Source organism: Pipistrellus hanaki (assembly GCF_964339955.1).
Source record: "Pipistrellus hanaki genome assembly, chromosome: 13".
NCBI classification, from domain to species: Eukaryota; Metazoa; Chordata; class Mammalia; order Chiroptera; family Vespertilionidae; genus Pipistrellus; species Pipistrellus hanaki.
In genome coordinates this window covers 49,064,316-49,126,193 of record NC_140515.1, presented here as the reverse complement: position 1 = coordinate 49,126,193, position 61,878 = coordinate 49,064,316, and the positions used below count along the sequence as shown (strand labels likewise).

The window sequence follows — 61,878 nt, the reverse complement described above, 5'->3', positions numbered from 1 at the left end:
CCTCTAATCCCTGTCGGTCCCCAGCCCTGCCTTTGTCTTTCAGGACCCTGACATTTTTTTTTTGAAGCATCCAGGCCAGTTGTTTTGTTTCCTCATGGATTTCGAAATGCCCCTAAGATTGTACCTCTGGCCAAACTCCCCTCTGATCCAGACTCAGGGGAGGGACTCTTTGCAGGGCCTTGTAAAACCTTAAATAAACTACATGAACAAATTCCACTTTGACCACTATCTTGTTAAAATTCCTTAAAAAAAAGTTAACTCGTTGGGCTCAAAGCACCTTAACAAAAGCCAGGCTGTACTTCTCTGCTTCTCAAAGGGTATTCGCTGCTCCTCAAAGGGTTTTACGTGCTGTTTAATGATTTTTCACAAATAGTTTTTCTTGCCCTTAAAGTCGTATTAATTGAATTTTAATTCAGTAGGATCACCCTCTAAAAAAAGGAACACTGGCTGTGCAGGTTGAGCGAGTTAGGGCCCCTAGACCTGCTTAAGGCCTTTTGCAAGCAAAGTGGGAATTCAAAGGGTGACAAATAGAGCCATGCAGCATCTTAATGAAAAAGTCCCTTTTTCATTCTCAGCCAAGGAAAACCTGGATGGTCTAGGAAAGGAAACCACTAGCTTTCCCAGGCTCAACCTACTCACCCTCTCAAATTTGTTTCTTCTTCTTTTGATTTGATGGGTGGCCTAAGACCACTCCCCCATGGCCCAGGCCACCCTCCTATTTATTAGCTTCGTTTTCTTCCATTTGTCCTGCCCCTTTCAGAACTTCACCCTCATCAAAACAAAAACATTTTTTTAAAAACCCACTTTTTAAAAAACTTTTTTTGATTTAAACATTTTTCAAAGCCCTCGGTTGGTTGGGCATCGCTGCATGCTGAAAGGTTTCATTCCTGGTCAGGGCACACACCTAGGTTGTGGGCTCAATCATGCAGGAGGCAGGCAATTGATGTTTAGCTCTCACACTGATGTTTCTCTCTTTCTCCCTCTCCCTTAAATCAATTTTTAAAATTAAAAAAAAAAAAATTTGAACAGATCAATATTGTTGAATTTCCCAAAATACAATATTGTACCAAGGAAAGTATGGACTCTCTCTCTCTCTCTCTCTCTCTCTCTCTTGAATCCTGGACTCAATCTCACCATCCTTAGTTGTTTTTGCTGGTTCAGGCATGTTTCCAGGAGCCTTGAATGCTTTTGTTGTGTGAGTTTCCTATTTTCATGAAATTTTCCTATTTTCATGATCAGCCTAGAGCAGTGTTTCCCAAACTTTTGACATATGTGTACCCCTTCTATAATTTTCGTAACGCTGAGTACCCCTTGTACTCATGAGAACGTAGAATTAGGCACAGCTAAGCACAGTGCAGTGCATATCCCCACCAAACTCCGGTGCAACGCGTACCCCCACCAAACCCTTCCCGTACCCCTGGGGGTACTCGTACCACACTTTGGGAAACGCTGGCCTAGAGGATGGATTTCAGTAGATAGGTAGGTAGGTAGACAGCTAGTAGGCAGATAAACCAACCCACATTCAGAATTCTATAAAACATTATTTGAGAGAGTAACTATAACAGAAACCCAGGGTTAGTCAACAGCCACGTGGATGACTTATGTGGCCCGTAAGGGGCTGGGCAGAGAGGCCAGATGAGGGCTGCTAGTGATCTCAGATTCCTGATCTCTGAAGCCTCAGCTGGGTGTTTTACACTGCCCTTATGAAAGGCCAGAGAGGAAGAAAAAGCTTATTTCTTACAACTGAGCAGACTGGATTTTAGGCAGAAATCAGAGACTCTGGGAACCACTCCTAAAACAGCTAGAGGCCATTTTCTATGCAGCCTTCTCTAAGGAAACACTCCTGAGGCTGCTATGTGAGCATCGAACTCATTGTACGGATGTGGAAGCTGAGGTCCAGAGAGGGCAAGCAGTCTGCACACAGTCACACAACCAGGAAGTGGCAGAGCTGCGACTCGATCCAAGAGTGTCTAATGCCAACGCCCAGGCCTTTCAGAGGCAGGAAAACATATAACCTTCAGAATGAAGGGGGTGGTGGTGGTGGTGGAGCTGTAGCCACCTTTCCTTTTCCCACAAATAAAATAAGATCAAATTCAACAAACGAAATAAAGTAAATGAGGTTAAATAAGATGAATTTAAAAAACAAATCAGATAAGAGAAAATGAAAACAAAAATAAACGAAATACATGACAATTAGCAAAATGAATGTGAAGTGAAATAATAAACCAAGTAAAAATAGCCAAGTGGAATAAGCAAAATAAAAAGGACATAACTAAAATAAAGCAAAAAATCAATAAAACTAAACAAATATGAGAAAATAAGTAAAATGGAAAGCAAGAAAACTAATCAAACACATCATCATTGAAGGACACGGAGTATGCGCTTTCCTCGCCAGCATCTTTGGGCTCCCAGGCGTCGGCCAGAGAGAAAGCTCAGTGCTAGGAAATGCTGGGTCCCCAGCCCTGCACTCCGCCGGCCGAGGTGGGTTTCCAGGCCCGAAAAGGTGCAGCCCCGCTGTGGAGAAGGGGCGCCCGGGCTTGGCAGCGTTTCTGGGGCCAACGGACCGTGCCGCCGGTAGGTGGCGCTCTGCGTCCCGAAGCCCACGCGCGCGGCGCCTGTGGATCAAGTTCTGGCGCTGCCGGGGCACCAGGACAAGCCACTTTCAACCGCGCCTCTGCACCCCCGCCGCCGCCTCCTAGCCCTTTGGACTGAGTGTGTCTCCCTCCTCGGCCCGCCATCTGCGGCCTCTGGCTAGTTTGGAGCCCCTGCAAGTGTCCTATCAAACGCAGGGTTCTTGCCAACAAGGACATAAATGTGCAGCTGGACACCCAATGCTTGGATTTCCCTTGATGGAATAATACGTTGTTTTTATATAAAATAATTGCAAGTGCTAAATAACACCTTGAAATTGGAGGGGGAAAACAGTTCACCTGCCTGGCGCCTCTGGGAAAAGCTACTCATTCCCAGCGTTCCCAAACAGCTAGCTACCTGTGGCTTTTAGCCACAAGAAGGTCTGACTTTCAACTGCTATTTCTGTCTCTTCTCATTTCTCCCATCTACCTATCTTTTCTAAATTCCTGTTCTCTCTTACTTGGGACCCACAGCCTTTCTTCCAGGGAGCCAGTTCCCAAATGATGACACTTGCAGCCGGTCTTTCCATCAGTCCCAGAAAGTGCCCTAGGCGCTGAGCTGGGGGAGGGGAGAGGGGGGTGGGGATGGGGACCGGGGCTGCTCGCATGCAAATGCCGCTGCGACAATCCGCAGGGCCCGGCGCCTGGAAGGCCGAGGCTGGAACAAAGCATTAGCATTTTCTCCACGTGAAAAGCCCGCATTCCTGGGCCCCCAGGCCACCGCCCCTCTCCGCATTCACACCCCGGACCACACAGAGCGCTTCTCCAGCCAGAGGCTCGCAAGGTTCGTTTCAGCTTTCTTTTGACCCGGGCGACGCATACGAAATGTAGATATTTCCCTAAACACCGGCTTTGACATTTAATGCGATTCTAAGTAGTCTGAAATGTGGACCGGATTAGGACCAGGCTTGGGGCCCACGGGGGACACTTGGGCAAATCCTCCTAAATCCTCCCGGACAATGGTTGGTCACCACAAGGATCCCCTCCGCCCCAAGTGAGGGGGCTAATGAACCTCGCTGCCTCCTCCCCTGGCGCCCCCACTCCTACCCTCCAGCGTGTACTTCAGCCCAGTTCTTCCCAGGGAGGAAAGGAAGGTGAACTCGTGTCTAAGTGCGGGTCTGGTTATTCTAGGCTGGCCCGCGGAGCCTGACCAGTAAGTAACCCGCCTGTGTTGGGCTGCTATTTAACACTTGATAAAGCTCAAAGGGGGTCAAGGATGCCGAGTCCCTGTGAACCTGGAGATTTTGTTAATTGGCCAACCCAACCTTGCAAGTAGTTCCTGGGACACTGACAGGCCTAGGACCAGAACATCGTCAAAAATTCTTCTGTTCAGCCTGGTGGGAGTGGCTCAGTGGTTGAGCATCCACACCTATGAATCAGGAGGTCATGGTTCAACTCCCTGTCAGGGCACATACCGGGGTTGGGGGCTCAATCTCCAGTGTGGTGTGCGCCAATCAATGAGTCTCTCTCATCACTGATGTTTCTCTCTCCCTCTCACTTCTCCGAAATCATTTAAAAAACATATATATAATTCTTCTGTTCAGATTTTATTGTTCATATGCAGTGTTTCCCAAAGTGTGGAACACGTACCCCCAGGGGTACGGGAAGAGTCTGGCGGGGGTAAGCGTTGCACCGGAGTTTGGTGGGGATATGCACCGCACCCTGCTTAGCTGCGCCTAATTCTACGTTCTCATGAGTGCCAGGGGTACCCAGCGAAATGAAAATTATAGAAGGGGGTACACGTATGTCAAAAGTTTGGGAGACACTGATATAGGGCAATCCTTTTACACTATATAATGAACAGGAAGGAGAAGAAAACAGATGATGAAGCATGGAACATAGACTGTGCCTGCAGTTTCCACGTTACCATGAGCCTCAACAAAAAAAGCTCACCAGCCCAGAACATGCTCTTGGTGGGATGAAGAGCTGCAGGTCAGGGTCCCAGGGAGGCAGTGTGAGATGGCGAGGAGGTGGACACCCGTGAAATTGGAAGAGAGTTCTTAGGAGCCCAGCAGACTGAAACAAAGCCCTGGGGGTGGGAAAAGGTGACTCCTTTTGGGTGATGGCAGAGAATCCAGTTTGGGTAACACCTAGGTGCAAAGGAGGGATCCATAGAAGCTAAGTAGGAGAAGACCCTGCAGCTCCCGAAGGAACCTCTGGGAGGGAGTCGGAGCTGGTAGAGGACGTGGTAGGGTGGTGAGGAAAGGATGGGAGAAGGGGCCTGAGGCAGGGAGACTCGGGACTTCTTGTTGTCACAGGGTGAGGGGCCCGAGGCAGGTAACAATGGGATGAGAACACAGGATGCCAGTGTTCTGGACAGGAGCCATTTCCAGAGTAACTTACCTCGGAGCCCCCTGCCCCCTACCGCCTACCGCCTACCACCCACCCGCAGTGCTACCTCCACAATGTCACAGGCTCAGAACACAGTCCCTGCCGTGACTATTACACAGTGAGAAGTCCTCCACTAGGAGTTCCCGGCATGTGCAGCAACAGCAACAATGGCCAGGCCCTTACACCTCACTCCAGCCTCATGAGGTAGGTACTGTGTGTACCCTCATTTTACAAATGAAGAAACGGAGGTGCAAAGAAGCAAAGCAACCTGCTCCAGATCAGACTGTCCCAGGGAGAGGACCGAGGTTTTAAGTAGTCAGCCAGAGCCTGGCTCCAGAGCCTGTGAGGTCAACACTTCTCCCGAGGTGCAGAGGGCGACTGGGCTGAGCACGCCCTTTGGACAGCGAGAGGGAGGAGTACGGGAACTCACCTGCACTCAACGGTGCGCTTTGCATTCACCATCTCACACTGGGCCCCAAGGAGAGGTACCCTCGTTTTGCAAACCTGCCAAAGAACTGAGAGACAAGAGATCCAGCATTTGCTCGAAGGGCCCTGGGTTGAGTAAGGGGCAGAGCTCCTAGTGAAGGAGTCAGAAGAGGGAGGGTGAGTGCTGGAAACATCCATCAGGCATGGTTATGGCGGGGGGGGGGGGGGGGGGGGGCAGGATTTGAGAAGTGTCCCCCTGTGCAGGCAGGTGGAAGGGCATCAGGAAAGGCCACCAAAGGTTGCTGGGCCTACATGCCCGTCAAGGAAGTGGCCAGAGCAGAGCTCTGTGGGAGGAGCCTCCTAAGGAGTAGGGGCCAGGAGGACGACCCCAGCCCTTCTAAGCGTTTGTTCATTCCTTGCAGTTTGGGGGACACCTGCAATCACATTCTCGTTGGGTCAGCAAATTCATGGATGGTGGGGCTTCAACAGGACTCTTCTCAGAACTCACGTCCCCATCAAATACGATGCCCTCCTCTGAGGCTGGGTCTTGCAGCACCCCCACCTGTTCAACTACAGAAAACCGTAAGACCCCCCTCGATGGCACACACAAGAATCAACCGATAAATGCACAAATAAGAAACAATGCTTCTCTCTTGCTCTCTATAATAAATAAAAAAATTAAAACCTTTTAGCAGAGTTTAGTATTACTTTAGTTAGTAGGTGGCTTTAACAAAAGGGTGGGGGAGGCAGGAAAAAATGGGTGGGAAGCTTACATGTGCAGGGATCTGCCATGGGTGGCAGTGGAAGGCAGAGCTGGGCTGCTGGAATCCGAGTTTGACACAAGGTATCAGAGACAGTGCTCAGGCTGGGAAGACATTGAAGGGGGCTATCCCAGCACCTGCAGCAGACACTGGCAGGCACGTCATTTCTTCCCCAGCCTCCCTTGCAGCTAAGGATGGCTACACGAGGCCCTGACAGAGGTGCTGTAGGTTCTGGGAAAACTTGGATCCTGACAGTCTCCTATCAAGACAGACTGCCATTGCCCTTTCATTCTTGCCTTCCATGTGGGTAGAATGCTGGAACATCTTGTGACCATGGGGACAAAAGCACAAATGCTACGCGTGATGAGGGGAAAATAGAGCTAGGACGCAGACCAGCTGGCAGCTGCCTACCTGCTCCCTTTGGTGAGGGGAAAACATTCATCCTATGCACAAATTTTGGCCATGTTGATCCTCCAACACAAACCTGTCTCCGGGAAAGGAGCTTGTACATTTTTGTTTGCATATACAAAGGGGTTAGCAATAAAGCTTGAACAACTTGCTAACAGACTCTAGAATCAAGGGTATGCCTCTGCCCAAGGGTACGGAGGGGACACAGGACCAGAGCCCTGAACCTTGTTGTCTTCACTTGTGATTTTTAGCAAATTGATTCCTATCAGATCAGTAATCTCTTCTTTTGGTCAATTTTACTAGCCCTCTGGATTTTTTTCTGCATATTTGGTCCTTTTATTCACAACTAGGCATAAAACACATGACCTACTCCTCCCCTGTGCCTCCGGGTCAGCTTCTGGATGGGCTACTCATCTGCTGCTGAGGTTGTTCTCTCAATTTTACAAACTTTAACACTAAATAAATCTCAGATGCCAACATACTCTGAACAGTTAAGTTGCAAGAAAGACAAAATATGTTATATGAGACTGTTCTGGTAAGACCATGATTTAATTACCTATGACACAGATACATTACATAATGGCTCCAAATTAATAGTCTAGCAAAGATTAAAGAAAAACAGATGAAAATTAATTTGTGAATCCTTAATTTAAGTGAGCTTCCGGCAAAACAAAAAATAAAATCAGGGGTTAGAATCGTTTCAAATTGTATGTCCAAAACTAGCACCCTTCACCATCTGTCTTTTATTCATTTTGCTGTGATACAACTAAAAAGGCCCATAAGTACTCCCCTGGGTCTCAGGTAACAGTCTTCCAAGAGCAAAATATCACTTTCTCTGTACAGTGAAAGCCGGCATTTGGATGGGCTGGATCGGGTGGACGGACTGAAACACTGGCTTCTTTCTCATTTCAGAGAGTGTTTTCACTGAAGGGAGCAGTTGATTCCTTTTGATGATCTGTAAGGCCAGCTGGGTATTACCTAAAAGACACTTCCCATTAAAAAAAAAAAAAAAAAAAAGGGAGCGAGCGTACAACAATACTACCACATCTAAAGCAAGTGAGGGGGTGAAAGATGTTCTGGAAGAGCAGGGCTCAGCCCTCTGCTATACACTGGAATCACATAATGCCTCCATCCCAGCCCCCAAAATTCGATTTGAGAGATCTCGGGTGTGACCTGTGTGACCTGGGCAAAGGGGTTTATTTTAAGCTCCGCAGTGATGCTCAGGGATGGCCCAGGTTGAAAATCCGGGCGGAGTGCACAGAAGGGACCTAGAACCGTGCACTGACACTGATCATGCCTTTGAGGAGGCCGAGGCCTGCCGGGTGCCAGGCACTCAACGCCCCTTCTTCAGCTATCAAGAGGGGAGACTGTAAGGATTTCCACGATCCACAAAAAGGTCTGACTTTCAACTCTATTTCTGTCTCTTCTCATTTCTCCCATTCACATATTTTTTTCTACTTCATGTTCTCTCTTACGTGGGACCCACAGACTTTCTTCCAGGGAGCCATGTTCTGGAGGTTATATATACTCCAGACGTATTACCGGTATTTAGGATTGCCTGGATACGTGGTCGGCAAACTGTGGCTCTCGAGCCACATGCAGCTCTTTGGCCCCTTGAGTGTGGCTCTTCCACAAAATACCACGACCTGAGCGAGTCTATTTTGAAGTGGCGTTAGAAAAAGTTTAAAAAATGTGGCTCTCAAAAGAAATTTCAATCGTCATACTGTTGATATTTGGCTTTGTTGACTAACGTGTTTGCCGACCACTGGCCTAGATAATTCTCAGCAAAAACTGGTTTACTGTGAAACTCTTTAATGATATCTGTGTTCAAAGTACTCAGATATACAAACCAGAGCCACTGGCATTCTGACTCATGATCTCAATTAGAGTCATTTGGCTGCCTAAGAGAAAAATTAATCAGTAGGAATTAATTATAATTATGTGTCAGAAGTTATGCTATTTTGCATTTTTACAGATAAAAGGAAATACACTTAACTTGCAAGAAGTAGGAGTCTGCAAAAATACCAAAAACTCCCTAGCTACATTTTTGTTTAGAAGAACCTGATGGGTAATATCTTCAAGGAAGGCAAAGTTCCAGTTTCAAAGAGAAAAAAGCAGACCCCAATATGAGGAGGAGGAAAGAATTCCTTACCGTTCTGCAGTTCCAGGTAGACTGCCAGTAAGATGGCTTCAGGGGGTATCTCTTTAGGATGGATCATTGAAGCCGCCTGTGCTCCAAACAAAAGAAGACCCTGGTGAACCAGCAGGGAAGATACAAACGCCCAAACAAACAAAAAACAGGACAAAAAGGATGCCAGCCTACCAATGGCAAGTTAGCAAACTTATTGAAGCTCATTCCCACATGACCTCCCAGGGACCACTATAGTTCTGTTCTGATGGCTCTCAGATGCCTTTGTCTTGACCCCATCAACAAAACCAGACACGTAATTTTTAAAAAAATATATTTTATTGATTTCTTTACAGAGAGGAAGGAAGAGAGATAGAGAACCAGAAACATTGATGAGAGAGAAACATCGACCAACTGCCAACATACATGCACTTGACCAGAATCGAACCCGGAACCCTTCAGTCCGCAGAATGACGCTCTATCCACTGAGCCAAACCGGTTTTGGCCAGACACATAATTTTTTTTTTTTAATATATTTTATTGATTTTTCACAGAGAGGAAAGGAGAGGGATAGAGAGCTAGAATCGATGAGAGAGATTCATCGACCAGTTGCCTCCTGCACACCCCCCACCGGGGATATGCCCTTGACCGGAATCGAACCTGGGACCTTTCAGTCAGCAGACCGACGCTCTATCCACTGAGCCAAACCGGTTTCGGCCAGACACGTAATTTTTAAAAAAATGTATATTTTATTGATTTGTAACGGAGAGGAAGGGAGAGGGATAGAGAGTTAGAAACATCGATGAGAGAGAAACATCGACTAGCTGCCTCCTGTACTTTCCCCACTGGGAACATGCCTGCAAGCAAGGTACAAGCCCCTGACCGGAATCGAACCCGGGACCCTTGAGTCCACAGGCCGACGCTTTATCCACTGAGCCAAACCAGTCAGGGCCAGACACGTAATTTTTAGTTGAATATTTATTTCCCTTGTCTAATCCACAGTGAGGCTCTTCAGAGGGGAAAGCCTTTCTGCCCCTTTGGCTGTCACTTGTCTGGGTTCCTCTATCTCCAGGCTATATTCAGTCAGACCCTCCTGACTCCACTCACCGGCCAAGTCTGCGATGGCTTTCCACCAGAGAGACACTGGTACTTAAGAGTAAAACCTGCATGCCCATTAGCCTTCCTATGTAACAGGTCAGCACTGTAACCTGCAAGTTGCCAATGTTAGCAACAGGAATTCAATCTTAAAAAGCTGGCGATATAGCCAAAACCAGTTTGGCTCAATGGATAGAGCGTCGGCTTGGGGACTGAAGGGACCTGGGTTCGATTCCGGTCAAGGACCTGTACCTTGGTTGCGGGCATATCCCCAGTAGGGGGTGTGCAAGAGGCAGCTGATTGATGACTCTCTTGTTTCTAACTCTCTAGCTCTCTCCCTTCCTCTCTGTACAAAATCAATAAAATATATATTAAAAAAAAAAAAAAAAAAAAAAAAGGGCCGGCGATACAGAAAGAAGCATATCACTATGCCTATCATATATCTTCTATTCTTAAGGACTAAACTACAATTTAGTCAAAATAATGTCTTGGCAACATGCTGTCCTTCCTCAGTTCCGAATCCATTACCAGCCAGCAGCTTCTCTCTGACCTGGACCTCGGAAAAGAAAACCTGGACTGCTCTGACAAAGGTGCTGAGGGCACAGGTTTATTTCCTCAGCCCTGGCCTCTCTGGGCTGCAGCTTTTCTGAAACTTACCACTGCCTTGTATTTCGCCAGTTTCAGAGAGGAAGGGAAAGGGAGAGAGAATCCTGCACGCGTGTGTGTCCCCCCCCCCCTCCCCGCTGGATTAAGCCCCCAACCGGGCAAGTGCCCTTGACTGGAGTCAAACCCAGGACCCTTCAGTCCGCAGGTTGACACTTTATCCACTGAGCCAAACCAGCCAGGGCAGGCCCATCTTTACTATATACAGGCAAGCTCACCATTACAGCATTTTGTGAATATTAAACTCCATTTTCCCTCCAACTGACTACTAACATTGGTCATTTGTTATTCTTTGCATTGACCATAGTCTGCAGCTTTATCTATTATGAGACTTAACGGTGTTTTGCTTACTCGCTGTTCAGAACGGTCAGGGGTGGGCAGGCAACCTCAGAAACACGTACTCAGGAGCCCTTTCCAACCCTTCACATCACTGTTCTGCCCTCCCAGGCACAGGGTGGGCCTCCCAATTAACAAAGGCCCAGCCACTGGATTAACCTAAAAACCCAGGGACCAAAACAAGCCCCCGTTCAGACCCCGAACCAGGCCGTGTGTCTCCAATGCGTGGCAGCCGCCAGGGCCACCTGCTGCATGAGAACCTGAGCTGGACCGTACACGCCGTAACTTTAGGTCAAAAGCCCTGCTTGCTGCTGTCCTCGGGGTCCAGCAGCACGTTCAGAGGGCTGTTAACCACTCCTGCCTGGCCACTGAGAACAGTGGAACCCTGGAACTCTTACCCATGTAACTCCTGTACTCAACTCCTAGAGAACAGGGAACGTGTTTCCCTGGATAGTCCATCACTTAGCTGTTCTGGTTTTGGATCAGAGATGCTGACCAGATGCCACTAAGTTGACCAAGCATCACTCCTGGATACTTTCTGCACGGTAAGCCCCAACACTGCTGGACGCACCAAGTGGCCTTCACGGGAAGGCATCTCCGAAGCCAACATATCCTGAGAGTAGGTTCAATTTCAGTTACTCTGACATCTGGGGATGTTGGCTCTCTCATGTGCTGCTGGTCAGTATGTCTCTTGGCACAAACTTTCCATATAAAAAATCTGTATACCCTCTGACTTTGTAATTCCCCTTTTTAAATAAGCCCTTATTTAGATGGTTTGCAATCTTTTTTTTTTTTTTTTAAATCCTCACCTGATATGTCTTTATTGATTTGAGAGAGAAAGGGAGGAAAAGAGAGGGAGAGAAAAGAGAGAGAGAGAGAGAGAGAGAGAGAGAGAGAGAGAGAGAGAGAGAGAAATGCTGATGTGAGAAACATTGCCCTGACCAGGGATCAAACCCGCAAACCTTGGGTATGTGCCCTGACCACGACCCTTCCGTGCACGGCCCAACATTCCAACCAAATAAGCCATACTGGCCAGGGCTGGTTTCCAATCTTTTGAAATTTAAATTATTAAAATCATCAGGAAAAAAAACTCTCCATTAAGTGCCAAGGTTCATTTTCTCTCTTTCCTAATCAAGTCCTAAGTTCATTTCAATACTGCTCCGTTGTTTACCTTGCATGAGTATCTCTAAGCGTGGGAGAGAATAGTCTAATGTTTAACAGACTCACCAGGAGCCTCAAACAAAACCACAGAGCCCACACTCCACACCTCTGCTGGCTGCTTTACAAGAGGCCGCCCCGCCCTCTCTGCTCACCTGGTGCAGACACTTGCGGGCTTTGTCGTACTCGCTCCTCAGGCAGTAGGCGCTGCCAAGGTTAAACAGCATCACGGTCCTGGCGGAGTTGACGGAACTAGGGTAGCACTGAGGGGCCCGCTTCCCAGCTGGGGAAAAAGAGCACAGACACTACTGGTGAGGAGGTCAGGCCCAGAGCCCGGGAGCAACCCAACCCGCTGCCCAAGAGCCGCTCCGAACAAAGCACAGCTCTGCCCCTCAGGCTGACAAACGAAGGACAGAGAGAGGGCTGGAGTCTCTACATCTTTGGGATGCAGGCCAGGCTACTTAAGTATTTACAAAACTTCTCACTTACAGGATTCCATTGCTTCATTTTCTCCTTTGTCTGATCCTGCAAAGACACGAAAATAAATCTCAGGAAGCAGAACAGCAGATTATATACCCCAAGAACCTAATTTTCTTTATGAAATGAAAATCCAAGGTCACGGCAATTGTATTTACTTCTCTTGTAGTAGAGGTTCTATTAAAAGACATCAAACTCGATCACTACCTACCACCCCATGCCTGAGTAATAACCTTAAATGAAGTGCATGCCAGTCTCCCTCCTTCAAAAAAACTTAGCCACGATTCAAAACTACACATCTAACACTATCGGACTTTTAAAAGTTAGAATTCAGACTACATGATAACCAACTGCCAGGTCTACTTAGCAAACAATTACTACACAAAGGCAGTGCAGCTAAAAATGTAGACAGACACCTAAAACTTCCTTCCCTTTACAACTGTGCCCTTAAATTTCCACACATCCTGAGTTACAACAGGAAGGAAGTGGAAATGGTGACCACTTCTGATCAAATGCGTCCTCATTAACCTTGGTCCTGCTCATTTGAAGAGATCCCTAAGGAGACATCAGTGACATTCTCCGGGTTCAAGTGAGTAATGGCATCAGATATTCTGTCCAGAGAGATGAGGGCTTCCGCAGCATATAAATGACCCAAAAACCTAAAATTAAAAAGAAAACAAAAAACGGATTTCAAACTGAAAAGGAGATCACCACAAAAATGCCCCATGTATAGTAAGAGTTGGAATATGTTACATATAGTCAAGTCCTTGAACTGATACCTAAGTTTATAAATGGATAATTAAGGGTCACTGAAATGTTATCTTAAAATATACAATAATTGCTCTGGCTGGTGTAGCTCACTTGGTAGGGTGCTGTCCCATGAACTGAGGGTGGCAGGTTTAATTCCTGGTCAGGGCACGTGCCTGGGCTGGGTTGAGAACGTGCAGGAGGCAACCGATCAATGTTTCTCTCTCTCTCCCTAAAAAACAATTTTAAAAATCTTTTTGATTTAAAAAAAAAAATATTTTATTGATATTTTACAGAGAGGAAGGGGAGAGATGGAGAGCCAGAAACGTCGATGAGAGAGAAACATCGACCAGCTGCCTCTTGCACACCCACCACTGGGGATGTGCCCGCAACCAAGGTACATGCCCTTGACTAGAATCGAACCTGGGACCTTTCAGTCCGCAGACCGTCGCTCTACCACTGAGCCAAACCGGCTTCGGCTTAAAAATCTTTTTGAAATATACAATAATTTTTATGTTAACTAAGTAGGAACAAATTACACATACCAATTAAGAAAGTTCAAAATTGGCAAATTGATGCTGTTCTATTTATACAGAAAGTAACATTAACAAAAGAAGGTAATGAGGCTCTAAAATGACCGGCAGGTCCAAGGAGGAATGCCCATCGAGTGAAGGCCCAGAACCAGATTGCTCCAGTCTCTGCTGCCAGGAAAGCCAAAACGCACCAGAGCGCCAGACCAGTTAGAGACCAGATGCCAGCTGCATCGACTCTACTTCCATTCTACAGGTTTCTGCTTTTCTGATCATCTATGTTATGCCCACTGGTGCCAGAGCAGATGCACATCTTCCTGGCTTACCATAGCCTGCTTCTTCTAGTCTCTTACCTTGAGCCATTTCCCCACGATGCCCTGCATGATTTCTCAAAATGAAAACATGCTTAGACATGTTACACCTTTGCTCAAAATCTTTTTTTAATTAAATTATTATCTGTGTACATATTTTACCATTGCCCCCCCCCCTCCATACATACCCACCCTCCCTACAGTTTCTTTGCTCAAAATCTTAATGATTTTTTTCTACATGAGAACAAAGCAGACAAAGCTAAACTTTTATAGATTTAAAGCTTCCACAGTTTGGTTCATCCAGTCAATATTCTTACTCCCCCAGAGATTCCCCTGTTCCTGCCAAACAGTGTCTTGGGCAGAGCACGCCCACTGTTTCCCTCCAGCCCCTGCCGTGGCCTTGCCTTCTGGGGCTCAAAGCTGGACCTCAACTCCACTAGCCATTATCTAACTCTGCCTTTTAAAGGGCCAGCTCAGGTCTCATCTCCTCTAGCTAACCTGCCTCAATTAGGGGTAAGGGGTGGAGGGTAGGGGAGGAAGGAAGGAACATACAACAAATGAAAAAATTTCACTATTAAACATGAAATATATGCCAGTTGCTTTCCCTTAATATATATTCATTCCACTGGGGGAGTGAAAAGAAGAAACATGCACCACAAACTAACTGAAAACCTCCCAGCAAACAAAGCAGGGACACACAGGGCAAGTCACACTTACTTAAGGGATCCTGACAGCTTGGGCTGCTGAAGAAGTTTGTCTGCATGATTCAAAGCCATAAGGTTATCACCCAAAGCCAGAGCCACGTACGCACTACAGGCCAGGATGGAGCATCTGCAACATAAAAGGAGAGGGCTGAAAACCCGAGTCACAAAACTGACAGTGGGTACATCTGTGAGATAGGAAAGAACGCCCTGGTTATGACTGTGACAATCTGGACACAGGAAAGCAGAGAGGAAGCCACAATACTAATGGAAAATAATTAGAATAATGTATAAAACTACGGTCTGAAGCACAGTATAGCTATTTCTCTAAATAAATCATCTTTGGCTTCCATCCAACTGACCACCTTTTCCAACAAATTAACCAAATAGAGTTATGAGATATATACACCGTATTTTTCGGACCATAAGACGCACCGGACCATAAGACGCACCAGTTTTTAGAGAAGGGAAATGAAGAAAAAAAGATTCTGAAACAAATAGTGTCCTAAAATATTTTATGTGCATTAAAACCCAACATCACAGTCATAAACACATGTAATCAACCCTGTAAAGTAAACAGCAGCATTTAGAACCATTTTAGAGCTAGGCAAGCACATAGAGACCACACAGAGCCGGGCAAGTAAAAAAACTTTTTTTTTAAAGTATATGTGTAGGCTATATTTGGACCATAAGACGCAGGGACTTTTCCCCCCCACTTCTGGGGGGAAAAAAGTGCGTCTTATGGTCCGAAAAATACGGGGTGTGTGTGTGTGTGTGTGTGTGTGTGTGTGTGTGTGTGTGTGTATATATATCCTGTAAAAAAATAATGTAGTTAATGGCTTATTGAGAACTTATTTCTATAGAACATTTCTTTTTTAAAAAATATATTTTATTGATTTTTTACAGAGAGGAAGGGAGAGGGATAGAGAGTTAGAAACATCAATGTGAGAGAAGCATTGATCAGCTGCCTCCTGCACACCCCCTACTGGGGATGTGCCTACAGCCATGGTACATGCCCTTGACTGGAATAGAATCTGGGACCCTTCAGTCCACAGGCCAACGCTCTATCCACTGAGCCAAACGGTTTAGGGCTACAGAAATAAAGCTATAGAAGCAGATGTTATTCTTCCTATATTTGAGATTTTGCTAAGAAACACAGTCCACTTACAAAAATCCATTAACTTAGCTACTGCAAAAGTGTCCTTCTCTGAGCCTATTAAGTAGTTTATAGTTCTTGCTAAGCCACATCAGAAAGAGTAACTAAAATAAATTTCAGTCATACAGATACTATTCTAAATGAATATTTAAGAAAAAAACCCAGGCTGAATAAATACATGTGAGAATTAAAAAATTAAGTTACACTTAATTTTGCTAAGTTGGGTTGGAAACCCAAATTTCTGTTTGGTTTTCTACTTAACGTGTGGCTCATTTAAAACAGCTCTAGCTGAAGACTTGACACTAATAGATCACTCGAATGTTAAACAACCGTTCCACAAAGCAATCTTAAAATAAACCCTTGTCAAATAGAAATGAAGTCTGAATGGCCGGCCACAAATGACCTGACTCAGATACAGGGTTTCGAGTTATGTTTACAGATTACAATACGTATGTATATCATTAAGTGCATTGGGGTTGTAATTTCGGTCTAAGGAAGGACGTAACCGTATCACCACTGAGTTTTCTAACACTCCGAAATCCTCTGACCGGAAACGGCCCTTTCTAGTGAAAGCCCAGCGGGGCCGGTTTGGAAGCACCCTGCCGTTTCCTCTCACTGGCTCGCTCCTGCTGCCGGAACCTCAGGAAACTATCTACTAAAGGAAAAGCAGCCCCTCAACTTCGAACAACACAGAAAAGAGACTGGTTCCAGAGAAGGGGACCAGTAAATTGAGATTGATGGCCTTAGGCTGCAATGGTATGGCCGAAAAACTGCCTAAGGCGGTTCCCTGTTTTACCCATGGAGAAACCGAGATCCAAGGTAATTAAATACCCTGTGCTCTAGCTTAGAGGGTGTGTGATTCGAGTCAGGCTAACAGGCAACACTGTGGACTCCCAACTCACTGCTCTCCCCAACCTCCTATCTCACTGCTTCTCCATCAAGTCCCAGGATTGCCCTAAAAATAAGGCAGAAAGATAAGATTACATTGGGATCTGTCTGTGTACATATTAACGTTGCATATACATGTATGTACCTGCTGTCTTTTTAAAAAGAGAACAATTTAACTCAAGTATTACAAGTGTAAGTATTCTTACTGAGCACGGAATTGAAAATCTGAGAGGAGAATTCAAGAGCAGGCAAGTAGTGCAATTTCCTGAGGGGTTTCCCTAACAAGCCTACTGTCAACATCCCTCTATCTCCCAGAGCTGTCCTCACTCGCAAGACCACCCAACGGCCCGGCCCTGGGGGATGCTCCTCCTGACAGAAGACTCACAGGCCCAAAGGAGGGACCCGCAGGCCACTTATCTCCCTTTTGGCTCCCCGCACGGGGAGATGAGGGAAATCTAATGTCCTCTGTTGGCCTACTTGCAGGTTTTATTTTACAATGGTGACGGACATTTAGTTATCAGCAATGCATGCATCGCTTTTGAAGAAGAAGGCAGACTTTTAGAGCCCTGGGTCAGGTGTTCCAGGGGCCTAAGAAGACCAACTCAGGGCCCACCACAGTCACAGAGCTCAACACCCATTTTCATTGGCGACTTGGCCGAAGATGGGGACAAAACAGAAGCTCCTGAAAAGCAGAAGCCCGCATCTTTTTTAAATATATTTTATTTATTTTGTACAGAGAAGGAGAGAGATAGTTAGAAACATCGATAAGAGAGAAACATATATAAGCTGCCTCTTGCACATCCCCCACTGGGGATATGCTCACAACCAAGGTACATGCCCTTGACCGAGATCGAACCTGGAACCCTTCAGTCCCCAAGCCAACGCTCTATCCATTGAGCCAAACCCGTTTTGGCAGAAGCCCACATCTTTTGTTGCCTCCACAAAGACAAGAGCAATTGCTCACCACCTGCGGCCAGTGTTTACGAGGTATTCACGGAAGTCCACTGCCTCAGTGTTTCCCATCGACTTCTCAGGCACCCGGGGCCACACCTGTCCTGTGGGTAGGTCGCCCTGCTGACCAAGCCCATCATCCTTCCTGGGTGTCAGGGGAGCCACCGCGAGGGCCCCGGGTCCCGGAGGCCAGGACAGCCTCCCCTCAGGCGGGCGCGCTGGGAAAAGTCTGCCTCGGCCTCTCCCGACGGTAGGGGGGCTATTACTGCTCCAGCCCACTGTCAAGCCCGCTCTGGGTCCAGAAATCAGTCATGTAAGATTCGCAGCAAGGATTCTGTTTCCCAGGAAGGCCAAACGATAATTACGTGCAAGGTAAAAGTCTGCTAACTTCTGCCCCTTTTCCCATGAGATACCATTATCAAATCACAATGGGAGTAAAGATTCTAATATTGTAATAAAACAAGCTTTTTAGGAAAGAAAACACACACTTAAATATGTAAATGCAAAATTTGAAGGATGGCTTTCTGATAAAAAAACAAAAACAAATACAAACACATTAGGATTAAGCAAGTTCCATTGCATGAAACGCAAAGTAACGTTTATGTCCCTCTTCTCTTGGTGCCTTACAGTGGCCTCAACTCACCTTTCCTCACCCTCTCACTCATCCTCCTTTTCCTCTGAGAAAACAGTCCTGTACTCTCCTGCACCGTTCCCACAGACCAGGGACCCTGGAAACATGCACGGCTTTATCTATAAGCCCCTGAGAACACACTTTACTTATGATAGCTGCTACTTAAAATACTGACACCGCTGCCCCCAGCCCCACTGCTTCCTCGAGTCACTGTCCAATCTGCTTACCAGCCCCTCAGCGGATCTGACAGGTCAGCAGACTGGAAGGACTGTACCTCAAGGAAGAGACACACTAGCTTCAGCGCACTATGGAGGATCTCACACAATCCCATTCTTTCCCCTGCACGCTGGAGAGCTGGCTCTAGGTCCACAGACTTTGGAAAAGAAAAGGAAAAGGAAAAAAACTCCTTTCCTTAAAGCACCAAATGACAGCGACAAGCTACACAAGATTGGGCATTAAAATCTGTCAAGCCATGTATTTTGTGCATTAAATATGTCTAAAGCACGTATCTGAAGTAGTTTAACGCTTATTAAAACGAGGTTAGAATGGGGAGGCGGGCGGAAATTCAGGAAGTCACCATTTGTCAAAGGAAAATAAATTCACTAAGTGATCTCATAGCAAACATTGTTTGAAAACTTAATTGCAAAAATCCAGTAAGAGAAATTCTTCCAAAAAACTGAATATAGTACTGGATTTTAAAACGTAAAAAAAAATAAATAAATAAACAAAAAAAATATAAACTGGTTTCCATTTATCTGTAACCATCTAGAAAATGGTAAACCTGTCAACTTTCAACTCTTAAGAAAATTCAAAAGTTAAATTAGGTTATGTTTTCCACTTCATATCTTCTGTAAACATTATGCTTTCCAATATTAGGTCTATGCAAAAACAAACAAACAAACAAATAAATCTTACTGACAAACACACCCAAATTAAAAACAAATAGAAGCCCAGTACAAAGAAGCTGAAAAAGTTTTTCGTTTTAACCAAATCTGGTATATTGGAGAACCCAGTCCACGCCAGGCTGCAAATAAAACGCATCAAGTCACAGACATTATACATGTGGACAGGGCACTCGCGGTGGCTCCCCTGACACCCAGGAAGGATGGGCTTGGTCAGCAGGGTGACCTGCCCACAGGACAGGCGTGGCCCCGGGTGCCTGAGAAGTCGATGGGAAACACTGAGGCAGTGGCCTTCCGTGAATACCTCGTAAACACTGGCCGCAGGTGGTGAGCAATTGCTCTTGTCTTTGTGGAGGCAACAAAAGATGTGGGCTTCTGCTTTTCAGGACCTTCTGTTTTGTCTCCGTTTTAAATATGATACAAGCTACAAGTTAGTTGAACCTCGAAAACCTTATCCTAAATGAAGAAGTCAGTCAGTCATAAAAGCCCACATATTGCCGAAACCGGTTTAGCTCAGTGGATAGAGCATCGGCCTGCAGAATGAAGGGTCCCAGGTTCGATTCTGGTCAGGGGCATGTGCGTTGGTTGCGGGCACATCCCCAGTGGGGGTGTGCAGGAGGCAGCTGATGGATGTTTCTCTCTCATTATTGATGTTTTTATCTCTTTCTCCCTTCTCCCTTCCTCTCTGAAATCAATAAAAATAAATTGATTTAATTAACTTAATATATATTTTTTTTATTGTTAAAAGTATTACATATGCCTCCTTTCCCCCCCATCAACCCCTTCCCAGTCACTTCCAGGACAAGCCCCCACCACCCCAGCGTCGGTGTCCACTGGTTATGCTAATATGCTTTAATTAAAAAGAAAAAAAAAAGAAAAAGAAAGAAAACCTTAAAAGTACACCCTTGTAATATAATCAATCAGTGCATAAGAAAATTATTGTCTCCAAATGCATGTGGCAGCATTAATAATTAAATCAAAACATATGGCCCAAATATCAATCCTGAGCAAGCTTCTACGTTCTAGATTCATTTGGACATTAGGCCTTTTAAAGATAAAAAATATTTCTAAAGAGATATTCAGCTAAAACTTGTGGCATGTGAGAAAACTGGCATAGCAAGAATATTACACATTTGTAGAAACCATATATCAACAATACAAACACTTCAAACCCAGCTCAAAAACCCTAGAGCAGCACTGGTCAGTAGAAATATTAACTGGAGCCATAAGTGTAACTTTAAAATTTCTAGTCAGCACATTTTTAAAAAGTAGAAAGAAACAGGCAAAATTTAATTGTATATATTTTAATTAACCCAATGTAATTAAAATATTTCAATATATAATCACTACTAGAATTACTGAGATAATTTGGGGGTAATAAGTTCTGAAATCTGGGTATCACCTATTTGAACAGCACACCTTATACAGCCACATTTCATGTGGTCAGTAGCCACATGTGATGAGTGGATCTGTACCGAATACTGTAGCCTTGGATCTAAGAAATATATGTTAAATACAAGTAGAGGAATTCTTTTTTTTTGTTTTTTTTGTTAAGAAACCAAGTTTTCCATGTCATGGCTCTTCATAAATAATGTGTAAAGGAAATTGACTTTTTATTGGTTAAATTATATTTCCCGAAAGAATTTATTTAGAATTATATTAATTTTCTAAAAACCTTAAAAAATTTTAAGTGAGGTATAATTTATATACATCAAAATGCACAATTTTTGCCCTAGCTAGTTGGGCTCAATGGATAGACCATCGGCCTGTGGACTGAAGGGTCCCAAGTTTGATTGTGGTCAAGAGCACATGCCTGGGTTGCAGGTTCAATCCCCAGTAGGGGGCGTGCAGAAGGCAACCAATCAATGATTCTCTCTCATCATTGATGTTTCCATCTCCCTCTCCCTCTCCCTTCTTCTCCGAAATAAAAATATATTTTAAAAATACACAATTTAGGACAATTATGTGAGACCATAATCAATAAAGTAAATAAATATATATATATATATATATTTTTAAAGGAGGTGCAAAGACTTAGGACAAAAAAATTTTTAGAGCTATCCTGGCATCTCTCAAACCTTATTCAAAAAGGGATCTTTTAAATATATTTTATTGATTTTATACAGAGAGGAAGGGAGAGAGATAGTTAGAAACATCGATGAGAGAGAGTCATCGATCAGCTGCCTCTTGCACACCCCCTACTGGGGATATTCCCGCAACCAAGGTACATGCCCTTGACCGGAATCGAACCTGGGACCCCTCAGTCCCCAAGCCGACGCTCTATCCATTGAGCCAAACCGGTCCCAGCCAAAAAGGGATCTTTTAAATCAATTTCTTTGAGAAAAAAATATGTTCTTCCTTTGTATAAAAGTACAATTTTGCAATTAAATTTTATTTCTCTTAAAAAAAATACACAATTTTAAGTATATGGCTTGATGAAGGTATATATATATATATATATATATATATATATATATATATATATAATATGTTTGTGTGTGTATAACATATATATTAACATATAGAACATTTCTGTCATCCCAGAATGATTCCTTCCAGTCAATTTCTCAACCACTGTTCTAATTTCTATCAATATAAATTATTTTGTATAGTTTTGTCCATCATATAAATGATATAAATGGAACTATATAGTATGTACCTTATACCAAATAAAAAAAGAAACACAAATATTTGAGATTCAAATCATGTTAACTTGGGCATCAGTAATTTCTTTCCTTTTTTATTACTGAGAGTACTACAATAGATAGAATAAATCACACATTTAATTATCTATTGTCTTATGAATGGATAGCTGGGTTATTTTCTAGTTTTTGTATATCATGAGTAAAGCTGTTATAAAATTCTTGTGTGGGCAAGTTTTCATTTCTCTTGTCTAAATACCTAGAAATAGAATAATCTTTTTTATTTTAAAAACTTAAAAATCAGAGCATTTATTTAATTCAAGGCTGCAGAATACGTCTATGTGTTTTCCTAACTGAATGAAACTGATGGCTTTGCAGAGCTTTGTTCGGGAACTGAAGCAATATTCTTACAGTGTCAACACACACACACACACACACTCTAGCAGCCCGGTGCACGAAATTCATGCACAGGGGTGAGAGTTGGGGGAGGAGGGGCCTCAGTCTGGCCTGCACCCTCTCAAATCCAAGATCCCTTGGGGGATGTCCCACTGCCAACAGGGATTGGGCCTAAACCAGCAGTTGGACTCCCCTCTCGCAATCTGGGACCACTGGCTCCCAACTGCCTGCCTGCCCAATTGCCCCTAATCACTTCTGCCTCCTGGCCTGATGTCCCCAACTACCCCCCTGCCAGACTGATCACCCCCGAACTGCTCCCCTGCTGGCCTGACTGCCCCCTAACTGCCCTCCCCTGCTGGCCTGATTGCCCCTGACCACCTAGGCCTTGGCCCCTGCCACCGTGGCTTTGTCCGGAAGGTGTCTGGTCTAATTAGCATATTACCCTTTTATTAGTAAATACACACATACACACACACATTTATACAATACCTTTCTTGATCAATTATATTAGTACCTCTAAGTTCATCTGAGCCTCACAATTAAACTATTCAATTTTGGAAACATTTCCCTGGTTTGGGGCCAAATTTCTGTTTTAATTATAAGACTACTTTTCTGAAACCTACCTTGATTTTATAATATGGAATCTCTCAACTAATTCATGAGTCATATGCCTTCTGAAAACATACTTGTAACCTGGTTAGAGTGAGTATTTTTTGGAGCCATTTTCCTTTATGTACAAAAGAAAGAAAAAAAAAGGAAAATACTCAAAATGTTGTGAACCCATACCGTAAGAAGTGGACATCAGAACGGTCATGATAATTTACTGCTTATTAGTTATGCTGGAAACAGGAAATGAGGTTTTGCATTGGTGTCTTGGGTATTAGAGAACACAAGGGGTCAAAAATAATAGTCCATAAAAACTAAACTATTCACTAGTCACACACATTTCCAATCACATACAAGAATTCAGGACAGAAATAGATGAAACCTCTAAGAATTCACAATCCTAACAGAACCAATGTGCTCCTTCCCTCTACAGAAGACAGCTGGCTCCTGCCACAGATCTGCCCTTGATTGAACCCGACTGCACTGTGAGCTTTCATGGCCTTAAAAATTACGACACTAATCTTTCACGACTCCTTCCCTGCACCATTTGTCTCCACATTACCGTGACTACTGTCTTGCATAGCAGTCCTTTTTATAAATTTACCCTAAGGCTCCTTCCATCTTGTTCCATTTCCTTTCTCCCATCTGCTCCATAAGAAAGAAAGGTTAATATAAACCGAACCCACAGCCGTCTCACTTTATGACGATGAAACTCCCTATGGAGATCCTTCTCCCCTTTCCACAAAAATAGGGACGTAATTTTATTTTCTCTGAAAGTCACCAATCCTCCTGCTAGGTAAGACATATGGAAAGCAAAGAATTATGCCTTGAGAAGTACAAAGCTCTTTGAGAAGTGTGCCACCCTGCACATACCCTTTTCTTTAATGCCATTTTCAGAATATAAAGTTAATTCGTACAGTTCTGCAGCTGTTCAATCGTTATGGGAAAATATACTTCTTAAGTTACATGCAAAAATTAAGAATCCTAAAATGAGTATTCATTCAAATAAATCTGCAGAAATTAAATCAAGTTTCAAAATAGTTTCAAATACCTTCTTCTTTAAGTAGACCCCTATAGATTGTGTAAAATGATATTCACTGAAGCACTATTTATAATAGCAAAGACTGAAACATTATAAGTAGCCAAATATAGAGGAATGTTAAATAAATTGTGATACTATATAATGCAATGTTATGCACCCATTAGAAAGAATGAAACAGAGATTTGTACCAATATCAAACAATAAGATACACATAAAGTCAAATGGGAAAAATAGGAATAGAGAAGTATAAACATTAGGCAATTGCTAGTTAAAAACCCCACCATGCTGGAACTGACCTATCCCAAACCGACTCAGAAATAGAAAATGTGAATAAAACTCATTCTGTTGAAGAATTTGAATTCATTATAAAAAATTCACCACAGAGAAAACCCTAAGCCAGATGGTGCCACTGGTGAATTCTAGCAAATAGTTGAGAAAAACATAAACTCTTTCAGAAAACAAGAGGAAAGCAGCGCTTCCCAATTCATTTATATGTTCAGCCTGAAACCAAAACCTGACCAAAGACATTACAAGAAAAGTGTGAACCAATCTTCCTTGTGAACATAGAAGCAAATATTCCTAACAAAATATTAACAAACTGACTGCAATAATTTACAAAAAGGGAAACATATTCTGATTAATAGTGTTTGACATAAGACTGAAAGGTTAGCTTAACATCTGACATTCGATCAATGTAATTCATAATCTTAAAAGGATAAGAGAGATTAAACACTATGTGCTCATTTCAGTAAGTGCAATATTTATTTTGTTTGGATACTCACTTTAAGTTTTCTAATTCCTGTTTTCTTAATGGAGAAGAAGGTGGAGCTGGAATGAATTTATCTCCTTCATGACTTTTACTGCTAAAATAAAGAAGGACTCATAATTATAAAAAGTAATAAATAAACAATTAAATGTAAAATTTTGGGGTTTTTTTGTGAGGAAGTACAAAAAGAGGCAAAACAATGAAATATGCTTATAATTTGGTATCATTGATTTAAGATATATTGTTTATTAGTTTCTTTCCCCCATCACATAATACTTTTTTAAAAAACCTCTAATTTAAAACATTATCTCCACCATACAAAAAAACCCACTTCAAGATTTTCACACATTTCTCATTCTTCTGATGGACCTTTTATCAGCTATGGTAAAACATAACCCCTTCAGCCAAAACCGGTTAGGCTCAGTGGATAGAGCGTCGGTCTGCGGACTGAAAGGTCCCAGGTTCGATTCCGGTCAAGGGCATGTACGTTGGTTTTGGGCACATCCCCGGTAGGGGGTGTGCAAGAGGCAGCTGGTCGATGTTTCTCTCTCATCGACGTTTCTAGCTCTCTATCGTTCTCCCTTCCTCTCTATAAAATATCAATAAAATATATTTAAAAAAAAAAAAAAAAAAAAAAAGTCCTGAAGGGATTCTGCCGAGGAGATTCAACGGGATTAGAATACCTGCAAGTTTCACTGCTTTCGCTGCTCTCCGTGTTCCCACCTAATGGATTATTGTTTTTAGATCCATTTTCCTGCTTCAGATCCTGCTGTTCTTCGGGTAACAGCAACAAGGCATTTCTGAGACAAATGGCTGCAAACTCCATACTGGCTACAGGAATGGCTGAAGACTGTCCATCACTTAAAAGGACAAAATCAAATTAGCTACGTAAATAACAAAACAAATAGTATTTTCCCAGTATCAGAAATATAACCAATATAAGTATAAATGAAAACTCTTGACCTGTGATAGGTAGAAATATTAATATGAGCAGTTATAAGGGAATGCTAAAAGCTCAAATTGTAAATACCAGGTGCAAAAAGTATATAGATTGCAAGTGTACATACATTATACCCATTACTGTTAATGGATTAGAGGAGTTATCAATAAGAAAAATTGTAATGAGGGCCAATACAGGTATAATCAGAACTGGGAACAAGGGAAGGAAGATTTCCATACTTGATCCTTGTTTTGGTGGATCTTTACCTTTAAAAAATTCCTTTATCAGGTTTTGCAAGAGCAGCATTATTTTTTTTTGTCTTATGATTTTGTTGAGATTTTATATAACTTTATTTGCTTTGATATCAAACTAAACTGAAACTAAATAGGCTTTATTAGGAAAACATAAAATGTGAAAATGAGTAACAATTTTGAAGTTGTGTAGGAAAGTGATGTGCTATATCAAGTCCTTAAAAAAAAAAAAAATCTGCATCATAGTTGAAATAAATAAATACCAAAATATTGTGTGCTAGATACCGTGTTTCCCCGAAAATAAGACCTACTTACAGGTTTCCTTCTGAGTGAAATATAAGGCATCCCCCCAAAAATAAGGCCTCCCTAAGGCTAAACATGAGAGATTTGGTCCACTGATTCTGAAAGAAATGGAGTCACAAGAAATTCACCAGGAAATTCAGGAATTGGATTATGACATTATATCCAGAAGATGATGACATGATTGTCATTGAATAAATGAGTAAATTCTTGATATTGTAGGATTCACAGTTTGTCTGGTTTGTGTTGACAATTACCGTACTACCGCACCGTATACAGGTAATAAATTTCCTTTACTTTCATTTAACAATAAATGTGTACCGTATTCTTCTTCATGGAAAAATAAGACATCGCCTGAAAATAAGACCTAGTGCATCTTTGGGAGCAAAAATTAATATTAGACACTGTCTTATTTTGGGGGAAACAGGATACTATTCTAAAACTTTGGGAAAACTTTTAAATGGTAGTGAACAAATTTTATTTTGGGGGGGAAAGAGCAGAGTAGTATTTTTTTTTTTTTAATAAAACTTAATTACTTTAGAAATATTAACAACTCCAAATTGGAATCTTTATACAAGATAAAGACATTCATATTTAAAGATTTTTTTTACATGTGATGAATTTATATTGGTTTGGACGTTTTATGCATTAGTACTTTTTTCTCCTACTAAAAGAATTCGCTTCAGGGACTATGAGAAAATTACCTAAAAGTTAACAATGACACTAACAAAAAGGAAACATCGAGATGCCCTCTTCTGGACATTCTGAATAATGGCACTGACTATAGACCAGGGCTTCTTAGGCCATCAGTAATTTGAGCTCCCAGGAATGTAACAAACCAAAGTCACATGTCAGGTAACATTCACTATTGCAGCTATTGTGAAATAGTCATAAAACTTTGTTTCAAGGTGGTTCCTCCTATGAAATATAAGTTTAAACACATACACTTTCTCTTTGCAAATACTTACTTATACACTGTGTTCTGTATGGACTGTGAGGCCAGAACGATCTTACGATGATAGCCTTGGCCAATGATAGACTGTACAATTCCTTTTTTACTGGGAAGACCTTTAGTTTCTTGTTCAGAAGTCTACAAAATGCAAATAATTTCTAATTAATTTAATGGAACTGTAAAACAGGATATGAAAAATGACCCACTACCTTTCCAGTTACTTTAAGAAAGTTCTTTAAAAAAACACACACATATATTGACTTTTTACAGAGAGGAAGAGAGAGGGATAAAGTTAGAAACATCGATGAGGGAGAAACATCAATCAACTGCCTCCTGCACACCTCACACTGGGGATGCACCCACAACCAAGGTACATGCTCTTGACTGGAATCGAACCCGGGACCCTTCAGTCTGCAGGCTGATGATGCTCCATCCACTGAGCCCAACCAGTTAGGGCAAGAAAGTTCTTAAGATGCATCAGTGTGGAGTGTGTGGTGATACAGGAATTATATTCAGTACTGAAGAAAAGAGTACATGGGGCTGAAAGTCTGTGGCATATGCTGTGTTTCATTAATATGAGGTTTGAGGTAGCTCTAAGGAAGAAAGGCAATTTAAGAATGACTCCAGCATGCATTTAGAATAATTTATTTAGGACATTCTACCCCCGAGGCACCATGCTGCATATTACAGACACTTTGATCTCAGAGTAAAAAAAAAAAAAAGAGAATCACAGAAACACAGTGAAGAAGAAAAGGGGGCAGCTACACTTCTAAAACACAGATTTTTTTCTCCTTCTTTCCTTCCTCCCTTCCTTCCTTCTTTGATTAAGGTATTACATATGTGTCCTTATCCCCCCATTACCCCTGTAGCGGGTGGTAGTTAAAAAAATGGGGTGATAGAGACATCTGGTAATTCTGATAGAACCTGCCTTCCCCCCTCCCACTGAACACTCCTCACTTGAGATACAAAGGCTTCCACTCAGTGCCGTATGGAGATAATCTAGGCGTGGGCACCGATGTTAACTTGGTCTATTTCTCTTAGACGCTGTGGACAAATGTGTATCAGAGGGGAACAGCCTGGTAATTGGGATCTCTGAACCAATTACTGAATCAAAATAAAGCCTCGGGCCCAGCTGGTGGGGTTTAGTGGTTGAGTGTCAACCTATGAACCAGGAGGTCACGGTTTGACTCCGGTAGAGGCACATGCCCGGGTTGCAGGCTCGATCCCGAGTGTGGAGTGTGCAGAAGACAGCTGATCAATGATTCTCTCTCATCATGTATGTTTCTACCTCTCTCCCCCTCTCTGAAATCAATAAAAATATATATTTTAAAATAAACACTAGTAAAAATAAAGCCCCGGGAATGCAGTATAATGCAGTCCCCTCCACACTCACTAGGTTAACAACCTGGCGCGCACACCATTCCCACACCCACAGATGACATGGCCCCTGCCCAGCAGCTAGCTGACAACTGTTCCAACGGGTATGACCTTGTTGGCTTCAACTCTTTAATGTGAGTGCTGATACCTGTTGCCATACTTACCAAGAACCAGAATGTTAAATGATTTTCTGACCTAAATTTTTTTGTCCAGCTATTAAAGAAGAGAAGACTCTATAAATTCCCTGAGAGTTAAAAAGGGGATGAAGTCTTGTAGGTTCCCAAGTATTTTTTGCTTTCCACGTAACAGTGTGTGTGGGGAGGGTATGAGGAGGGGGGAGGGGAGAGGAGGAGATGGGTGGAGAGTAAGGGTTCAAAAAAGGTACCCAGGCAGCACTCACCCCCTTATTGGCAGCGATGCAGCATTCAGCCAGCCGCAGCCAGAGGCGGGGATTGGCGTGATAGACCTGAACAGCTTCGATTAGGCACTCGAAGGCAGCAAGAGGCCTTCCGATGTGAAGAAGCTGAATTCCGCAGTTATACAGCAGCTCGTATCTCTTGTTGGTCAGCAATGTACACATGGGTCTTCCTGAAAATTTTTTGCCTAATGATAAAAATTAGGTGGGAATCAATCCTTAGATTCAAAAGAAGTTACTTAGAGGAAAACATTCATTTCACTAAGTACTTAAACATTACCCTGTTTAATACCACTGACCCCAATGTGAGGTTTACTAGCTCTCACCAACGATGATCTCCAGCCCCAATCCCACAAGTACTGGCCAGAGTCACCTCCGCTGTCTGTGTTGCCAACAAGTGAGAAGCAACCCAGGCCACACATGCTCCAGGAAGGCAAAGAAGTGAGAGGACCCACTCTCATTCCTTTGAATCTTACACATTTTAGAGTCTGTAAAGATTCCAGTCTTTTTACTTTAAGTTTGGTTAATTAAATTATTGTCATGTACTTTTGATTAACCAGAAGTATTCAGCTAATGTTACAGTGTTACAGGATTTTACTGTGGCAACAAAAGTTAATGTGCTATACCTATGATAACTGTCATTCACTCACTCATTCAGAGTTTCACAAACCACAGTAAGACTATTAATGCTTTTGGATACATTTTTCATCAAATAATTTTTAAAAATACAAAGCTAAATGATTGCTTGATTTTAAGCATTTAAAATCAATAATCTATTATATATAATATGATTATTAAAGGAATAAATTTCAGTAATTTCTTAAAGATTGCCAGTTGCTGCCAACAGTACCACATGTGAAACGCTGAAAAGAAGCTATAACATTAGTTTGGCCCAATCAAGAAATCTTAGAAAATTACTTTGTTTGTTAACATTACCCATATGGGGTTACTGATTTTCAAATCTATAAAAAAAAGGGGGGGGGGATTAAAAATACTGAATTTTAAATCTATGAAAAAAAGGGGAATTAAAATGTCTTTGATAATTACTCTTAAATCCTTGCTAATCAAATATCTACTAAAAACCCCCACAGTCAGACTTGCTGGGCAGGATCAGTGATAACTGGAGATGTCCTCATGCAGTAAAATATATACTGTTTCCCCCGAAAAGGGCATACCTGGGTCAGTGTTGCCTGCACTGAGCTGTGCACAGACATTGTCATTCTCCTGTAGGGCTTTTTTAAAGTAGAAAATTCCCAAATTGTGCTTGCTCATGGCAAAATGAATGCAACCAAGATTATTCCAGAACATACATCGCAAGCATTCACCTGTGAAAAACACAAATAAGTTTGTCCACAAATTTTTTTTTTTTTTTTTTTTTTACCCTGAGTTTTCTTTTTTTTTTTTTTTTTTTAAATAAATTTTTATTGTTCATATTATTACAAGTGTTCCTTTCCCCCCCTTCCCACCCCACCCTCTGCCCTTTCCCCACTCCCCATTGTCCTCATCCATAGGTGCACAGTTTATGTTCAGTCTCTTCCCACATTCCCCTCTCCCCTTTTCCCCAAGAATCATCAGTTCACTCCCCTTCCATACCTCTGATTCTATTATATTCAACAGTTAATATTGTTCATCAGATTTTTTTTTTAAATTTCCTTGGTTTTTAGATTCACTTGTTGATAGTTATGTATTTGTTGTTCATAATTTTTATCTTTATTTACTTTCTCTTCTGAAAGAACCCCCTTCAGCAGTTCATATAATTCTGGTTTGGTGGTGATGAACTCCTTTAGCTTTTTTTTATTAGTGAAGCTCTTTATCTGACCTTCGATTCTGAGTGATAGCTTTGCTGGGTAGAGTATTTTTGGCTGTAGGTTCTTGCTATTCATCACCCTGAATATTTCTTGCCATTCCCGTCTGGCCTGCATGGTTTCTGTTGAGAAATCAGCTGACAATCGTATAGGTGCTCCTTTATAGGTAACCACCTGCTTAGCTCTTGCTGCTTTTAATATTCTCTCTTTGTCCTTTGCTCTTGGAATCTTAATTATGATTTGTCTTGGTGTGGTCCTCTTTGGATTCCTCTTATTTGGAGTTCTGTGTGCTTCCTGGACTTGTAAGTCCAATTCTTTCCCCAGGTGGGGGAAGTTTTCTGTCACTATTTCTTTGAGTATGTTTTCGATATCTTGCTCTCTCTCATCTTCTGGGACCCCCATGATTCTGATGTTGGATCGTTTGAAGTTGTCCCAGAGGTTTCTTACATTATCTTCAATTTTCTGGATTCTCTTGCCTTCTAGCTTCTGCAGAGGAGTGTCTTCTGGCTCTTTATGTTCCAAATCTTTGACTTGATTCTTGCGATCTTCTATTCTGTTTTTAGGACTCTGTAGAATATTTTTTATTTCAGACAATGTATTCTTTATTTCTTGTTGATCCCTTAGCATTTCTTGTTGATCCCTTTTCATATCCTCATAGGTCTCATTTATTTTATCGGCCTTTTCTAGGAGTCTCTTGAAAAACCCTATAAGTGTGGTTTTGAACTCTATATCCAGTCTCTTTTTGTCCTCCATTTCTTTCGTTTGTGATCTATTTGGTTTAGGCATTTTCGCAGGCAGCTTTCCTGATGGGGTGGGGTTTCAGGGTGGAGCCTACAGCCTTGGCTTCCGTCAGCCCCGCCCTATGCGACTCCTGAGACTCAGGGTCCTTCAGTACTTGTTGCAAGCGCCTCTGAGAGAAAGGTGCCCTCGATTTTCGCCTGCTACCAAACAATGTAAGCTCTCCCGCAATGGGCCCGAAACTGGGGTTCAGTTCAGTTGGAAGTGGAGTTGGAGGTGGCGTTCAGAGCAGTCTGGAGCCTGTCTCCTTCCCGCCAGGGCAGTCCTACGGCACAGCCGGCCGGCCCTTCTCTGCGCGCTGTGTGCGCGCCTCTGGGACCTCCTTTCGCTGCTTCCCCGAGTACCGCCTTACAGCCCAGCTCACTCTGGATGAGCCTGGGTCCCCAGGGTCTGGCCTAGAACGGGGGTTCAGAGCAGTTGGGGGCCCAGCACAGTCGGAGTGTTTATCTCCTTCCCGCTAGGGAACGCCAGCCAGGCACTCGGCCTCCCTCCTCTCCGGCTCCGTCCTCTCCGCGCGCCGTGTGTCTCCGTACCTTGGGCTTTTACAGCTCCTCCGCGCTTCCTTCTGGTTTTCTCCTTGCTTCTCGTTGTAGAATTTCCAGTCAGTTGACTTTCCTGTAGTTCTGGGTAATGTCCATTTTATATTTTAGTTGTATTTTATTGAAATTGTTGCCTGTGGCTGCGGCTAGGTGCCTACCCGAGCAGCCATCTTGGATTCTCTCTGTCCACAAATTTTACTGTTGATGTACATCATACAAGAATTGGGCTTGCCTTAGCCAGTTTGTCTCAGTGGATAGAGGGTCCCAGATTTGATTCTGGCCAAGGGCACATGCCTGGGTTGCAGGCTTGAACCCCAATAGGGGACATGCAGGAGGCAGCCAATCGAAGATCCTCTCTTATCATTGATGTTTCAATCTCTCTCTCTACCTCTTCCTTCCTCTCTGAAATCAATAAAGAAATATATATATATTTTAAAAATTGGGCTTATCTAACATGAGTTAATTCTATATGCAATTCCACATAGTCCCTATAGAACTGTTTATAAGGCATTTGAAACTTAGGAAACATCTGAACACCAAAAGAAAAGTTTATATATGGGAAGCAAATTAACAGTTTTAGAATCAATAGTTTCTCCGCAGCTTGGCTCCCTTTTGCAGTGCTTGGCTTCTTTCTAAGCTATCTTCAATCTTTGCTCTGGCCTGGGCATGCAAATTAACCACTATCTTGGTTTGGGTTAATTTGCATACCCACCCTGATTGGTTTGTGGGCATAGCAAAGATATAGTCAATTTGCAATTTGTTTCCCTTTTATTAGGTAGGATATTTCCTATTAAATGATGGTAACTGTTGACTAGTCAACAACATGCCCTACTCCCAACTCCATTTTAGAGATTGCCAATATCAATTCTGAAATCTGTGCCAAGACAATCCTAAGCAAATTTTCTCAAAGCATATTATCTGCTTAGTCTGAGAGATCATTTCAGTGATTGGGTGCTAATGGGCCCCCGAGGGGAAGCCATGACAATAAAAACATCAAAAATTAAAATTTAGCAGAATTAGAAATGGGTATACGGGGGTATGGGGGAACAAGGACAGATAGATGGGGGGAACGGGGATGCAAGCAACAAAGGGCAGAAGAGCCAGGAAGAAAATATAAAAGTTTCACCATTTTCTTTTACCTGTTTTCAAGAATCCTGGATGTTCAGCAATGTTTGAACTATTTAATAGCTTCACAGCTTTTCGATAATTGCCTCTTAAGTACTCAAAATTGCTTTTAAGAAACAGAGAGGGTGCAGACTGTAAAGAAAACATCAGTTATTTATAATTTGTTTTTAACTGTTCAATGAGATCACAATCACACTGATGTGCTGGCCTGTGTTCAAAGGCATAAATGAATCAGTTAAGCCATGGTCACCAAAATGAGGCTCTCTCCCCCTTAAGTGTTCCCGGACTCAGGGGTAACAACTATTTCTTGCATTACAACCATTTATTTTTCTGTTTGCCTTTCCCTATGACTATGATATCTTTTAAGGCAGGGATCATGCTTTTATTTTTTAATCTCAAAAAAAAAAAAAAAGTTTCATAAATGACTGGCTGGCTACGTAAGCCTTACCCCTCCTCTTAGGTCTAGGCTATAATTGTTCTCAAAAATCACTTGAGTACTGACCCACTGGCTAATGTGAATCCTGCTTGGGATTTTCTAAGGTCAATTTTCCTGAACTATTCCTACTACAAACCATATCTTGTCATGATTTAATACTTAAAAAAATTTTTTTTTAAATTGATTTCAGAGAGGAAGGGAGAAGGAGGAAGAGATAGAAACATAGTGGTGAGAGAATAATTGATTGGCCGCCTCCTGTATGTCGCCTACTGGGGACTGAGCCTGTAACCTTGGCATGTGCCCTGACTGGGAATTGAACCATAATCTCTTGGTTCATAGGTTGATGCTCAACCACTGAGAGACTCTGGCCAGGCATGATTTTATACTTTTAATTAATATCCTAAAAGCCTCAAGATTTTTCACTTCTGTCCTTCCCACTACCATCTTAAAAAATATTTCTCAGTGGGGGGCGGGGATGAAGGGGGAGGTAGGAAGGAGTAATTATCTCTCAAATACTAGCACTGGTCACACTGAAGGCATTGTCAGGCCAAAGATCATTTGGAAGGGGCAGGTTTGCTGTACAACTTGAGTGTTAATCTTGAGTTAAAGTTTTCAGTATAATCTAAAAAAATCCTAATATCTAATAACAATGGGTGTTTATGTAAATTATGATAAACAACTCACAGAATACTGGTTAGCTATTTAAAATGGTGGTTTGGCCCTAGCCGGTTTGGCTCAATGGATATAGCGTCAAACTAGGGACTGAAGGGTTCCAGGTTCGATTCTGTTCAAGGGCACATGCCTGGGTTGTGAGCTTGATCCCCAATGTGGGACATGCAGGAGGCAACCAATCAATGAGTCTCTCTTATCATTGATGTTTCCATCTCTCCCTCTCTTCTTCTCTGAAATCAATAAAAAGATTTTTTTTAAAAATGGTGGTTTGGCCGAAACTGGTTTGGCTCAGTGGATAGAGCGTTGGTCTGCAGGTTGAAAGGTCCCAGGTTCGATTCCGGTTAAGGGCATGTACATTGGTTGCGGGCACATCCCCGGTAGGGGGTGTGCAAGAGGCAGCTGGTCGATGTTTCTCTCTCATTGATGTTTCTAGCTCTCTACCTCTCTCCCTTCCTCTCTGTAAAAAATCAATAAAATATATTTAAAAAAGAAAATGGTGGTTTGAAGGCTACATACCAAGGAGAAATGCTTGTGATAATTTTAAGTCAGAAACATATTGCATTAAATCGTGGTAGACACAGTACGATCACCACTTCATAGTTCACTATCAGACTAAGAAATTATTTAAAATGGACAAATAACAAATAGTACAAATAAGAAAATTTTAGGACATAAGAGATACAAATTGAAAAAAAAAAAAAAAGTCAAGCTCTAACCAGTTTGGCTCAGTGGATAGAGCATTGACCTGTGGACGGAAGGGTCCAGGGTAAGATTCTAGTCAAGAGCATGTACCTTAGGTTGCAGGCACATCCCCAGTAGGAGGTATGCAGGAGGCAGCTGATTGATGTTTCTCTCTCATCGATGTTTCTGACTCTCTATCCCTCTCCCTTCCTCTCTGTAAAAAATCAATAACATATATTTAAAAAAAAAAAAGTCAAGAAGAAACTTACATTTCCAGCTGTGTTCATGACGGACTTGATCTCCCTTTTGCACGCTTTCAGAGACTTCATTTGGATATAAGCTCTTACTTTATACTGTCAGAGGAAAAATGCTAGCATGTAAGAACTATGGTACATTTACATAGTGAGGCAGTTCTGCTTTCTCGTTAAGGAAATGAAACCCAATCTGTTTACAACATGGGTATGCCAGCAAAAGCAAGTTAAAAATTATCTTAAAATAATCTATTTTTACTGTATTCATGGAATACACTCTAAAAAACTAGAAATACAGTAGAATAAAATTTATACTTAAGTTCCAAACAAAAATCCTACTGAATCTTATCTGCACATGGCTAATTAACAATGAATTTTTAAATGAATGTGATCTCATCATCTAATACACTCCCAGACCATTTTTCCTCTCAATTTTCTATAGAGTAAATAAAAGAAATGATATGGCATTATCATCTTAAGCAAAGTATACTTAGAAGTATTAAATGGCTTCTAAACTACAATACCTCAAAGATAAATAAACATACATGTCTTAAATGATTTACTGCTTTCAATGGCCCATCACATTCTTCATTATTCATAACCACAAGTAAATACATATGATGTATAACCTCTCTTAGGTTACTTTACCTGATGTATCTTTGATTTTGCAGCTTCTATTAGAGCTCCACTTTCACCTTTATGGTTAGAACCGTCTTTGTTGGTGCTATTACCAGTCTAGAGGGTGATGAACAAAGTTAATCAAAATGAAATATTTCTGACCACAGATTCCAAGTGAGCAACTCTCAATCACCTAGAGAATGTTTCAAATTTCAGAACTCCAGGTCCCAGTCCCCCAGACTGAGGTTTACTACTGTGAAGTGAGTGACATGAAACTACCTCCGAGAAGCTCACTGTGGAGCACAATGGTAGACTAGGTTTAAAACACATAGGTCTTACTTGGGCAAAACTCAGGTTAGCTTTCTACAACCCAGACACGATCACATAATTCCCTTCTTAAAAAAATCCGAAACCGGTTTGGCTCAGTGGTAGAGCGTCGGTCTGCGGACTGAAAGGTCCCAGGTTCGATTCCGGTCAAGGGCATGTACATTGGTTACGAGCACATCCCCGGTAGGGGGTGTGCAAGAGGCAGCTGGTTGATGTTTCTAGCTCTCTATCCCTCTCTCCTCCTCTCTGTAAAAAATCAATAAAATATATTAAAAAAACAAAACAAAAACATTCTCTGTCAACCTTTTACCTTAAATTCCTAGTTAAGTATTCAGAATCCTTCACAGTATGACCCATATTCGAGTGGCCAATGTCCCCTGCTGCTGATCTCCATTACATTTCTCAGGCACTAACTACTTCCCATTTCAGATGACTAGAACTCCTCCAACACACCTTCTCACACCTTTTGTGCTGTTTTTTCTTTCTGCCTGAATGGTTATCTGGCTTCATCCTTCCTTTTCTGATTTGTCAAACTATTACATCTTCAAAGACCCACATCAAATATCCAAACTTCTCTGAAACACTCCCCAACCTCTATCCTCCCAGTCCCTGAGCAGATTTGCTCAATATTTTTCTCCCACAGATTTGAGTTCCTTGAAAATCAAGAATTGCATGGTTTTCATTATTGTCACCTTAGTACCAAGCAGAGCACAGAAGCATCTCCTGAACTGAATTATTTTTCATCAACTATTACAAGTATTGCAAATGGAGCCGGGACCGGTTTGGCTCAATGGATAGAGCGTCGGCTTGGGGACTGAAGGGTCCCGGGTTCGATTCCGGTCAAGGGCATGTACCTTGGTTGCGGGCATATCCCCAGTAGGGGGTGTGCAAGAGGCAGCTGATTGATGAATCTCTCTCATCGATGTTTCTAACTCTCTATCTCTCTCCCTCCTCTCTGTACAAAATCAATAAAATATATTAAAAAAAAACACAAAACAAAACAAAAAAGCAAGTATTGCAAATGGAAATAGTTTACTACAGTTTATGAATAATGCTAGGATTATTTAACTGAACTCTTATACATACATGTTTAAGACCTACTCTCTGAGCAACTTTCATATATGAAATACAGTGGTATTAACTAGTCATCATGCTATACAGTGAAATAATATTTCAGTAAAACTATTAAAATAATAATTATAGATGTTCATTATTTAAATTTTAGTCTGATCACTTTAGGACACTCACCTCGTTCTTTCCGTTTTTGTTATTGTTACCCTGTGAAATCATCTTTTCTAGGACAGCAAGAAGATGCAAAGCTTTCTCAGCTTGGTAAGTTAATATATACAGGTCTACAAGTAGAAAACATACTGCTTGGGCAAATTTTTCTTCTGGGGGAGAGGGGCAGGAAAATAAAACAAAAAGAAAAATTACAATCCAAAGTGAAGCAAACATCTCAGACCTCCCAACCCTCCATGCTCTAAAGAGCAAAGCCTAAGTCTTAAATGAATTTCATCACCTAGATCCGTGGTCAGCAAACTGCGGCTCGAGAGCCACATGAATCGTTGTCCTGTTGATATTTGGCGCTGTTGACTAATGAGTTTGCCGACCACTGGCCTAGTGCCATGATGGAAACAACTTGCAATGCCAACAATGGTGTTCCATTAGGCATCTCATGGCCCCTTGTTTCATTCCAATTGGCATTTCCCCCCACCTCTCATTTCAGGAAGTCTAGTGACTGAACATCCTTTGGCAAAATACCTACCAAACACCAGCAAATGAAATGAGGCTTTTACTTTATGTGGAAGGGTATCTCAATTCCAGTTACTGCTTGGCTACTTATGAGTTATGTGGCCTTTACACATCATTGAACTAATTTTTAGACTCAGCTGGCTGACCTGCAGAATGGGGAGAACACTTTATCTGCCTGAAGACAGGGGTGGGCCAGGGGACCAGGTGATCTCCTGAAGTTCCTTCTAACTCTAAAAAGATCTCTGACTCTGGAAAATGTATCTCCTTTCAAGGTACAGAGATGGGAAAAAGGAACAATTTGATTCCAGACACAAAAGAACCAAGGTGTGGATTAGAGTATATCAGAAAATTGCAACAGCCAAGAGGAAGATATAAAGACAAGAACATCAAAGGAAGAACCCAAGGAAGGAAGCATGATATAACACTATTTCCTTTCCTTTCAAAGAGAAGAGGAAAAATAAGGGTGAAAAGAAGGCTGCTATAATCAAGAACAGAAAATTTCAGAAGTCTTTAAAGGCCTCCTAGCAAGTCTTCCTGATTCCCTTCTTGCTCTTCTACAGTAGCCAGAGTGGTTTCCATTTAAAACTAAAATCAGCCGAGACCGGTTTGGCTCAATGGATAGAGCGTCGGCTTGGGGACTGAAGGGTCCCGGGTTCGATTCCGGTCAAGGACATGTACCTTGGTTGAGGGCATATCCCCAGTAGGGGGGTGTGCAAGAGGCAGCTGATCGATGACTCTCTCATCGATGTTTCTAGCTTTCTATCTCTCTCCCTTCCTCTCTGTACAAAATCAATAAAATATACTTAAAAATAAAAAATAAAAAAATAAAACTAAAATCAGTGCAGCTAATATGCAAAGGTGGCATCTCCAAGGGCTTCCCTCCAACTTAAACAGAAGTCCCGACCTAGGTTACAATAATTTACCTGTTCTGTCCCTGGCTACTTCTGAGTTCATTTCCTACCATTTTCCCCACCTAGCCCCAGTCACAGTGGCATTCCAGCTGTTCATCTCGAAAAACAATATCCCCAGGCAAGCTCTATTCTGTATCCAATTTTAGCTTTTCTTCATAGCATTTAGCTGTCTCACAATATATGTCTTGTGCAGCGCTCTCTCCCATTAAAATGGAAGCTTAGTAAGGGTAAAGACATTTTCTCTTTCATTCACTGCATCAATCTTTAGGTCCCCGTGTCTGACCCATAGTATATGCTCAATAAATAGATGTTAACTGAGGAATCCAAGTAGTGAAATTAAAAAAAAATAATAATTTTCAAAGAAGAAAAATACATTTGAGTACTAATTGGTTGCTAAATTCTCTTTATAGCAGCACAATCTACAATAGCCAGAATTTGGAAACAGCCTAAGTGTCCGTCAGTAGATGATTGGATCCAAAAACTATGGTACATCTACACAATGGAATACTATGCTGCCATAAAAAAGAAGGAATTCTCATCATTTGCAGCAACCTGGATGGAATTGGAGAACATCATGCTGAGTGAAATAAGCCAATCAATGAAAGAGAAACACCACATGACCTCACTCATTTGTGGATAATAAAGAACATTATAAACTGATGAACCAAAAGATAGATATAGAGACAGTATATCAACAAGTAGACTGTCAAATTACAGCGGAGAGGGGAGGAAGATCTGGGGGAGATAATAGATCAACCGAAGGACTTTTATACATGCATATAAGTACAACCAATGGACACAAAACTCTGGGGAGGGAGGGGATGTGTGGGAGGGAGGGAGGGGGGCAAAAAAAAAAAATCAATAAAATATATTAAAAAATAATAAAATAAAATAAATTCTCCTCAACACTAGCAGATTAATGGGATTTTAAGAACGGTTCTGTAAATTCTAAAAACCAGCATTGGGGTGGGGGATGGGGGGGGGAGGCAAAACCAGACCCATGCCATCCTTGAAGTATAATCCTGACTTCTAGCTTTTCAGGAAAAAAGGACTGGTCACCCGTTACATAATGCTTCACCACTGAGGCCTCTCGGGGGCAGTCTGTCCAGCCACTACACCCTCAGGATTGGGGGAGAGACGAGAAGCTCCTTGAAAATGCTCCCCTGAGCCACAGTCAACAGCTGTTCAACCAGCTGTCAGCCAAAGGGGGCTCTGAAACTCTCCTCGAAGCATCACGGGGGAGCCATCACACTCAACCACGTGTTCTGAGGGGACCACATCAGCAATCAGGTGTTTATAAAGCAGGAATCTGCAGGGGTGTTTTGAATTTAATAGAAAGTAACCATGGAGAAAAAAAAAGACAAAAATGTGAATCACAATGGAAATGTGCTTGTGGGTGGACACCAATAGCCCTCTCTAACAACCATTTCCTGGGTCCAGCTTTGCTGCTTTATCTGCTCCCTCTTTTTCCCTTCGCCCTTACCTTTGTTCCTACTCTCTCGAGGCCAGTAATTGCAAGCTAGTTAAGATAACAAAAAAGCTAACACAGTTCTCTACTATCTACTCTACTTCAGTTAGGCAGTGGACAAAATAAATGACTCCCAAGTCCCCTGACATTACAAAACACATCTTCCTTAATGCACCACTTAGGTAAGAAAGGGTCAGGTCCACAACCAAAGGAAACCCCCTCAAACAAGCAATTCTTTCATATTAGAAACAGCAATTCTAACAGTCATCTTAAAAAATATATAAAAAAAAAAAAAAAAAAAAAATTGGGTTGGGAGAGTGCTAAAAGAAAACCTGGATTCATCTGAAAGTGATAGAATGTTTATCTTTTCCAACCATTAAGAAAACCGGATACAGCTTTTTTTCTTTGTCACTGACATGCAATTCTCCGATTTAGGTTATCTGGGTGCAAACACCAGAGACCTTTGCAAGTATGAGAAGATATGGAAATTACCGACTTGAAAGATAACATACCAAAAGGTTCTATAAACTGATAAAGTTTTTCACCAACTGATATGGCTTCTGTATACTGCCGCAAATGATAAAGAATGACTGCTTGATTGTAGTACAACATGCTGTTTTCAACATCATCTAATCCATCCATTTCTTCAACAGCTGAGTGGACCTATAAAACAACCCACAGGGATTATGCTCTAACAACAGTAAGAAAATAAAGCACAAAAGTGAAAAAAAATCTACATGAATGAATAATCAGAAACAGAGGCCAATGCTTTTTACTTTTGAATGTTTCCACATTTTCAACAGGATCTCTAGATATCAATTACTCTCACACTAAAAAGTATTTCATTCATAATAAAATTCTGTATGGTAAACTGTTTTGATGGGACTTATTTAGTACCTAGCACAAGGCAAGGTGATTCTACTCCTTGCCCCTGCGGAGATATATCTCTAATGTTGAACTGCCAGCATGGTTACTGGGTTGGATTTCCACCTTGTAGACTCCTGGGGAGTGGGCCAAACTCAAAATGGCCTTTCCCAGGAGCATGTATGCAGTATGTACACAGAAACTTGGTTCCATTTTGTAAAAACAGAAGTAAAATTTTAAAATGAACAAACAATAGCTAACTACTTAACTACGTGCCAGGCCTGCTACATGGAACCTTTTTTACAGAGAAGACCTCATTTAATCCTCACCGTACCTCGAGAGCATAGATAATATTGCCATTTCTATCTTATAAATAAGGAAACCAGCACAAAAAGCTTAATGATCTTACCCAAGGCCATAAAGTTAGTAAGTATATTTTCTGATTTTCCTATGATGTTCAGGTTTTGTTCCCTCAATAAAAAGGATAAATTTTTTTTTGAAACAATGAACAAAACACACTTTGTCACATATGGTAGTGAAAACAGATTTCCAAGGGCTTTATTAAAACCCTAATGTCAATATCTGTTACCAAAAGAAAAAAATTACACCACTTTGCATTTTCAAGCTAGACTCTGTCTACCCAAAGCACATTCAAATTTGGTATATTAATCTATTTTATTCAAGTAAGAAAACCCAATAGAAAACAAAATCATATTGTGTAACTTTCATTTCTTGGAATAATAATTTCATACAAGTAAAATTAATACCAATGAATGTTTCAGATATGTTAGAAATTGTGCTATGAATATCAGACAATAAGTCACATTAATTTTCCTTAACTATTTTTATCCTAAAATGTAGAGAGCATCATAGCTAAATTCATTTGTGTACATTACCTGATTCTTCAGCTGGTTAAGTGTTTGTCTCAAACTATCTGTTGTTGTTTGGTTACTTTTAAAAAACTCAGCTACTGCTGTATTTAAAATTATTTTATAATCATCTTTGTTTATATCTTGTAGGCAGGCAAGGTGTTGAAGACAGGCATCGTAATTTCCAGCCTAAAACAAAAATGAAAACATACATTCACAAAATTACATACCAGCTTTAAGACCTATATGATCTTTTCCAAATATATTCCACTCATCTTTATTTTAAAACTCTTTAAAAAGATATAATTCCCCAAAATATACTAGTTAAAATCATTAGATAAAACAATGTTTATGTCAATTAAGAAACTGTTTGGATCAGTAGATAGAGCATCAGTCTGCAGACCAAAGTGTCCCGGATTTGATTCTGGTCAAGGGCAGGCTTGGTTGCAGGCTCCTCCTCGGCCGGGCCCTGTCTGGGACTTGTGCAGGAGGCAACCAATTGATGTGTTTCTCTCACATTGATGCTTCTCTCTATCTATTCCTCTCTCTTCCACTCTCCCTAAAAATCAATGGAAACATAGCCTTGGGTGAGGATTGATAAAAAAAAAACAAAAAAACCCCACAAACTGTGATATGTCAATCATATATCAGTAAAATTGAAAAAAAAAAGAATGGTGGCTGCATATTTCCTAAGAATCAAACTCTAACACTGATAAACGTGCAGCATTTCTATAAGACATATACATATATATATATAAACTATAGCTATACATATTATAAACACACACACACAGGCGCGCGCGACTGTCCGACTGGTAGCTATGACGTGCAATGACCACAGGGGGCAGATGCTCAATGCAGGAGCTGCCAAGCTACAGTGACTTGGCTGACACACCTGGAACCAGAGATGAGAGAGCTCAATTCTGGGGTGTGTCACCTGAGAATTGCCCTCTCGTAATCCAGGACCCCTTGAGGGATGTCATAGAGCTGGTTTCAGCCCAATCCCTGCAGGCCAGGCTGAGGGACCCCCACCGATGCATGACAGGCCTCTAGTATAACATATATATTAGCATGTATTGGTACATATTGCTAGCAGGGTATAATAGCCAAAGCTAGCCAAGAAAGGTAATGCGATTACTCCACATTTTAATTCCTCTGAATACTGAAGTCTAAAGTTCTTCTGCTTACATGTATGCAACTTGATAATCAAATGTAAGATTTTTTTTCTTCTTCATATTGTTTAAAAATGTTAGTGTTTTGACAAACTTTTGGAGTTCCATTTTAAGGCACATTCAAGAAAAAAATTGAAGAGACTACTGAAATGAAAAGGCTGACCCACATACTTACAAGTATAAATTTAAAAGACTTAAAAACAATAATGTGAGAGTTAAAATGTATTTATGAAAGCACAAAACTTGAGAATGGCTCAAATTATTCCTGTTCCTTTTACCATAGTTAAACTCTAAAATGCTTTTATTTTAAAACTAAACCTACTCTCTAAACTTAACTCTTTAATTAGCGCGTGCACATACACATACACACACACACACACACACACACACACACACACACACACAATGTATAAATTTAAAAATTCAGCCGAAACCGGTTTGGCTCAGTGGGTAGAGCGTCAGTCTGCGGACTGAAAGGTCCCAGGTTCTATTCCGGTCAGGGGCATGTACCTTGGTTGCGGGCACATCCCCAGTAGGAGGTGTGCAGGAGGCAGCTGATTGATGTCTCTCTCTCTCATCGATGTTTCTAACTCTCTATCCTTCTCCCTTCCTCTCTGTGAAAAATCAATAAAATATATTTTTTTTAAAATTAAAAATTCAATGTGACACGATTCATACTTGAGAGATCCTAAAATGGAGCTGGTTAGGGAAACATTTCTTACCGTGAAAGCTTGGAAAGCACTGGTGGACAGCTCCTTCTCTTGATCAGTGATCCCAGAGGACTGACCTGTCCCTTCATGCTTCTCGGCTCCCTGATCTGCAAATACAGTTTTACACTTCTTTAGAAATAACAGTTTTGCAGTGATGTGACCCCAGTTTTCTTCTTAATAGTCTTCCTAATGAAGTTGCCAAAGTTACGAGCTCTCTCAACCACAATACTAATTAGTGTTGAGTAAGAAGCCACTCCTCTAAAAGTTTATTGAAGAAAAAGTTTCCTTTAGCCATGGCCAAATTCAATGAAAGCCCACCATTATTTACGTAAGGACTAGAAGCCTGGTACTTGACATTCGTGCACTGGGTTTGGGTCGCTCAGTCCAGCCTGTGCCCTCTTGAAGTCCAGGACTCCTTGGGGGATGTCTGACTGCCAGCGTACGCCCACTGCCTGAAAGTCAGACATCCCCCAAGTGGTCCTTAGCGCTGCTGTGGAGACGGGAGAGGCTCCTCTTACTGCTGCTGCGCTCACCAGCCATGAGCCCGGCTTCTGGCTGAGCAGCACTCCCCCTGTGGGAACACACTGACCACCAGGGGGCAGTGCCTGTGTTGAGCGCCTGCCCTCTGGTGGTCAGTGAGCGTCATAGCTACTGGTTGTTTTGCTATTCAGTCTACTTGCATATTAGGGTTTTGTTATATAGGATAACAGCTCTGCCCAACAGGACATTAGGGCTTAGAATGTTTGCTCTTTTATTTTATTTTTTAAAAAAATACTTTTTATTGATTTTTACAGAAAGGAAGGGAGAGGGATAGAGAATTAGAAACATCAATGAGAGAAACATTGATCAGCTGCCTCCTGCACAACCCCCACTGGGGATCAAGCTGCAACCAAGGTACATACTCCTGACCAGAATCGAACCCAGGCCCCTTCAAACCATGGGCCAATGCTCTATCCACTGAGCCAATTGGTCAAGGCTGTTGTGCTCTTTTAAAGATATTAGTTCTATTCCTCTAGCAATATACCAAAAGCAGGTCCTAGAGACCCAAGGAGATTATAAATACACTAGAGGCCCAGGGCACAAAATTTGTGCACAGGTAGGATCCCTATTGGCTGTTGGCTGTGGCCTTTCTTCCCCTGGCTGCCTGCCGCCGCTGCTGGGCCACTGATGGCCAGGGTCTTCCTTCCTATAGTTGGCTGGCTGGCCCAGCCCCTGGTCAAACAGACAATTTGCATATTAGGCTTTTATTATATAGGATGTACAATGCCTTCAAGAAATTCATAATTCAGTTGGAATATAATAATAACATTTAACATCGAGAAATCTACATTGATAACTCAGAGGTTAATTTCTAGGCAAAGAATTCTTTCATACACTTGAAATCCAAAAGTCATGACTAACACATTTGAAAAGCTTCCTTAACATGAGTTAAGTGTCCATATACATTCAAGATTAATGATGTCTGCTCCACAATTCTTAAAAAAATATATCTTATTGATTTTTTACAGAGAGAAAGAGAGAGGGATAGAGAGCTAGAAACATTGATGAGAGAATCATCGATCAGCTACCTCTTGCACATCCCTCACTGGGGATGTGCCTGCAACCAAGGCACATGCCCTTGACCAGAATTGAACCTGGACCTTTCAGTCTGCAGGCTGATGCTCTATCCACTGCTGCTCCACAATTTATTATTTAAAAAAACTGACTGGGTAGCTCAACTGGTTAGAACATCGTCCTGATACGCGAAGGGTATGGGTTCAATCCCTGGTCGGGGCACATACAAGAATCAATCAATGAGTGTATAAATAAGTGCCCAAATTAGTGTTTCTCTCTTTCTCTTCCTCTCTTTCTCTAGTCAATAATAATAATAAAAAGAAAAAAAGTGATACTTCTGTTACTTAAAGTTAATAGATAAATTTGCATTTCGTTTCACCATTAGCATACAGATAAACAGAAGAAAGTAAAAGGGGGATAAGTGGTGATAGAAGGAGTCTTTATTTGAGTTGGTAAATGTACAATACAATATACAGATGATGTATTTAGAACTGTATACCTGTATAATTTTATTAACCAATGTCACCCCAATAAATTCAATAAAAAATTAAATCTGTAAAAAAGAATTGAGTCCTAATAGGGAGGAAGAAGAACTAGTAGTTTAATGGAGAAAGTTTACCAGTTTAGAATAAGGACAGTGTTAAAACAGCTTTTCCTTTAGAAAGCCAACATGCTTGACTGTAAGACTACTGTACATCTGTTTTACAAAACTTTCAGGTGCACAGGAACAGTAAGAACCAATTACTTTAAAATGTGAAAAATGGGACACAGAATTTCAGGACCCCAGAAAGCAAAGTATGAGTTTAGAGTGAAGCAGAACTCTCAACTCCGTGTATATTTATTATCTATCTATCTAACAATCTATCGAAAAGGCTAAGTGTCTGTCCTTCCCTCTGACCAGTAGCTATGATGCACATTGACCACCAGGGAGCACTCAATGCACACACTGGACATTTAAAAATAAATGGCACCACGGACCTGGAGCCCACAAACCAACACTCGGCTTCCCCCAAGTGGGACAGAGGCCCTGCCACCCCCCCACCCCCCAGCGAGACACCCCAACAAATTGCTGCCAAAGCTACCAAGACCCCATGGCGCAAAATGTGGCCCAAAGCCAAGCCCAGCCTGGAAATGGTCACTGTGAGCACCAGGAAATGACATCATGTAGCAACTAGCCTCCTTGGAGTTTCTTTAGCCGAGGAACCCAACTTGCTTTATAGCCAGGTGCAAACATTTTACAGTTCAACCAAATATCTGTGGAGCACTTTCCCATGCCTCATCTTATTTGATCCTCACAGAAGTCCTGGAGTAGGTAGATAGGAGACTCAGTAGAATTCTATTTTCTTTTCATTAGCAAGACAATGGAGATTTAGAAAATTTAGAAACTTGACCCGACTGAAAAGAAGAAATGGTGGAACTTGAAAATTACTTCAGGTTTTCTCACTGCACAGAATATAGTCAAACACTGCTACAGTTAAATATTTTACCCTTTTTTCTCCCTGCATGATCTACAATAATAATCTGTTCTGTGTTGATATTTACTGCTGTGTTGCTGACAATTACCTGAAAGAGAAGTTGGGGTGCTTCACTGGGCTGGAAAAAGTTTAGCTAAATCAGAAAGCAGGTCTAATTAAGCAAGTTTATATCTATCTATCTATCTATCTATCTATCTATCTATCTATTTACCTACCTACCTACCTACCTACCTATCTATCTCCTATCTAATAAGAGTAATATGCAGCTTGACCATCACTCCAACACACAAAACGGCTGCCCCATGTGGACAAAGATCCTGCCCCCATGTGGACACAAAATGGCCACTACAAGATGGCCAGCAGGGGAGGGCGTGAGAGGGACCAGGCCTGCAGGGGAGGGCAGTTGTGGGTGATCAGGCAAGCAGGGGAGGGCAGTTAGGGGTGACCAGACCGGCAGGGGAGGGAAGTTGGTGGCGACTGGGCCTGCAGGGGAGGGCAGTTAGAGGTGACCAGGCCTGCAGGAGAATGCAGTTAGGGATGACCAGGCCTGAAAGGGAGGGTAGTTAGGGGCAGACAGGCTGGCAGGGGAGCAGTTAGGCATCAATCAGGCTGGCAGCAGAGTGGTTAAGGAGTGATCAGGCTGACAGGCAGAAGTGGTTAGGGGCAATCAGGAAGGCAGGCAGGGGAGCAGTTGGGAGCCAGCAGTCCTGGATTGTGAGAGGGATGTCCAATTGCCTGTTTGGTGGGATTGGGCCTAAACGGGCAGTTGGACATCCCTCCAGGGCCCCAGATTGGAGAGGGTGCAGGCTGGGCTGAGGGACACCCCCCACCCCCGTGCATGAATTTCGTGCACCGGGCCTCTAGTGTGTGTGTGTGTGTGTGTGTGTGTGTGTGTGTGTGTATAAAAGGCGAAGTTGACTCACACATGTGCAATACATATAAAGCTCTCACTAGCACCAATCACACACACGTGTTTCGATATATTATTTTTGATCGTGAGTTTGGTTAACACTTCTGTTATAGAGAAAGGGTGAATGGCGATATTAAAATATTTCTTCTATAATTAATTTCCTTTCAATGTGTACAAATCCGTGCACCAGGACACTAGTCAAATTATAACAACCAACACAAATACTTAAAAAAAAGTTTGGAAACCTAAACTGTTTTAAAAATACATCTTTCCTCATCATTAGAAAGTAAACTAAATTTAAGACAAATGACAAAAATTCTTGATCTGCCATCAAGTTATCTCCATAGCTTCTTCTAAAATACTTGCATCCTCTCTGGACTAGATGACATTCTTTAATGGGACTTCTGGGCTCAACTGTCAAAGAGTGATGTGAGAACACAGGGCAGAGGGAAATACACACAACTCACCAAGGCATGGAGGAATTTAAGCTTCTACCTACTTTCCATCAAAGGCAGACTGGCCTAGGTGGCCAGTGCTGCTGCTATCATTATCCTCTAGGAGCTGTACAAGTCTCCAGAAAACTTTCCAGGAAAGAAGAGAAGCCAACTTTAAGACAAATAAATAAATAAGCTAGACTCGAAGGCTGACAATAGACTCCGAAATTCTCATTTCTACAGACATTTCAAGGACTGAGCTCAATAACAGCCTTTTATATGTTACTAACCAACCATCATTTTACCTACATTCTTTTACATTAAGATATACTTCAACGGGATGACTATTTTTATTTTCCTTATTCTCTCTCTCCACTTTTTCAAGTTTTCTGCAAGAAGTGGGTATTGTTTGTATACCCGTTTTTAAAATGTTCTTAAAATATTCATTTTTTGGTAACTGATTTCTTACCCGTAAGAGTCTGCACATAATCCCACAATGTGTCTTTATTTGTCCAAAAGTAGTCTCCGTTGCCAATTGAGACGGTATATGACCGTTCATCCATAAGCTTGACCTTCCTTCTACTGTGGCCTAATGCACATGGCTGACCTTCCAGGCGTACCGAGCTCGTTGGCACACAAACCTTGACATTCTTTAAGCCAAAGGGCTTCATTTTGAACCAAACAATTGCCTTTAGGTTTGAACTAAGTACAAAAGAAACACACTGCTTTTTCAAAACTGAAAAGTCAGTTAACTGAAAGCATAGACACATTCCATTAAAAGAATGCTAATTCAAATATGATTGGAGGAAGATCTTCCATACAAGCTGGCTACACGTTTCAAATTTTAACTCCATTGACGTTCAAGGAAAAAATTTTGTTCCAAAGAAAAAAGGGATTGCTGAGGCCGAAGGAGATCTGCCACACTCACAAACTAGTGTTGATGCCTCTGTGAAGGAAAATTTTAAATAAGAAAGACATTTTATTTTATTTTTACAGAGAGGAAGAGACAGAGATAGAGAGTTAGAAACATCGATCAGCTGCCTCCTGCACACTTCCTACTAAGGATGCGCCCGCATCCAAGGTACATGCCCTGGACTGGAATCAAACCTGAGACCTTTCAGTCTGAAGGCCAATGCTCTATCCACTGAGCCAAACCAGTTAGGGTAAGAAAAGACATTTTAAACAAAAATAATTCAGGTTCACCAAAGTCACCATCTAGCTAAGGCTCACCCGCCTCACTTGTGGTTGTCTATCACTTGAACAAGTACAGCCGACTTATAATGTTGATTTCTATACAACTCGGAGAAATAACACGTGACCAGTAGTGCTATAGACTTCAGCACCCTGCCCAGCACTGCAGATATAAACAGAATATCAAGAATCAAGAATATGGCAGCATGCCTTAGGGAAGACAGGCAAAGCAGAACACAACCACTGCCAATGGATATTTTTACTTTCATATTAGTTTTATGCACAGAAAAAAGATTTCCTCTAGTTTTCAATCCCAAGACCGATGCTCTAACCACTTAGATACAGCTGTCAGGGCTCTTTTTAAAAAAAATTGAGATTGACATACAAACATTATATTACTTTCAGATATATAACACAATGTTTTTGTGTATATCCCATAGATTTCTTCTAATTGCAAATAGATGTTCCTGTCACCATTTTAACAAATTTATCAAATTTAGCATTTAATAGTGAACAAACTGACAATATGTACTTTATAAAAAGTATATAGCTTCACTTACAGAGTATCTTTCAAATATATTAACCCCAAATCTAATTAAGCCTGTTAAAATAACTTTTAGTTTACAGAAAATACACAATAAGGAACTAAAGGATGCCAGAAAGAAACAATCAGAAAATCCAGAATGCAGGATGTTCTACAAGGCAACCAACTTAAGTCTCTTAAAATCACTGTCATGAAGAAAAAAAAAAGAGGAATTAAGAGACGTACCATATATGAATCTTAACTAGTTCTTAATTTGAAAGGCACAGTTTAAAGTTTTATGGAATAATTTTGGTTCAACTGGGATAATCTGACATATTCAAATATTAATTTTCTGACGTATAATGGTATTATGGTTATTTAGGTAAATGTCCTTATTTTATGAAATGCATGGTGAAACATTTAGAGACGAAGTGGCATGATGTCTGTAACTTTTTCAGAAATGACTCTATAGCTAGTGATAAAGGAAATAAATACAGCAAAATGTAACAATTGATGAACTAGGTGGTGGTTATATGGGTATTTATTTTATTTTTTCAATATTCTGGATTTTGTAATAAAAAGTTAAAAAATACCAAATGAGCACAGATTTTTGTAAGTATGTATGGTGACAAATGTTAACTAGACATACTGTGGTGATCATTTTGCAGTATGTACAAACATCAAATCATTACGTTGTACACCTGAAACTAACCTATCAATTATATCTCAGTTAAAAAAACAAAAGAAAATTCTAACCTATACTAAATGCTTACTGCATTTTTCAAGGAAAAGAGAACATCTAACTCTAAAGTTGTGTGACTCTATCAGGGATTTTTTTTTTCCAAGTCAGTATGAACTTGGGTAGGCACAGAAAAAGTCTGGAAGAACACACAAACTCATATTGTCAAATTGGTTATGTGGAGATAGAGGAAATATTCCTCTATATTTCTCTCTCTCTCTCTCTCTCTCTCTCTCTATATATATATATATATATATATATATAGAGAGAGAGAGAGAGAGAGAGGTAAATATATATATAATATATATATATTATCGATTTCAGAGAGGAAGAGAGAGGGGAAAAAGAGATAGGAACATCAAGGATGAGAGAGAATCATTGATCAGCTGCCCCCTGCATGCCATCCTGGGGATGTAGCCCACAACCCAGGCATATGCCCTTGACCAGAATTGGACCTGGGACCCTTCAGTCCACAGGCTGACTGACGCTCTGTCCACTGAGCCAAACTGGCTAGGGCTGGACTTCATACTTTTTTTTTACCTTATACACTTACTAATAAAAAGTTTTGGGTGTTTTAAGTAAAATAAAATAAAAAAAATACCTTTGGCTTAAAGTTTTATTTTTATTTTTAGTCAGTCTGGCTCACAATTTCAAAAACCCCCTTTAAGTATTCATCTCCTGGCTTCGTATTATTCACCCGGTCCTGTCTTTCCCTTGTTCATGTCATCATCAACTTTCCCCATTAAGCCGACTACTGCCATCCTCATAGTCCAAATTCTCAGATAAATTCTAATCTAGGATTTTGTTTTCTAACTCCAGCCACATTCTCCTACCAAAAGTTAAAAATGACATTGGTTTTAGCCTTTGCTGGTGTCGCTCAGTGGTTGAGCGTCGACCTGTAAACTAGTAGGTCATGGTTCGATTCCCAGTCAAAGCACATGACCATTGATCCCATCGAGGTTGCAAGCCCAATCCCCAGTAGGGGGTGGATAGGAGACAATCCATAGTTGTTTCTCTCTATCTCTCAAATTAAAAAAAAAAAAAAAAAAAAAAAAAATTAAAAATGATATTGGTTGTATACCGCCTTTACATATTATATAGGGACACAAACCTTCCACTGCCCTCAATCTCTGGTTTTGGTTGACGCCCCATCTATCCTCGGACATGCCTCCCATTACAATTTGGCTGAAATATAACACAGGGTGTGAGACTGCTGGCTGATCAGTCACTGAGAGGCCGCTCAACCTAGAACGACAGGTAAATTTGTTCCCAGGGGGTGAGTCTTGACCAACTGGAGACAGCCACTGCTTTAGGTGCTGGTGAGCGAGCACAGCTAACACAGACAAACCTCTCTTCTCCAGGGTTCTTTGAACACAATTCCCCATTTGTTCCTCCCTCCCCCTGGATCATTCTTTCCCCTTCTGGCTGGCTCTTCATCTTCAGGGTCTCTGTTCAAATGTGATCTCTAAGGGAGCCCTTCCTGCTCTAACCAATCTATTCAAAGTACAGTCTTGCTCTCAGGGATCCGCCATCCTCTTACTCATTTTTCTTTTCTTCACAATATTTACCACAACTTAAAGCCGTAATTACTTACTTTGTTTAAATGTATATGTATATGTCTTTCTTACTACCTTATAAGCTCCATGAGAACAAAGACTTTGCAGGCCACTGGTGAGCATTAACTGAATAACATCATGTTAACTGGTCTCGGATAGTCTCTGGCCAGCCTTGGAATCTACCCTATACCATAGCCAGTGTCATCTGGTCACTTAGCTTCTTAAATCTCTCTAGATCCTATGGGCTTCTTTTCTTACCAGAGATGAAGAGCGTATCAACTGGATTTCTGAATGACGAGCGTGTTCACCAGACAGAGAGAGAAAGCAGGGCGATACCACTCAGCTCAGAAGAACACAAGGCTTTCCAAGAGAGTAATTTCAGATGTGAAGAGCTAGCTTTGTCGATATAAAAACATCCACTAAAAATAGTTTGTGAAGAGACTTACAAATGACATTACTAGTGAGGTTTTGATGCACACAAAAATGGTACTGTCTTAGAAAGTTTATAGGTAGAGAAGTGGTATAATCCAATTAGTGTTTTAGAAATAAAATGAAAAGGCAGCCCTGGCCGGTGTTGTTCAGTGGTTAGAGCAGCGGCTCCAGTATGGAAGGGTCTTGGGTTTGATTCCCAGTCAAGGGCATGCAATTGGTTTTGGGTTTGCTCCTTGCTCCCAGACAGGGTACATGCAGGAGGCAACGATGTATCTCTCTCACATTGAAGTTTTTCTCTTTCTCTCTGCCTCCCTCTACTCCCTTCCACTCTCTCTGAAAAGAAATGTTGAGGATTGACTACAACAACAACAAAAAATTTTAATGAAAAGATGGCAGTGAGAAGAACAGACTAGATAGGAAGAAACAAACATCAGTCAAGAGGTTTCTTAATGTGAAACAGATCACATAAAGAGATAAAGGCGAGAATCTCAGAAGCTGAAACGGGGATGGAGAGGAGATACAGAGATATTCAAGCGAGCCACACTAAACACTCATTTACTTAATATAAATCCAACCTCATTATGAAGGTAGGAAGTTTCCTACATCATGGTTTACAGACTTAAACCAATCAAAGCAACAACCCCGTAATCATTTAGAAATGTATCCCTTTTAAAAAAATATATATATATATTTTTATTGCTTTCAGAGAGAAAGGGAGAGGGAGAGATAGAAACATCATTGAGAGTCATTGATCAGCTGCCTCCAGCACACTCCCCCTCCCAGGGACCTAGCCCACAACCCAGGCATGTGCCCTTGACTGGAATTGAACCTGGGACCCTTCAGTCCACTGGCCAACACTCTATCCACTGAGCCAAACCGACTAGGGCAGGAACTTATTCTTCAACTATACATATTATATATAAAAAGCCAAGGGCCATCATGACCAAAACAACCGGATGGACAACCGAACACAGGCTGCGTGGGGTGACAAGGCTGGCAGGGGGGTTAGTAAGGGACGATCAAATGACTGAATAAGCAGGCTGTGTGTGGCGACCAGGTCGGCGGGGGACATGGGGAGTGGGGGGAAGTAGTTGGGGGTGACCAGGCAGGTGGCCCGGGGTTGGAGGGGCAGTTGGGGGCAACCAGGCCAGTGGGAGGGGGGTGGCAGTTAGGGGCGACCAGGCTGGCAGAGTGGGGCAGTTGGGGGCCACCAAACCAGCAGGGGGGGCAGTTAAGGGTGATCACACAGGCAGACAGGTGAGCAGTTAGGAGCCAGTGGTCCCGGGCTGTGAGAGGGATCCCAGATTGGAGAGTGTGCAGGCTGGGCTGAGGGGATTACCCCTCCCCTCACAGATTTCGTGCACTGGGCCTCTAGTACATATTACATAGCTCTTCACAGACGGGAGTGCCATTATAACTGGTCTGTCTTTAGCAGACTAAATAACAGGTTCTCCTCAAAAGCAGGGAGTATGCCATATGCACTTCTTCAATATCTAAGGCAGCACCTGGCACTCATGAAAGAATGAATGAACAAGGAGAAGAATGCTTTATGACTGAGATTGGACTTGAAAACTAGATGAGCTTTAGGCCTAACACGGTCATTCCAGGAAGTGGTATGGTATGGGTTATTAGGTATGGTAAACCTGGGAAACAGAGACACTGTCCCAAGAAGGCAGAGGTTGGGCCCCTTGGTCCAGCCTTGGACAGGTCATGGTATTCCCTGTCTGAAACGTTCTCCCCACCCACACATCCCTATTTCCTATGGCTCACTCCTTCATTTCATTCAGCTGTCGGCTCAACTATCACCTCATCAGACGCTTTCCCTGACCAGTGTACTTAAAACTCGATAGTACACTCTATTATCCTCCCTTTCTAAACCTTTTCTCTGTTGTTATTCTTTTTAGTAGCTTACAGAAGAGATCCTCTAACAGTCTGAGAATGGACTCACTTTTTTCAAATCAAGTCAGTTGTTAAGATCAGGACCTACTAAAACTTACAGCACATTGAGATTTTCTTTTCCTTTCAAACTTAATTTCAAGGTGAAGTCTAAGTGCTGACCACTTCTAACTCCTCTCACTTAAGTTCCATCCAACAAAACCTGGATGCCACAGAGGTCATTAAGTTCTTACTGGAAACATAGGCCGCCATACCGTCTCAGAGGTAGGCAGGGAAGAATTTTATACTCCCTAATGGAGAAGACTCTAGGAATGGGGCAGTAATTCAACAAAATGGAGATTAAAGTAATGACAAAAAACTAGGTTCTAAATGCAAGATGTTAGCACAGGCCAGAGTGGCACACTATAATTTCAAGTGTACTTAGGTAAGAGCCTTATACACAGTTAATTACCCAGGGCCAGAGGCAGGCTGATGCGGCCAAAAGAACGCCCAGGTGAGTCTTAGCTGAGCCAGGGGGTCACTGAGGCAGCTGTGTGTTCCGGGACGCATGTTCTCTGCTCTGCCTCCACACTGGGAAGTCGAAAAGTATATGAAACAGCTATACAGATGTGTGCTTTTTTTAGCCAGAGGTATTCTGGAGGAGCGGGGGGTAGAGTGGGGCGCAAAGGCAGTCAGTAGTGACTTCAAGCTGCACTTGGGCGAAAAAAACTATTGGACCTGGAGCCCAAAGACTGACGTGAGCGAGGGCGGAGGGAGGGGAGCGGGGAGAGAAATGCACGCCCCTATTGAAGTCGCCCTTGAGTTCTCACCCCCTCTTCCCCACTCGGGGGCCCCGTGGCCTCAGCGCGCAAAGTCTGCACCCCCCTTTCTCCTCTCCCCCCCCACCCCCTGCGTGTCCCGCCGTCTCAGCGCGCGGGGCGCGGGCGCCTCACCTGCAGGCTTGTCTGCAGCCATCTTCCCGCCGCCGCGGCTCGGGGTCTTCCCTGCAGGTGGCGTGGCCTCGGCTCCAGCTGCCCGCCGGCCGCCAATCCTGGAACTCTGAGGAGGGCGACTCGGTGCCCACCTCGGCTCTGGGCGCCCGAGTTCCGGCCTGGACGGGAGGGCAGACCGCGGGCTGAGGAAGTGACGAAGGCTGCTAGTTCGCGTCGTCTAGCAACAGCAGCGGCATCTCCGCCCCGGCGGCTACACTGCATCCTGCCATGTACGGCCTCCGCCAGGCGGAGTCCCGGCCACACGCTACTTCCGGGGGCGGGGGCGGCGTGGGAACCGCGGTGGCCCCGCCCCGCGCCGGCGCCCCGCCTCCGGCGGCGTCTGTGCGCGCGCACGCATGCGCGCCTCGGAGCGCGGCGGGGGAGGCTGGACGGGGTCTGCGCGCGACTGGCTTCCTTTGGCTCATCCTGGTTAAAACACGTAAGGGTCAGAGCTCTTGTCCTTCGTTTTACATAAAAATCACCATTAACCGTACCTGACTTTTATGTGCTAATAAGCATTGAACCCTGCACTTGACCTTACATGCTCATGGATGTCCCACGTCTTCTGTAAAAAAAGCACTTATTGGGGTTTCCGTGTGAACAAAACATTTGATTTTAGAAACGTTTTAGGCTTACAGAAAAGTTGCAAAGATGGCACACAGAATTCCTGTATAACGCCTCACCTAGAGTGCCCTGTGGTGGACATCTTAATTATTAAGTTACTATGGTACATCCATCACACCCAAGAAAACACTTTGATTGGTACATTACTATTAACTAAATCCAACACTTTTTTTTAGGCCTTGCCATTTTTTCCTTTTCTGTTCCAGGAATGGGATACCTACCACATTACATTTATTTGTCATGTCTTCTTAGGCTATTCTTTTTTTTTTTTTTTTAATATTTTATCTCAATTTTTTAATTGAGGTGTAATTGACATACAACATTATAGTTCCAGGAGTACATAATGCTTTGATATTTGTATTTACTGCAAAATGATCACTACAATAAGTCCAGTTAACATCTGTCACCATACATAGTTGTAAATATTTTTTTTCTTGTAATGAGAAAAAATTTTTTTAAAATATATTTTTACTGATTTCAGAGAGGAAGGGAGAGGGAGAGACACATCAATGATGAGAATCATTCATCAGCTGCCTCCTGCATGCCCCACACTGGAGATTGAGCTCCCAACTTGGGCATATTCCCTGACCAGGAATTGAACCGTGACTTTCTGGTTCATAGATTGATACTCAATCACTGAACCATGCCAGCTAGGCTAGAAAACGTTTTAATAGGAGAATGTTTTCTGTTGTTGTTAATCCTCATACAGGGATCCCCCCGCCCCATTGATTTTTAGAGAGAGTGGAAGGGAGGGGGAGAGAGAGAGAAACATTGATTGGTTTCCTCCCACAGGCATGTGCCCTTGATCAGAAGTGAACCCCGTGATCCTTCAATGGGTAGGCCAGCACTCTATCCACTGAACCAAAATGGCTAGGGCTTAAAATGAGAACTTTTAGCAACTTTTTCTCTTAGCAACTTTCAAATACGCAATAGAGTATTATTAACTATAGTCACCATGCTGTACATCACATCCCATGACTTATTTATTAACTGAAAGTTTATACCTTTTGGTCTCCTTCACCCAACTTTGCTCCCTCATCTCCCACCCCTACTTCTGGCAACCACTAACCTGTTCTCTGTATTTATGAGCTCTTTTTAAAAAATTATTTTTTTAAAGATTCCACATGTAAGTGAGACCATATAGTATGTCTTTCTCTGCCTGACATATTTCACTTAGCATAGTACCCTCAAGGTCTGTCCATGTTGTCACAAAGACATCACCTGTGTCCCCCGTCCCCTTCCTGCTCCGGATATGGTCAGGCGAGGGCATGATGCTCAGAGCGTGGGCCCACCAAGGGAAGGCAAAAAGAATTCCAGGGGTGTCAAACCGCAACCTGACATTGTTAAGTCACTGATCCAACAATGGAACCCCAGGCCTACAGATTTCTCATCAGGGAGATAATTAATGCCTATATTATTTACGACTTCAGGCCCACTGGCAGTAGTGCAGTATCGCTTTACATGGTGTGCCGCTGTTGTCACAAGAAACCCATTCTGCAGGTTTTCATTCTGGCACTTTCTAGATCTTACCAGAAGATGTCCCAAAGGCAGGTTTTTAGATGAAGTTCGAAAATATAGAGGGAATGACAAGTACACCACCACCACGACCATCTGACAGTGATTGTGAAATGCTATGGGTTGTGAGAAGCCTTGCCGATTTCGGAGATGAAAGAAAGATTGTGTTTTAAAATCAGTGAAATGTGGTGAATCTTTCTTAGAAGCATCTCACCAAAATTTCCCCTCAGTTCTCATTGTGGAATTAGTTGCCTGCCCACCACTGGAAAGTTACTGGCAAAAACAATAAAGTCATTTCCAATTTTCATTTTATAAACATGGCTGCAGAGCTGATTCTTGAACATGAGCACAGTTAAACAAGTTTCTTTATATATATATATATATATATATATATATATATATATATATATATATATATTATTGATTTTTAACAGAGAAGAAGGTAGAGGGATAGACAGTTAGAAACATCAATGAGAGAGAAATATTGATCAGCTGTCTCCTACACACCCCCTATTGGGGATGTGCCTGTAACCAAGGTACATGCCCTTGACTGGAATCAAACCTGGGACCTTTCAGACTGCAGGCTGACGCTCTATCCACTGAGCCAAACCGGTTTTGGCTAAAAGAGTTTCTTTAGAATAATATTGTACCCATATTTTTGAGGGTGAATTTAATTATGAAACTTTCCAAAATACTCAAAAGTAAAAAGCATAACAAACTCCATGTGTCCACTCTCTTGTTTCATTTTACCATCTACTAGTACTTCTTTCATTTATCCTTTTCTCCTTGTTATGTTTTGCTGTTGAAGTGTTTTAAAGCAAATCCCAGACATCATGTAATTTATCTCTAAACACTTCAGTATGCAACTCAAGAAGAAAAATCCAAATATTTTCTTGCTTAACCACAATGCCATGATGACATCTAACAAAATTAAAAATATTTCTTTTAATATGCAATTACCAAGCCATACTCAAATTTCCTCTATTGTATGAATTTTTTTTTTTGTAATTTCTGTTATCATTTCAATTGTTATGTCTCTTGTATTTCTTATAAGTCTTTTAACTCTTACATTTTCTAATTTGGACACCTTTGCATTTGTTAACTGGAATCAGGGCTGAGTGCCTTCTTACATTTTATACTTTAGGCACCCACTCACCTTTACCTTACTCCCAGCCCGAGGCAGAATTCTTCTGTACTGAAGATCTTTCCCTTTTCCACAGAGATATTTGGGTACACTGAAATTCAGTTTACACCAGAAAGGCAGGATGAATGCTTAGTTCCTTCCCTATGATTATCAATTTTCAGAGGAATGAGTTTGATGTTCCAGAAACCTGCAGGATTATTTCCTTTCTGAAAAATTATCTGAATTCATGGCTTTTTATATATTCAACTAGAGGCCTGATGCACGAATTTGTGCACCAATAGGGTACCTCGGCCTAGCCTGTGGGATTAGGCCTAAAGCGGCTCTCTGATATCCTCCAAGGGGTCCTGGATTGTGAGAGGGTGTAGGCCAGGCCCAGGGACCCACAGGTGCTTGATCGGGGTGGGGAGGGGTGTGGGAGGTTGGCTAGCAGGGAAGGGAGCTTGGGAGGGCTCCAGGGTGTGTCTGGCTTGTCTTGCTCAGTTCTGATCAGCAGGACCCCAGCAGCAAGCTAATCTACTGGTTGCTGCGTCTGCCCCCTGGTGGCTAGTACACATCATAGCAACTGGTCAGCCAGTTAACTGTCTGCCCCCTGGTGGTCCGTGCACATCATAGAGAGCGTTTAAGTGGCCTTAGAATATCATTAGCATATTATGCTTTGATTCTTTGAATAGCCTACTGGTCACCCAGACACTTAGCATATTAGGCTTTTATTATATAGGATGTTTAAGCCAATTGCAGTTCTTCATCTTTTTGAAATTAAAATTATTCCATTTATGTCTTTGGGAGCACACGATCCTAATGATTGTTATTATAATTTTACCATGCTGTTAAATCCCTTAATTTAGCTGTTGTTGTTGATGTGTTTTAGATATATTCTCATGTTCACCAGTTTCTTTGTTCATCCTCCCTTCTTTTTTTAAAAAAATAGCTATATTGGGATATAATTAATGTACCATACAATTCACCCATTTAAAGTGTACAATTTGGTGAGTTTTAGTATATTCACAAAATTATGTAACCATCACCACTAACTCCAGAACATTTTCATCACACCTAATAGAAACCCTGTACCCATTAGCAATCATTTCCCATTCCTCCTAACCCCCAGCCCCTGGCAATCACTAATCTGCTTTCTGTCTCAAAGTGACCATTTGAGGATCTGTTTATTCTGGATATCTTATATAAAGAGAATCATCATAAAATGTGTACCTTATGTGATTGGCTGTTTTTCACTTAGCATAACATCTTCAAGGTTCATCCATGTTGTAGCATGTCATAGATGTCTTTCAGACTGTTCATTGCAAACATATCTATAATAATAAAAGTGTAATATGCAGATTCGGGGAGAATCCAAGATGGCTGCTCGGGTAGGCACCTAGCCGCAGCCGCACGCAACAATTTCAATAAAATACAACTAAAATATAAAATGGACATTACCCAGAACTACAGGAAAGTCAACTGACTGGAAATTCTACAACGAGAAGCAAGGAGAAAACCAGAAGGAAGCGCGGAGGAGCTGTAAAAGCCCAAGGTACGGAGACACGCGGCGCGCGCGTGGAGAGGACGGAGCCGGAGAGGAGGGAGGCCGAGTGCCTGGCTGGCGTTCCCTAGCGGGAAGGAGATAAACACTCGGACTGTGCTGGGCCCCCAACTGCTCTGAACCCCCGTTCTAGGCCAGACCCCGGGGACCCAGGCTCATCCAGAGGGAGCTGGGCTGTAAGGCGGTACTCGGGGAAGCAGCGAAAGGAGGTCCCAGAGGCGCGCACACAGCGCGCAGAGAAGGGCCGGCCGGCTGTGCCGTAGGACTGCCCTGGCGGGAAGGAGACAGGCTCCAGACTGCTCTGAACGCCACCTCCAACTCCACTTCCAACTGAACTGAACCCCAGTTTCGGGCCCATTGCGGGAGAGCTTACACTGTTTGGTAGCAGGCGAAAATCGAGGGCACCTTTCTCTCAGAGGCGCTTGCAACAAGTACTGAAGGACCCTGAGTCTCAGGAGTCGCATAGGGCGGGGCTGACGGAAGCCAAGGCTGTAGGCTCCACCCTGAAACTCCGCCCCCATCAGGAAAGCTGCCTGCGAAAATGCCTAAACCAAATAGATCACAAACGAAAGAAATGGAGGACAAAAAGCGACTGGATATAGAGTTCAAAACCACACTTATAGGGTTTTTCAAGAGACTCCTAGAAAAGGCCGATAAAATAAATGAGACCTATGAGGATATGAAAAGGGATCAACAAGAAATGCTAAGGGATCAACAAGAAATAAAGAATACATTGTCTGAAATAAAAAATATTCTACAGAGTCCTAAAAACAGAATAGAAGATCGCAAGAATCAAGTCAAAGATTTGGAACATAAAGAGCCAGAAGACACTCCTCTGCAGAAGCTAGAAGGCAAGAGAATCCAGAAAATTGAAGATAATGTAAGAAACCTCTGGGACAACTTCAAACGATCCAACATCAGAATCATGGGGGTCCCAGAAGATGAGAGAGAGCAAGATATCGAAAACATACTGAAAGAAATAGTGACAGAAAACTTCCCCCACCTGGGGAAAGAATTGGACTTACAAGTCCAGGAAGCACACAGAACTCCAAATAAGAGGAATCCAAAGAGGACCACACCAAGACAAATCATAATTAAGATTCCAAGAGCAAAGGACAAAGAGAGAATATTAAAAGCAGCAAGAGCTAAGCAGGTGGTTACCTATAAAGGAGCACCTATACGACTGTCAGCTGATTTCTCAACAGAAACCATGCAGGCCAGACGGGAATGGCAAGAAATATTCAAGGTGATGAATAGCAAGAACCTTCAGCCAAAAATACTCTACCCAGCAAAGCTATCACTCAGAATCGAAGGTCAGATAAAGAGCTTCACTAATAAAAAAAAGCTAAAGGAGTTCATCACCACCAAACCAGAATTATATGAATTGCTGAAGGGGGTTCTTTCAGAAGAGAAAGTAAATAAAGATAAAAATTATGAACAACAAATACGTAACTATCAA

General features: G+C 42.1%; 1 protein-coding gene across 3 annotated transcripts; it reads right to left on the bottom strand.

The window, feature by feature from the left end:
* Positions 1 to 7,084: 7,084 nt before the first annotated feature.
* Positions 7,085 to 55,846, bottom strand: CNOT10 (CCR4-NOT transcription complex subunit 10). Of its 3 annotated transcripts, none has more exons than XM_084902207.1 (19): positions 55,558 to 55,846; positions 43,928 to 44,022; positions 42,061 to 42,222; positions 40,813 to 40,963; positions 37,418 to 37,560; positions 35,873 to 35,959; positions 35,243 to 35,326; positions 33,199 to 33,316; positions 30,093 to 30,242; positions 28,903 to 29,105; positions 27,142 to 27,263; positions 25,366 to 25,542; positions 24,699 to 24,779; positions 14,719 to 14,832; positions 12,942 to 13,072; positions 12,426 to 12,461; positions 12,092 to 12,219; positions 8,709 to 8,784; positions 7,085 to 7,534 (listed from the first exon to the last, which is right to left on the bottom strand). In XM_084902207.1, the coding sequence occupies exons 1-19, from the start codon at positions 55,577 to 55,579 to the stop codon at positions 7,383 to 7,385; spliced, it is 2,232 nt and encodes a 743-aa protein (XP_084758333.1). In that variant the 5' UTR covers positions 55,580 to 55,846; the 3' UTR covers positions 7,085 to 7,382. The 3 variants fall into 3 exon arrangements, with proteins under 3 accessions (XP_084758333.1, XP_084758335.1, XP_084758334.1); XM_084902209.1 differs by having other exon boundaries at positions 24,699 to 24,776; positions 55,558 to 55,760; XM_084902208.1 differs by having other exon boundaries at positions 37,418 to 37,557; positions 55,558 to 55,759.
* Between the last annotated feature and the right edge of the window lie 6,032 nt (positions 55,847 to 61,878).

What these genes read in the sequence shown, in the direction of transcription:
- CNOT10 (XM_084902207.1), bottom strand. Translation starts at nt 55,579, where the DNA reads ATGGCTGCAGACAAGCCTGCAG. An exon ending in TGCAGGCAACACTGACCCAG is followed by an intron (nt 29,106 to 30,092) that starts GTATGCCCTTTT and finishes TTTTATCATTAG; the next exon opens with GCAAAAAATTTTCAGGAAGA. An exon ending in GCATCGCTGCCAATAAGGGG is followed by an intron (nt 27,264 to 28,902) that starts GTGAGTGCTGCC and finishes TGCATTTTGTAG; the next exon opens with ACTTCTGAACAAGAAACTAA.